Here is a 60,948-nt window from a genome sequence, read left to right on the forward strand (position 1 = left end):
CGGAATGTCCCTACACCACCCGATCACGCGCCTCTGCATTTCCCCCATAACTATAAAAGCTGTTCCCAGCTCGCGTGTGTTACCACAGCTCTGGTTGATGGTATGGTTACCTCTAAACGTTCGCACCATTGATCCCTTTCAACACACCTACTCAACGCTACGATGCCGAATCCGCGGTCCTTCAGCACATCGGCGAGTAAGCGATGAAGTTAAGAGATTTACAATTCCACGTACCGAGCTTCCAATCACTACTAATTTTCCGTCGCTGTGGTCTTCGACGATCGTCCCGGTTCGTATTATCTCGTTGATTATTCATTGCTTGATTTTTTTACGGCTGGCTTGCAGGGCCTGACACTAACCCCCTAGATTTCCGGAGGACCATTCCCCCTAAATGTTCGGAGGGCCATAGTCCAAAGTTTAGCTTACAGACTTACAGTCCTTCTCTGGCACTCGGACGATGATCATCCGCCCCTGACATGGGGAATAGTCGCTGTTGTGAGCCGCTCCTAACATGGAGTACAGACGCTTCAGTTTTGCAGAAGCAAAAGCGTACCCCCGCTTCCCTGTCATCATACGACCAAAGTACCGCGAGTTGGTAGGGATAGGAGTTGCTAGGCAGGATGCTATGGACCGCATAGAGGGGTCTATTGTATTCCTTCAGGTACGCGAGGTATCAATGGTACGCCATGCCAACAACGAAAACATCTATAGTCTAAATTTTAGCCATAATTTGTCATTTATGGGATAAAATCCCACTGTGGCAGCACTTCCAAGGAAAAACTGTATCATCGATTGTAGCAAAGTGGTTCTCACGCGGGGATCCTCTCTATCGACGGTACATATGCGTTCATGCAAAAGTAGTCTTCTGCCATGGCACGGCAAATGCAATATCCGCAACAAATTGAAGGTCACTTGAAGAAAGCCATCGTCGACGTCGTCGGTCGTGTGCATATTCTGGCTCAATGAGACATAAAGAAGGCGATCAGTGGATGAAAAATGTCCTCAAGTGGTGCACTCGTCGGCCAAAAGACCCCCGCGTGGCGTCCGCGGAAACGATCGATCGAGAAGCAATTACACCCTGCCCGGAACGGACCACAAAAAACAGCAGCCATCCGCCGAGCCGTTGCACACAGGAGTAAGTTGAGTGAATAATGACCAAAATTGTTTTCTGCTCTTTGTGATATTTTAATGCCCTTAAATTGACTAAAAAACGGTTGAAGCTTAACTAGGGTCCATTTCGAACCACCTATTAGTGAGTAATTATATAAAAAACATGCCGTTATCCGACCAGTGGATTGGCGAGTTTTTTTTCTATAATTTTGAATTGTTAGTAGTTAAGCATAGCATAGCATTAACGACTGTACAAATCGTGAGCGGCTGTACAATGTTCAACTCTATTGGTTTTGAGAAATCTATATGTAGTGCCGCAAAACAACGTTTGGGATGAACGTCTTTTTCTACATAATAGAAATACACAAAACAAGCTTCATATTGTAAACCTGGCCATGTCCACACAATCGCTAGGGGAAGAGAATGAATGTTAGTTCAACGTCTACCTAAGAAGATACAGGGAACCCAAACTATCTTCATAGACGTCACGGGATAGGGAGATTGTGTTAGTAGGGTAGGGTATATATAAGGGTCAGCTCAATTCGACAAATTAGAGCATTTTTGGTAAAGGAAATAATTATATGTATTGATTTTGGATTTACCTGATCACCTCTGAAAGAGAACATGTTATTAGTACAATAGAAATAAAACACTAAAATTAACGATGATCCTCTCTTCAAGACTAAGCTTGCCCAAACAAAAACGCGTAACACGATTGACCCTGTTTCTTCTGCCAACCCCCGCAGAGGCAAGCGACACTACCGAAGGATCATTCACTACCAATTTTGGCTGGTTAGTAGTTAAAAGAACACATAACACATTCTCCCGTACACTCAACAAAATTGAAGAAAAAGGTAATAATATAAACAAAAATGTAATTCATTTTGTTTCAAATCAAACAAAAAAATGCTAATTCAATTGATTACCTGCTTTGCTCATGTCCACAGTTGATCAACAGAAGTTATCTCATTTTATTTTGTATGGGGAAAAGCATCTTATTTAAAATATCTTCTGAATGGAAGATTTAATCGAAAAAATATTTGGCAGGGGTGATAGCCATAATCATTACGCACAATCGGAACCAAATATTTTTTTCTAAAATAGTGCCCAATTTTGAGAAATAATGCGTTAGATGCATTTCACCATACGAATATTTTTCGCGTTACCTGTTAGCCATTTTTCGTGCATAGACACGTCACGCATGTGCGTTACTATGTGGTGAGTAGCGAATCAGGCCATGCATGTAACCCATTCGCGTCTACGAAGGTAATTACCACAGTTGACCCTATGCGTGAAGCTCCGATTATTTTACATGGCAAAGCATAGGGAGTCAATTTTCAAATGCTTCTAAAAAATTTAAAACACTTGTTAATTAAATTCTGTCAAGTGTACGGGGTTAGACTATTGATCAACTATAGAATCAGCAGCATATTGAGAAAAAAATATAAAACTCAAAATTATATGCCTATAATGTAGCCCATCAAAAGTATATCAACATATATTGAAAAGATTTTAAATAACTATTGTAGTTAATTTTATATGAGCATTTGAAATTTCGCTTCCTATACCTTGCCGGGTAAAATTTTCGACGCTTCACGCATCGAGCAAACTTTTCCCAGATGGCAGCACCGTACCTTCGTACACTCGAATTATGGCCAGGCCACGAGTTTGTTCCAGTTACTCCTCTGTGCGTTGGTTGGAGGAGAGATACCGAATGTGAGACGACGTGGACGAGTTGACAACATGACCACGTGAGCGTCTTTATGCCGCATGCATATTCACGCGGCGCGAGAGAACAGAAACAGGATCACATTATTTTTCATCTTAATGACTTTTCCCGAGCTCGTTCCCAACGAAGGCATATGCATACGTTTATAACGGCCGGCAATAATGCTATCGAAAGTAAAGCACTTTAATGTCGATATGTTTCGATAAATAAAGGCTCTCCGGCTGGTCGTTACAGATTAGCGGTTGGCTCCCTGGGAAATCAACGAGCTTGTTGAGCTAATCCTGTCCACGCGAGATGCAGTATAGCTGCTAACGAGGGTGTCAAAATGTAAATGTTTCGCGGTGGAAAATTTTATTTAAGCAGGTTTTGTTAAGATTGTTGAGAATATGTCAGTTATGGTAAAGAACATCTCCCCAAAGTTTAAAATAATGTGGATGAAATTGGACTGAGATGGTGAATAAAAAAACCTTTCGAACTTATTGTACACATACGTAGCAGAGAACTATCAATTGATTATTTTTTGAAGAGATGAGCCAAAATCGATTTAGGAGACTGCCAGTCGCTTACTTTTGCTGTCACATTTGGAATACCACAGGCAAGTCACCTGGGACCCCTGTTATTCCTGATTTACTTCAACGATGTTAACCCGGTGATCAAAGGACCACGACATTCTTACGCAGATGACCTGAAATCCTTTCCTCGAATCCGCTCAATTGATGACTGTAGATTTCTTCAACTTCAGCTGAACGCTTTTGCCGACTGGTGCCATTTTTACCAGATGGATATCCGGTGATATCGTTCTCGCGCAGAAACGAGACAATTTCCCACCAGTATACACTGATAGGCAAAATAAAGTGCCCACCTTACTAGTTTTCGAATTTCTCCCATTGATTTGGTTCAAATTAATGTTAACACACTTAAATCTTTTTTAACATTTTATTTTTGACATTCTTTTAAAGTTGCACTTACGAAATTTTGATAAAGAAAAGAATTTTACTCTAAGAAAAAGAAAATCAATTTGTATTGAAAAAATAATAGTGACAAAATAAAGTGCCCACTTCCTTCTTGGCCCCAGAAAAGATGATTTAAGAAAAATAAAAAGCAAATTTATAGTTAATGTGTCCTCCTTTGGCTTTAAGGACTTGCTGGAGGCGCTTCGGCATGCTTTTCACCAGGTTTTGTAGGTGTTGTGGTTCTAGTTCTTCCCAGGCGCGCTTCAAGGCTTCAAAATAATTATTTTTGTTGGTAACACCAGTTTTGTCAACCCTGGCATCGAGAATCGCCCACAAATTCTTGATGGGTTTGAGGTCTGGGCTTTGTGGAGGCCATTCCAGTGGTTTAATCCGACAAGACCGGAAGAAAGACTTGGTCTTCTTGGCAGTATGCTTCGGGTCGTTGTTCTAGAGAAATATGAATTTCTCTTCAAGGCCCGTCTGGATCAGCGAAACCTCCAGATTTTCCCGCAAGATGTTGATGTAGGAATCTGCCGTCATTATTCCGTCGGTTTTCACGAAGCTTCCTACTCCACTCCATGAAAAACACCCCGGACCATCACATTGACCATCACGATGATTGGCTGACTCGTCGTATCCGTGGAGAACGCGCTTAAATTGAATTGCAGCACAATTTCAAACAAAAAGGGCCCTCTTTAGGGCCACAACAATGCATGCGACGTAAAAGAGTTACAACCAGAGACATTATACTATTAATTGTTTATTTATTTATCAATTATAATTTTGGTTGATTAGTTTTCAACGGAGATAAATGGCAAACAAAAATTTACCTAAGTTTCCGTCGCTCGAGTCGGGCGGCGGTAGCATTTTTCCAGTCTTCTCTGTGTGCGTATTTCGATTCGATCGACAATTTCTTACCAATTCAAAACATCAACTAAGCTGTTGCTGATTAGTTTTAGCTCTTTGTTTGACAAGTTGATACTCTGATCGCTCTAGCATGCATTTACACGACAACGGCATTATTCAAAGTAAGTAAAGTTTGTAAGGATGCTTAAAATATATCCCCGAGCCCGATATCATCTTCTAAACTCGTACCAATCAACTCATACGGTTGAAAAAATAAATTTCTGTTAGATATCAGGGATTTCCTTAGGAAATTGCCTACATTTAGGCGTTTTCATCGCAATTCTTGAAATTAACTATTTATTATTTCTTTGAATATTTTATTAAGAATTTAGCAAGCATATTCGGATTCAGAAAGTTCATATTCATGATGGAGAGTCGTTGCAAAAAAATAACAATAATCTCATTGACAAGTGATCAATTTCACCCCGAAATGGGATTCCCCGATTTTTTATTTAAGGGATGATTTTTAGCACTAAAAACACATCTGTTGCCTTGATATTTACCCATTTATCAATAGTTTAGTAATGAAAATTAATAGTTTTCATTATTGGAGTCGATTCGTAGAAAGATTTCCAATCGATTGGTGCAAGAATCTTGAAAATCTATGCGGGCGTTAGTAAGTTATTAACAGTCAAAATCTAACCACTTTTCGTGACGCGAGCGATTTTTCGTTTTTCGAAATTGTACCCCAGTATGTTGCCGTAAGACGTTATCCAACGTCAAAAATTGAAACGGTAAACGATAGCTTGACGGTCGGTCAAAATCCCTAAAACTCAAATGAATTACGACCACAACTTGCAAATATATTGATTAAACAGATTTTCCGCCGATTTAAGGGTTTTTAATTGATTCGATCGACTTTTTCCCACATTTATCAACACTTGCCAAAACCGCATTATTCCACACTTCGAAAACATCATGTTCCAACGATTGTACGCTTTTAGTCCAATTATTGCACACATTTTTATTGTTGGTTTTTGCATCGAACTGATTACGGAGTGTAATTTGTCAAGAGCAAATTTTCTTTTAGTAAGAAGCTTCTGCAACATTATCATGCCTCATTATCAGAATTTTCACGGAATGGACGGACAGAAATTCCATTTTATTAGTACCGTAAAACGGGGTAACTTTGATAGTTTTTTCGAAGAAAACTTCAATATTTATGCATTCTGTTTCAAAGAATTACAATTTATATTTTTAAAACAAGTACTGACATCCCAGCTATCGATTGCACTTGATAGATTGCCAAAAGATTTATTCTGAATGTATGTATTATTTTTCATGTAATCGAAAGTCGGTTTTCTGTTTTGGGGTAACTTTGATAATGGAGTATAAATCGAACAAAATTGAATGAATTACGGAACATTTATAGGGCGTTGCATACCTCTAGGCGTTTGACGCTATATGAAAATTTCTGACTTAGATTACAAAAATGGTCCCAGTTTGTAAAAATGGGTTTCGCTAAGAGATTTGAGGCCGAAGTCATGTTATACTATAACTAGGCTGCCAAGGATAAGTGACGAACTGATTATGACTTCATCAAATGGTGATCGTAAAACAGATTGTTTGTAAGCGTTGCAAAAATGCTAAAATCTTATAATTTTTTAATATTTGCATATAAATCCTCAAATGCACTTTATTCCAACGAAAATAGCTTTGACATGAAGTGTCATACTGATACTCTTTACTTTTGCATTCGTTTTGCTTAACTGATTAACGGAAACATCGTTATTTCGTTTAGTATGTTGTGGGTCTCGCACTATCAAAGTTACCCGCATTATCAAAGTTACCCCGTTTTACGGTACTTTTAAATTTTGAATAAAGGGTACTTTTCTCCCATTTTGACGTTCAAGGGATTTACCCATTAGAGGGTAAAAAATTTCTTGGAGTTTCTCACTAATCATGCTAGTGAATGTTCAGCAACAAAAACTGCTTGTGTAAAATTAAAATGATTAAATTTAAAATTAAATTAAATGGCTTAGTAGGAAAGGTAAGTAACTACAACTTGCTCGGCAATTTTTTTATTCTATCACTATGTTGTTCAACGAAAATTAAATTTTTCATATGGTTTACAGGATGTGCTGCACAAAACGAATAGGAATCTAGGACCCTGATTGGAAAAATCATCTGCTACCGAATGTGCTGCTGCTATGATTATTATAATGTATATTTATCTTTATGAATAAAGCTACCTAATTAATCTAATTTGAAATTTGTCATTCAGTTTTTTATTTCATGGAATTCACTTATTCTAAAGTAATATAAAATTGGAAAACAAAACAGCGTAAATTTTACCCATTTCGTTAAAATTTTCAATCGGGATAATGGGTAAAATTTACTCGTTGTTTTGACGTACAAGCTGTTTAATCTTTAATGAGTAGAGGCCCTTTACTCTTTTTATGAGTTAAACTAGTTTCTCTCAAAGAGGGTACTTTTTTACCCTTTAAAGGGTACTTTGGTGTTACAGTGTATAGCCCAACTAACGGGAGCCCAATTTAAACGTAGCCCAAACGAAATTCTACTGTAATGAATATTCTTACAGCTTTTAAATGTAGAGGACTTGAATCATAGGATTGATTATCCTGTGAAGAAATTGTGATCGTATTACTTGGGAAGTTGAGTGTTCCGAATATGAGTCATGTTCGGTATTTGAGACAAAACGGTACTTTGAACATGACCTCATTACAAAACGTTAAACCTGTAATTCGTCCAACATTCTCCCAGCATTCCATAGCGCTCGTCTTCATTGGCCTACTTGCCAGCTCAGCAAGTATCATGAGGGCATGTGTTTCTCCATTGTGAATGATATCTCTCACGCGGCAGGCGCACGCCCTCTGGACCAAGATCCAGGCTCGAGATGCACTTGCCAATCCGATACGTTCGTCAGTTCCTATATCTCGGTGAACATGTATCCAAACAGACAGACAGGCCAAGCCGCAGAGACCCGGGAGAGATATGGCTTTTGCGATTTTTCATTCAACTCGGCCCGAAACATCGCGGCAATGAAACATTCCGCGCGAGCATCCTCGGCCAGTTCAATCGTTGACTGCCAGTGACCCGGTAGGCTAGACATTGTATTCAAAACTTGCCATCATCCGTTGCATTGCTGGTACCGTTCAACGGGGTATCTTTGATAATAAGGGTAGTGTGGGACCGACAACATGATATACGAAATAACATAATTTCTGTTAATCAGTTTAGCACAACGAATGCGTTAGTAAAGAGTATTAGTATGATACTTCATGTCAGAACAATATTCGTTGCAACCGAGAACATTTGAGCCTTACAATTAGAATATTGAAAATTGATGACATTTTAGCATTTTTGACACGCTGACATTTAATTTGATGTACGATTACTATTTGATGAAGTTGTGAAGAGTTTGTCATTTTTCCTTCACAGCCTAGTTATAGAAGAATTTTATTCGTTCTCAAATCTCTTAGCAAAAAGCATTTTCACAAATTGGGACCATGTTTGTAATCGAAGTCAGACATTTCCTTATAACGTTAAGCGCCCTATGTGCTTCACGTAGTTCATTCCATTTACTTCGAAATGGACCGTAAACCGGGGGCAAAATTTTTACAACATTATGCATAGGAATACAAATATTGCCACCATTTTTTTGGTACTTCGTTGATCTCTATTAGTGAACGTTGTTGACTTTTTATGAATAATATTTAATACCGTAGTTGGGGGTGATAATGGGTCAAAAAGGGATATGTACGATTTATGTATTGAATAGCTATCGCAATTTAACTCCAATAAACTTCAAATTTGGTGTGTAAGTACTTTGATGGTGCATTAACAGCTGTGCAACAAAATTAAAGAAACATATTTATTCACAGCGGCACAAGTGAATGAAAAATTACCCATTCCACCCCATACACTGAAATTAATTTTATTGTAGAAACTACTGAATCCATGGTAAAATTAAGAACTGCACCAACGATTTTCAACCGACTACATTTATCTGTTAAGGTGCAAGAAAAAATAAAACAAAAGTCAGAACTGAAAAAGCAGTTTTCTCCTTTCCAAACAACAAAGTGATGAAAATAAAAACACACAGCCTTTTTATTTGGCAAATAAAAGAGCTGTGTGTTTTTATTTTCTTCGATTTGTCTATTTTAAAGGAGAAAACTGCTTTTCCAGTTTTGACTTTTGCATCATTTTTACTTGGGCCTTAATTCTCCCAAAACATAGTCAACAGTTGCAGTATTCATGACTAGAAATATTCTTGATTTGACAATTTTGGCATTCTACTTTTGACCACACTGTGTTGTACGGTGGGCGTCACTGATTGAAATACAATGCTTTGTAGTGGATGCTACTATGGACATGGTCTCAGTGATTTGTTCTAGATTATAGTAAACTTAACAGATTTTTGTAGTCGGTTGAAAATCGTTGGTGCAGTTCTTAATTTTACCATGGATTCGGTAGATTATACAACAAAATTTGTTTGCGTGTAGACATTGGGTCACTGTAACTGAAATAATTTGTTTTTGAGAATATGATTGCAAAACCATTCACAGCTGAAAAATATTGATGAAATACGATGCAAACAAGACGAAAAGATATCAAAGTTGTTTCACAAGTATGAAAAACCCTCTTAAAAGAACGATTATACCAAAAAATTGAAGAGATAAGTATGTGAACCCAACATTTATCGTCAAGTTTACATAACTAGAAAGATTTGCGAATCAGGCGAAACTGACAAAATGTACACAATTTAAGAAAATATAGCGTTGAAATTGTAGCTCGATTGTCTATTCACTGCACTTGAGATTTTCCCCTATCGATAATGTAACTATTTAAAAAACCTCAAATTTGTAGAAGACCAAACTTCACCTCATGCCAAACCACACACTTTATTGATTACGCCTGTGTTTTTGTTTATCAAAGTGATGAGCGCATCTGAAATCGAAATCAAAACACGGCGACACTGCAAACCAAAAATAAACAAGGCGTACATGGCGGGCTTAATTGAAACCAGAATGTAAACACGGCGCAAAAGTAATAGGCGACACTGAAAATAATATCGATTACAGGCTCATAACATTGGGCGATACTGGCATCCTTGAGTGCGTTTAAGGCGAAACCTTATAGTATTTTTTTTACGAAATAGCTAGGGAAATTGTAGGAGATGTGTGCGGTATTGATGAGGATTTTAAAACTAGGTTTATGAAATGTGTATTGAAGTGGAAAGGTTAAAGTTTGAGCATAGTTTCTCCAATTGGGATTAAAAATTGCACATGAGAATTTCATTGGTTATTTTCTCATTGTTATTGATTTGTCAGATAGGCCCTTATCGCGAATCCCTCTCGATAACTTTTCTTGTTTTTTCCCTCAAATTGTCTTCAAATTCTCATCCCCATTGCCATAAAGCCTATTCAGTTTCCCCAAAGGTGTACTGAAACAGCGATTATGTTCAGCCTTCGCAAGTAGTTAAATTTCGGTGCGACATTCCACGATCAATACATTTCAGCCAGATGTTGACGTCATAATCCCAGTATTTCAGCGATCCAACTCATTTGTACTTCCGTGAGATGTTTCTATAATACGAAAACACTGATAATACAATAACAAAATTACAAAAAAAATCCGTTTGATAAAATTTTACGATGTTTCTGCGCACGAAACACAGTTGCTGGTTTGAGAAGTTGTCAAAATGCGTTGCATTGTTATTCAATGCACGGAATACTCAAGTAGACTTATTTGATGTTTCAGAGATGCCGTATTTAGAAAGAATAAACACATCTTAATGAAAAAAAAGAACACCCGGCACCGTAAAATATCAAAAAAGTGGACTTGCAATTTAATTTACTATCGTTCTTGCTTGACCCAATCTCACCTAATGTTTTAGACACCGTACCGAAAAAAATATTTTTTTTTTTTTGGAAAAATCAAATAGATTCCGGAAAATACGTGTGAAGTGTAATGAAAAGACTTTCCACCTTCTACTAATATAACGAGGTTAAAGTACATGCGTGGTACTTTGCACAGGAGAAATTTAATGTTGTAAATTTTATCTAGTTTCAACATACAAGTTTATTGATATAGTAAACAAAAACTAGTATTTCTAACAATGGTTATTGTGATCAATTATGTGTAATAATATGTTCCCAAACCTATGCATTATTAATTTTAGTTATATCAGCGATATTAGCTGAAATATTTCATAAATCATATTTTTCCGTTTTGACCCAATCTCACCCTCTAGACCCATTGTCTCCCCCACTAGCTTGCATATTTAAATTTGGAAATGACACATTGGGGTGAAATTGATCACCATATAACACAATAATTTAGGGGCCCAGATAGCCGTAGCGGTAAACGCGCAGCTATTCAGCATGACCAAGCTGAGGGTCGTGGGTTCGAATCCCACTGGTCGAGGATCTTTTCGGGTTGGAAATTTTCTCGATTTCCCAGGGCATAGAGTATCTTCGTACCTGCCACACGATATACACATGCAAAAATGGTCATTGGCATAGTAAGCTCTCAGTGAATAACTGTGGAAGTGCTCATAAGAACACTAAGCTAAGAAGTAGGCTCTGTCCCAATGGGGACGTAACGCCAGAAAGAAGAAGATAACATAATTAATCCAAGAATAAAAAATCATTATCTACTAAATTTGGGTGTCCTTATTCAGAAAATTACGTCAAAAGTTTTGCAATTCATGTAACTGACCATTTTATTGTTATATTCAACTTTGGAAATCAGCATATTACGCTTAAATGTAGACAATTTCCCTTGAAATAAAAACTTTTTTCGAGCAAACGATTTGCTTTATGATAAAATAATACGGATAAAAGTACTTGTTCTGTAAATATATCTAAATATAGTCGCCTCTCTACATCTCGTTATCGAAGGTACCAACGAGATAGGGAGGGATCGAGACAAAGAACATAAATTTAATGAACACTAGATTGAAAATCACTCCGTTACTAGGAAAATAAAATAAACAAACTAACTTCATTTCGAGTTTCCAAATTGTTCCAAATCGCTTAAATCTGGTCTAGTAACCTTTGATAACGTTCATATCGACATATAGAGAGAAAATTGGGAAGAAAATATCAACAGGAATACATCGAGATATGAAGATATCGAGATAAGGAGGATATCGAGATATGGAGAGAGAAATCGCATGCAGAAAGAAGGGACTGAAGCAATCATCGACATAGGGGGAGATATCGAGATGTAGAACATCGAGATGTGGAGAGTCGACTGTAATGATACAAGTACTTGTTTTGTAAATATAAAAAATCATTAAAAAAATACAAAAACAATCAGATTTCCAGATTTCAGATTCAAAAAAAAAACATCAAAGTAATCCCGTTTTACGGTACCTACAAACGATTCCGTCTCCATCGTCATCGCACAAATAGTTATCCCAGCACGCGGGAATTGGCCTGGCTGCCCTCCTCCCATGTATCCATTCTGTCCCATAGTGTAGAGAAATGAATTGGATAATAAAACACTGAAACATCAGATAATGATATCGATGCGCGGAAGACCCCGTGCGACTCATCGAACAGTTTCTAAGCGATCGGACGAGATCCTCCTTTGAAGAGCTGGGGCAGAGAGGGTGGACTGGAATAGGAGAAAACCCATCAAATTGTGCAATACAAGAATACGAGTTAATTTGTGGAATGAAAAGAGCAATAACAATAACACTGTAATGGCTGCAGCTTCGACTGGAAAATAAAGATCCCCTGCCACAAATGGATTGTATGGTACTGCTTAGTGGGCCTAGGTCGTCGAGTTTATGCGATTTGAACGGACGTAACGATCCTTTTTTGATGAAATGAATTCATTGTGTCTAGTCTCCGTATTTTGCTTGTTAGATTCCTGAATTTGTTAAAAACTAAGAATCTGTGTGTAAAGAGAAAATTTAAATTTCGATATGGCCTGCAAGAATTCAAATCGAAATTATGAAGTTTTTTTTTCGAAGATCTCTAATTTTTATAATAAATCTTCGAGATGTTTAATGGAATACCAATAAGAAAATGAAAACCAAATTTAGTACTATGTAATTCCATTTTTCTAAAAGTTTTCTTTCATTCGCGCAATTTTGATTTTTGTGACAATTATTTAAGTATAATTTAAATTGCGTGGAAAACTAAAGTTTTATTAGTTCATGAAATTATTATTTATATCAACAGTGTAAGAAGGTTTCGGATTTCCTCTGGATATTCGTCTGGTACATATTTTATAAGCTTTCCATTTAATGAAATCACTGGATCCGATTAATCGTTTGAAAACATCGATGTTTGCCTGTCGATCACATTTTCGCGAGTGATGCTCCCTAAAGTACCGTATGGACTTATTGCCTCGTTCTTGAACTTCTTCTGACACCATCTCTATTGGCAAAATGTAGTGCTTTATTATAGATGCTCCGTGAACTAACATCCTGTGAACAGACGGTGATAGCGGATAAAACGGATACAGTCGTGTCAACCGCAATCTCGTTTGCTCTGCATACGCGTGATATGTTCGAAAACATTCGTATGATCAGGGATGCCAAGTCAATTTTTCAAAAATCTGGAAGATTTTCAAAATTTGTCTGGAAAAGTCTGGATCGCTTATCTCGTATATGGAGAACCTTACAAATTATTTACAAAACCTTACAAATTTGTTTCAAATTTTATCTGGATCTTCCAGATTTTTGTAAAATGGAACCTCGAAAATCTGGAATATTCCAGACAAATCTGGAAAGATGACAACGCTGCGTATGATGTCCTCATCCAGCCCTGTAATCTCAGCCGTTTTTGAAGGATTTTCAAAAAATTTCCGTGCGGTGTTCCCATCGTTTGAATTTCCACCCGATGGCAAAGGCTCAGTTATCCGTACACCCATTAGCTTGAATTTTCCTAAATAATAAAAATATATGTAGTGTCAATTTAACAAACATACCATATCTTGATGTATTTCGGATCGTTTGCTGCCTTTCTTTTAGCACTTCGTTTCCCTTGCTGCCTTTGCCATCAATCATGGTCATGCATAACACAGATTCCACAGCTACTTGACGATTTTGCAACAGAAGAACTGTCGGAGTTAGCTGTGAAATTTGATAATTAACGTTTGCAACCTCAGTTTTTGTCAAAGCTGCATCCTCCTTTTGGAACACCATTTTCAAAGGCCGACACAAGTTGATGGAGGATGGTAAATCATTGTTCCATACAACATAATCCTTATTAGAATTATTGTCGTGGAACAAAATTCTAAGTGGTACAATGCACATAAGAAATATATGGCTATCATTGATCAACCGTTGTTTTCTTTCTATTTCTTCCATAAAGGGCATTTTATATTTCGAGTGATTGCTAGACCCATCACAACTCCATCTGAAAATTAAGGTAAATTTCGCGGTCTGCTCGAGATATGGTGCCACATTACCTTCCCGTGAAACAAATAACCGTTGTATGGTGTGGTCTGTAAGGTAGCTGTAAGGGACTTCAGCAGTAGATGGACAAATAGTCATACCTACAAATGTACATATAAAATAAATATTATGAGGTAATATATCTTTTCAATTTATGTTGACGTACCTTCCGGATAGCACAATGATTTTCCTTCACGGAGCTCGTTGTAAGTCGGGTAGATATTAGCACCTTGTTCTACTGATAGCATCCTGATATTTTGATATTGAAGTTTTGATAGATCGTTATGGCAGAGAAATGAGTGCATCATCGACCGACAAAGGGCGAGGGTTAGTCTCTAACTTTTCCATTTCGAGAAACTTGCGCACTGATGATACTTTTTCTGGATGACCAACAAGATGCTCAATTACCCACGTCAAGTCTCTGTTTTCGGCTGCTCGTTGGGAACTCGCTGCTGCTAGAATTAGCTTCTCCTTATACCATCGCAGAATACTTTTAATTTTTATCATCTTCGTCTGCTTCGAAGCTTTTCTTTGGTCGTCCTACGTGTCGTGATGATTTACTTGATGCAATTTTAAAGCCGACGACGGAATCGAGCCATTTGAACATTTTTTGAGAAATATAGGATTTTTTCTATAGCATTTGTTGAAGTTAGACACAAATTTCAGCTTGAACAACCTTAATGTTCTCAAAGCCGAAGGAATGTCCAATGTGCTGCCATAGATTTGAATCTTCTGTTTTAAAACTTGCACGGATTCATCAAAACTCTTTCCGCTCAAAAACAAATCAACAAGCTCCCGGCAAGAGATGGTGCGCTCTGAAATTTAAGTTGAGTTTTCGATATGGATAAATAAATTGATCTTTTGTAGTAGAAACAACAAATTCATAAATTAAATTACTCATTCTGAGCCATTATGACAATAATTAACTGACACTTGATCAAATTTTTCATGGCACACTATATATTTTGTACAATTAGGCCTGATTTGCTACTGAAAATTACCTCTTGTGGAAAGGCCTATTCACTGCATACAATGCGCAGTAAGATACAGAACAGCACAACAGTGCGTATACAGTGCGCATCGTACCTTCGTGCTGTGCGTACACGAATTCCCTCTGCTCTTGGAAGTTTTCTTAAAAACTACCTAAAGCAATAAAACAGTACTTTTCAGTGCTACAAAAACAGTGCTTTTCAGTGCTAAAATTAAAAACGGTACTTTTCAGTGCTACTAAAACAGTACTTTTCAGTACTATTTTTGACGTTGGATAACGTCTTACGGCAACATACTGGGGTACAATTTCGAAAAACGAAAAATCGCTCGCGTCACGAAAAGTGGTTAGATTTTGACTGTTAATAACTTACTAACGCCCGCATCTATTTTCAAGATTCTTGCACCAATCGATTGGAAATCTTTCTACGAATCGACTCCAATAATGAAAACTATTAATTTTCATTACTAAACTATTGATAAATGGGTAAACATCAAGGCATGTCTTATTTTTCAAAGAAAAGCACATTTTTCTTGCTGTTATAAGGTTTTGACGTTTTGAAGTTTACATGTACCGTAATCTGGGGTATCATTAATCAGCGGGGTAAAATTGATCGGAATGAACCATCTCGTAAAAAGTTCGTATCATCATTTGTTGATGAAATATTTCCAAAGCATGAATTGCGCTTCTCCTTCTCATATTCATGAGCTAATGAAAATTAAGATGTTTTCGAAAATTGTATTTACTTCATGCGTAAATTTAACAACTTTTTGAAACAACGATTTCAATGGTTAAGGATGACACTACCGAAGATTCATGTCTCACATAAGTTGTGCAAGCGATATGAGCAAGGAAAATGTGATTCTTACTAAAAATTACATCGCCAAAAACGATTCCGTTGTCAAAACATTCATAAGAATGTTCAATTAGGCAACATTTACGAATTACTGTTAAGAATGTAGAATTTCCTTAGGAAATTGCCTACCTTTAGGCGTATTCCGCGGTTCGAGGTATTTTTATTTTTCAAATAACTCAAAAAGTAAATGACTTGTAAGAGTTTGGTTTTCATATTCGGCTTCAGGGGCCATGATTTAAGTAAGTAACGACATTTTCAATATAATCGAATGTTGTTTACATGGGTGATCAATGTTACCCCATATCAGCTAAATCAAAAAATCACTTAAAACATTTATTTAAAAATACTTAAATCTTTTGAAAACGAAAATTCAGTATACAGACACGAGCGGTGGGTTCCAGTACTTGTTTTAAAATTAAAAAAAATGTGACATTTGGATTTTCAAATGAAACATTTAAGAAATATCTCAAAAACTGATCAATGTTACCCCGGATTACGGTACCGTAATCTCGGGTGAAATTGATCATTTTTCATTGTTTTTCTTGTCTGTTTTCAATAATGTTAAAAATGCCAAACAACTGAATGCACGAAAACAAGCACGACGGTCAGCCTCTTTGGCTCATGTGCCAAAATTTTCTAACAGATGTGTTTTTAGTGCTAAAAATTATCCCTTAAATAAAAAATCGGAGAATCCCATTTCGGGGTGAAATTGATCACTTGTCAATGAGATTATTGTTATTTTTTTGCAACGACTCTCCATCATAAATATGAACTTTCTGAAACCGAATATGCTTGCTAAATTCTTAATAAAATATTTAAAGAAATAATGAATAGTTAATTTCAAGAATTGCGATGAAAACGCCTAAATGTAGGCAATTTCCTAAGGAAATCCCTGATATCTAACAGAAATTTATTTTTTCAACCGTATGAGCTAATTGGTACGAGTTTAAAAGATGAAATCGAGCTCGGGGATATATTTTAAGCATCCTTACAAACTTTACTTACTTTGAATAATGCCGTTGTCGTGTAAATGCATGCTAGAGCGATCAGAGTATCAACTTGTCAAACAAAGAGCTAAAACTAATCAGCAACAGCTTAGTTGATGTTTTGAATTGGTAAGAAATTGTCGATCGAATCGAAATACGCACACAGAGAAGACTGGAAAAATGCTACCGCCGCCCGACTCGAGCGACGGGAACTTAAGTAAATTTTTGTTTGTCATTTATCTCCGTTGAAAACTAATCAACCAAAATTATAATTGATAAATAAATAAACAATTAATAGTATAATGTCTCTGGTTGTAACTCTTTTACGTCGCATGCATTATTGTGGCCCTGAAGAGGGCCCTTTTTGTTTGAAATTGTGCTGCAATTCAATTTAAGCGCGTTCTCCACGGATACTACGAGTCAGCTGGATGTCCTTCGGCATGATGGTGACACGCTTGGCGTAGATCGTGCACAGGTTGGTATCCTTAAACAAACCAATCAGTTAGGCCACTCGCTTCCTGCAGGACCATGATGGCCGAGCGCTGGAATCGTAGATTGGCTTCTACATTTCCCCGAACACCACGACAAAGCAGAAGAAGTTCTCCATGGTGCGGAACTTCAGCGAGTATCAAAAATAGATCATGCCAATCATCGTGACTGGCAACTTTAACATCGATTTGAGCAAAGAAGAGAACATGGAGTTCGCAGACTTCATGGAGAAGTACCTCCAGCTCAAACTGGCTTCGGAACCCACTAAAGCAACCAATCTTAGTGGATCATGCGTGGACCTAACGTTCAACCGGAATATTTGTTTGGGGAGCAAGAGTTACCGCTCCTGCTTCTTCTTCCATCGACTGATTCTATCTCTGATTCCAACCAAACAATATCATACAATGTCCATAATAAGTCAGAATTGACATGCAACAAATAGTATGAAAAATGATTGGATTTTTATCAATAGAAATCTTTCATAAGTTCTTGACGGTCTCAAGCCAGGAAATAGAAGAAGCTAACGTTATCCAACGTCAACTTGGCGATTGTATCTCGGAAACAACCTCTTACTTTTTCTACTATTGATCCCTTAACGATCCTTGTTTGGACCCGTGCCTTCGATTTTTCGTTGGACCCGTTGGCGAAAGCTAGCGGTGGTAATCCTTCTTGGACACCGTCTTGGGAAAAAAACCTTTCGAAGGTCGTTCTTTCGAGCTTCTTCTCAAACATCTTGAAGAGAAGAAGCACAAATTTTTTACTTATGACGACAAAACTGAACGTTTGTTCAAAGTTGTCTTGAAAGGTCTCTCAAGTGACTATAAATCACCTGAAGAGATCAAAAATGGAATAAATGATTTACTTGGATTTTCCCCAGTCCAAGTAATCATTATGAAAAAGAGAACCCAATCTGGCATTGTTTGGAAAGGGCTTTCTCAAGAATTTTATTGAAAGAAGAATTTTATTTAGTTCACTTTAACAAAAAAGAACTAAATAATATTAAAGCTTTAGAAAAAGCAAAACTTTTGTTTGATGTCCGTGTGACATGGGAACATTTCCAGAAACCTGGAGGAAATTACCAGAACCCCACTCAGTGCCGTCGGTGCCAAAGTGGGGTCATGGTACAAAAAATTGTCGCATGGATGCTAAATGCATGATTTGCGGAGGTTCTTCTCACGCCAAAGACGTCTGTCCAGTGAAGGAAGATACCACCAAATTCATATGTTGTAATTGCGGGGCTAACCATAAGTCCAATTTTTGGAGTTGTCCTTCACGCAAAAAGGTCATTGAGGCTCGTGCCAGGCAGATGAAAGATAATATCCGTTACGATAACGGTCGTTTCCGGAATTTGCCTGGTAGAGTATCGAACAATGCTCATTTTTCAGTTAACGATCGCTTGATCATGAATCATACCCATCAGGAAGATCATAATCATGCTCATTCACAAACTAATTTTAATCCGTCGGGTAGCCGTTCGAATCTTTCTATTTCGAATGTATCTACCCACGGTAAATCCTTTGCCGATATCGTAGCAGGAAATTTGAACTCCTCCCCTGTTCGATCCATGGGTACCCATTCTACTTGTTTCAAATCAAATGGAAAAAACCCTACCGCCACAGGTAACTCCGCTTCTTCGTCTACCGGAAATTCCAATGGGAAATCACATGACATGTCTGCCTCTGATTTTAATTTTCTAACTGAACAATTGAATCTAATGATTGATGCAATGTTCAAAGCCACCACTATGACTGAAGCAGTCCAAGTAGGTGTAAAATTTACAAATCAAATTGTTATTGGATTACGTTTTTCTAATGGATCCAAATAATAATTTAAATATTTTAAATTGGAATGCTCGTTCTCTGAATGGTAAAGAGGACGAGCTGTTTAATTTTCTTACGGTTAATAACGTGCATATAGCAGTTATTACCGAAACGTATTTAAAACCTGGATCTAAACTCAAAAGAGATCCTAACTTTTTTGTTTATCGTAATGATCGACTTGATGAGGCATGTGGGGGAGTTGCAATCATCATTCATAGGCGTATAAAACATCAACTGTTTTCATCATTTGAAACTAAAGTTTTTGAAACTTTAGGTGTTTCTGTTGAAACACAGTTTGGTAAATATACTTTCATAGCTGCCTATTTGCCTTTTCAATGCTCTGGGCAGCAAGTTAATTTGCTCCAAACTGACTTGCGTAAATTGACTCGCAATAAGTCAAAATTTTTTGTCATTGGTGACTTTAATGCCAAACATCGGTCATGGAATAATTCTCAAAGTAATTCCAACGGCAGAATTTTATTTGATGAGTGCTCTTCAGGATATTTCTCAATTCAATACCCTGATAGCCCCACATGTTTTTCCTCTTCTAGAAATCCATCTACGATTGATTTGGCCTTAACCGACTCTAGTCATCTTTGTAGCCAACTGATTACTCATGCTGATTTTGATTCTGATCATGTCCACTGTTACATTTCAAATATCCCAAGAAGCGATTCTCAATCCTATCAGCTCCACTTTCAATTATTTACGAGCCGACTGGAATATATATAAAACGTATGTTGACTCCAATCTTGATGTTAACATTTCTTTAGAAACTAAACTTGATATTGACAATGCTCTTGAAACTTTAACAAATTCCATTGTTGAAGCCCGGAGCATTGCAATTCCAAAATGTGAAGTAAAATTTGAATCCGTGATTATAGACGATGATCTTAAACTCTTGATCCGTCTTAAAAACGTGAGGAGAAGGCAATTTCAACGCACTCGCGATCCTGCTATGAAAATTATATGGCAGGATTTGCAGAAAGAAATCAAGAAACGTTTTGCTCAATTAAGAAACAAAAATTTTGAAAATAAAATTTCTCAATTGGACCCTGGCTATAAGCCCTTTTGGAAATTATCGAAAATCTTGAAAAAACCTCAGAAGCCAATACCGGCATTGAAAGAGGTAAACAAATTATTACTAACTAATTGCGAAAAAGCTCAAAAACTTGCTATGCAGTTTGAAAGTGCGCACAATTTTAATTTAGGACTTACTAGTCCAATTGAAAATGAAGTTACTCAGGAGTTCGAAAATATTCTCAATCAAGAGAACGTTTTCGAAAATGCCTGGGAGACTGATTTGGAAGAAGTGAGAACTATCATTAAAAAATTCAAAAACATGAAAGCTCCTGGCGATGATGGAATTTTCTACATCCTCATCAAGAAACTTCCAGAAAGTAGCTTATCATTTTTAGTTGATATATTTAACAAATGTTTTCAATTAGCATATTTTCCTGACAAATGGAAAAATGCTAAGGTTGTTCCAATTTTAAAACCAGACAAAAATCCTGCAGAAGCTTCTAGCTATCGTCCAATCAGTTTGCTTTCCTCCATCAGTAAACTTTTTGAAAAGGTTATTTTGAACAGAATGATGGCCCACATCAACGAAAATTCAATTTTTGCCAATGAACAGTTCGGATTCCGCCATGGACATTCGACCACTCATCAACTTTTACGTGTAACAAATTTGATCCGTTCCAACAAATCTGAAGGCTATTCTACTGGTCTTGCTCTTCTAGACATAGAAAAAGCATTCGACAGTGTTTGGCATGAAGGTTTGATTGTAAAATTAAAAAAACTTTAATTTTCCAACATACATTGTTAGAATAATTCAAAGTTATCTGTCAAATCGTACACTTCAGGTTAATTATCAGAACTCCAGATCTGAAAGACTTCCTGTAAGAGCTGGTGTTCCTCAAGGCAGCATTATGGGACCAATATTATACAATATTTTCACATCTGACTTACCTGAGCTACCTCAGGGATGTCAAAAATCTTTGTTTGCGGATGACACAGGCCTCTCCGCCAAAGGACGAAGCCTGCGTGTCATCTGTAGTCGATTGCAAAAAAGTTTGGATATTTTTTCTTCATACTTGCAAAATGGAAGATTTCTCCTAATGCTTCCAAAACTCAACTAATAATATTCCCACATAAACCAAAAGCTCTCTATTTGAAACCTTCAAGTAGACATGTTGTCACGATGAGAGGGGTTCCAATAAATTGGTCAGATGAAGTTAAGTATCTAGGGCTCATGCTAGATAAGAATTTAACTTTCAAAAATCACATTGAGGGCATTCAAGCTAAATGTAATAAATATGTAAAATGTCACTATCCCCTTATTAATAGAAAATCAAAACTTTGTCTTAAGAACAAGCTTTTGATATTCAAACAAATTTTCAGGCCAGCCATGTTGTATGCTGTACCAATATGGACTAGCTGTTGTAATACCAGGAAAAAAGCTCAGCAGAGAATTCAAAATAAAATTTTGAAAATGATTCTGAGGCTTCCTCCCTGGTATAGTACCAATGAGTTACATAGAATATCCAATGTTGAAACATTGGAACAAATGTCAAATACAATCATTAATAATTTCAGGCAAAAATCGTTACAATCTTCTATTGCCACGATTAATGCGTTATATGTTTAGGTTAAGTTAGGTTAAGTATATTAAAAACGTTTTTTTTCTCTTATAAGCAGGTGAAATCAACTCACCTGTAAAAAAACTGAACTGGTACGGCAGAGGAAATGTAATATGTTGTTAACAAAATGTTAATTAAATCTTAAATTTGTTTTACCAAATTAGGATGATAGTGTTGTCAAATAACACAGAACACCTAGATATAAGAAATGAATGTAATATTTGGAATGATACTAATAAAGAAATTTAAAAAAAAAAAAAAAAAAAAAAAAAAAAAAAAACAACAACAACAGTGCGTATTTATTTTTATCCTTCCACCTCAGCTAGCAGAAAGCAGCCCAATTGCTTTCATGCTGTCGTATTGGGTTGCGTGATGCTAACAGTCAGCGCATCTTATATATGCACACTTGTACTACCTCTAGGGTATAAAAGAGAGACCACAGACAAACAGACGTCCCACTCTCATCATTGTCCATCGACACCCTTTTAAATGGTCGATTCAAAAATATTGTACGTGGCCAATCCGCCACACGTAGCGCTCGCATCGTTTTTGTTCGCGTTTGACATTCAAACACTACCGCCATCTGTTGGCGCGTCGGCCAAACACGCCGATTTTAGCATTGGGCATACATGTCCTCATGACTATGAATTTGATCGAGATTTGTTCTAAGTGTTACGTCTGTTTGTCTGTGGAGAGACCATTCCCTCTGTGATATTAGTTGTAAGTTGTTGTTGTTACAGAAGAGTATTCCCCACCGAGCAGGAGCACTGCCTCTAGGTTATAACAATATTTTATGACTAATAATAACATTACAAAATTGGCTTCGTAATGCCTTATATCACTTGAGCCTATGAAAAATTAATCAATTGTGCAAAACATTGACGGCATGTAAGTGCAATTTATCAATGAAAACATTTGAACGTGCTTACCAGTATTAGAATGCCCAATGGGGACTATTTAAAATTAGTGATTTTAATAGCTACACTTCAAAAAGGGCATAACTCAAAATTTCGAAGATCAACTCATTCAAAACTCCGCCCAGAGATTGCAATCAACTAAAAAACATCGTCTTTGAACCTAATTTTGATGGTTTATTTCCTCTGATAATCACGGGCAATAAAAATCCGTTTAAATATCCCAGATTTGTTTTGAATGTAAGGACTCATAATCAACAGGGCGTAACTTCAAAACGGACCCTACGATTTTTTTTAAATTCTGTCCAGACATGCAGCTTAACTATAGAAAACGACTGGTGAGTACCGTTTACCAACCCAAATATTTAATCGCATTGTTCATAGGGCAACAAAGTTGAGCATTTTGTATAAAAATCGTTCTTTATTTCTATTATTTGAAAATTTAAAGCCAGATTGACTCATCATTTCCGAATTGAAGTTTTCGCTGCTCTGACTATTTCTGATGGAGTCCCATCACACAAAAAAGTTTTCCAAAGATCAGTTTAACACAAAATAACCAATATGAGTTTCGGTTTACAACTTCATCAGCAATAAATCATGACCCTAAGTGATTTACTTCAGAAACTCACCTGTTGCCGCCAACTGGTCCTCAAAATAAAAATAGGAGCAGCAGTTTAAAATTTAACCGAAGGAACGTCATGATAATGAATCTAAAATCCAAACTTTTGTTAGCTTTTAACGATCTTCGAAAGTATCGGAGCAAAATAATCTTTCCTGAAATCAGCATAAACAGATGGAACTTTTTAGCATGTACCGTAAAACGGGGTAACTTTGATAATGCGGGTAACTTTGATAGTGCGAGACCCACAACATACTAAACGAAATAACGATGTTTCCGTTAATCAGTTAAGCAAAACGAATGCAAAAGTAAAGAGTATCAGTATGACACTTCATGTCAAAGCTATTTTCGTTGGAATAAAGTGCATTTGAGGATTTATATGCAAATTTTAAAAAATTATAAGATTTTAGCATTTTTGCAACGCTTACAAACAATCTGTTTTACGATCACCATTTGATGAAGTCATAATCAGTTCGTCACTTATCCTTGGCAGCCTAGTTATAGTATAACATGACTTCGGCCTCAAATCTCTTAGCGAAACCCATTTTTACAAACTGGGACCATTTTTGTAATCTAAGTCAGAAATTTTCATATAGCGTCAAACGCCTAGAGGTATGCAACGCCCTATAAATGTTCCGTAATTCATTCAATTTTGTTCGATTTATACTCCATTATCAAAGTTACCCCAAAACAGAAAACCGACTTTCGATTACATGAAAAATAATACATACATTCAGAATAAATCTTTTGGCAATCTATCAAGTGCAATCGATAGCTGGGATGTCAGTACTTGTTTTAAAAATATAAATTGTAATTCTTTGAAACAGAATGCATAAATATTGAAGTTTTCTTCGAAAAAAACTATCAAAGTTACCCCGTTTTACGGTACCGTCGTTAGATGTGAGTTTGTCGTTCGTTCAATTATCATAACCTCTATGTGATAAAATTTCATTTTCACATCGTTTACGGTATTTCAGTGATGAAGCTTTTGCCCTCCATGCTTCGGAAGAGTAAAATTGAAGATCAAGTGATAAATCATAAGATTTGAACCTTTTTCGATTCCGAGCGAAACGTGCAAGCTTGTTTTCCGAAACCCAGAGGAGAAGTTTATGTCCACACTAACCGAAAAGAAAATATTTCGAATGAATTAAGAGAAATTAAAGACCATCATTTCCCATTCAAGAGCGATCGATTTGAGAAGATTACACTATAAAAGCAAGATTTATTGGCGGTTGGCTTTTGAACATCAGGGTAGTGTTCTGAAATGTTGTGCATCAACACTCAACAACTCGCGTGACCCGGCTTCAAAAGATTGCGGTGATGATGAAGGCGGTAGTCGTAAAAATTTGTAATTAAAATCAGATTGAACAGGATCGAACGGAGCCCGAAACTAACTACGGGTTTCAGCTCCAGCATCGATCAATACGGATCAAAAGTGTTAAAAGTGGAAGGAATGCTTTTTATTGTGCCTCGATATATCGAAGAGGGTGCTACTGTATGTTGAATCCAAAGGTGTTAGATCTCAAACGACGTATCATCGCCATCGATATCGGATTTAAGTCATCTCGGTCTCACGGATTTCTCACGGCTACAAAATACAATGATCGCCTATGAAATCGTTTGCTAAAGTTTATTCCTATCGCCAGTGTCAATAAAGATTTATATGAGAAGGACTTATTTCTGCTGGCAAAAACATACTTAATTAGTCTTTGATATCGTTGATTGCTTGTGGATAATCTAACAATAGTAAAAAAATCAATGGCATCAACTTATGAGAAGACGGGGACTCTTAACGACTCTTAGGATTGAGGTTACAAAAATTAGCTTCAAAAAATGCGAAATTACTAATTTGAATGCATGTTATTCAAACTTTTAGGAATTTGAAAATCATCTTCGTTGCGATTAGACATGAATAAATAATTATTTCAACTGTAAAGTTCATACGAGACGACATGTAACTAGTTTCGTAATCAAATTGTCGCGCATCGTATGTAGTGAAAATAGTTCAGTAGTGTTTGATTCTTAGAGTGTGGTGCTCATTCCAACGGGGTCGGACGGAAAAAAAGGTTAATAATTGCATTGTAAGACACAGTGCAACGATGGAGAAAAGAACCAACAATATAACCTGGTGAGATCGTATATCAGCTTTTCCAAGAAAAACCGATCTAGTGGATCATCGAATTCCGTGAAAATTTGCTATTTTGTTCCTTATTCGAAATAAGGATAGAGTAAAGTGGGGCAAAAGTTCGAGTGGGGTAAGAGTTTCTTTTTAAGATTTCCAGCTCAATTCAAAACAAATCTTATAAATATCATGGTGGTTCGAATGCTATTCAAGTAAGAGACTTTCAATCCAAATAGCATAAAAATCGATTGAGATTTGGAAAAGTTATGGCTATTTGTTGTTTTTCGACGTGAATATTGTAATTTTTGGTCAAACTTTCGTTGCATGGAACCAATTGAAGATAAAATCTTTTTCAATATTTTATGTAAGGGCGTTTCTAGGCCTATCATAAGGTTGCTTTGAGATGTATTAGTTTTTGCATAGATGCTTGAAAACAATTTTTGGCCCATAGTGGGGCAAAAGTTCGAATCAGCGGGGCAAAAGTTCGATCCATGTATAAAATCACGGAACAATTTGCAAATTGCCTAAAATCCACATGATATCTTCAAATTCAGTTAAATTTGTCTGATCGTGTGAAAATTGTCACCAAAATTTTACATTTCCACATAGTTTTGTGAAAAACTGCTGTTTTTGAGTATATTACAATTAACCCGGTTTTGGGCAATTTTTTTATGAAAATTTAGTGTGTATTTTACGTCAAACTTAAGTTTACGGCTGGTGTAAAGTATGCCTATCATAAAAGGATCGATATTTTGTGTTTTAGCCAGCGAACTTTTGCCCCACACTAGATTCGAACTCTTGCCCCACCGGTGGGGCAAAAGTTCGAATAAGACAATTAATTTTGAAATTGTTATAACTAAAAATGGGTAAACATTTTGACACAAGTTTGTTCAGCAAAATTATAGCCAATATGTTGGCAGTTCACTGTATGGTTTTTGTTTTGTTTTAACTGCTATTGTTTTCCTGGAAACTTTGATTATACCACTAAGGTCGAACTTTTGCCCCACCTTACTCTACACGTGTTTAGGGTTTTTTTTATTAGGGTGATCATTTCCAAAATAAGGTGACCAGAAAAATCGCGATTTTGCAAAATTTTTATTTATATTTTAAATCATAACTTTTGAACCGCTTGACCGATTTTTAATTTTCTTGGACGATTTTGACTTTTCAAGAAAAATATAAAATTTCACAAAAAATGTTTTTTTTTTTACATAAAAACTCAATAATTTCCGTTTTTTTTCGTGTTTTGAAGGCCTCGGGACCAAGGGGGCTATTGCTGTTCTCATTTTTTCTTGAAAGTTCAGTAAATTTTACGTTTACTGTCAAATTTTCAGCGATGTCTTCTTCTTCTTGGTATTAACGTCCTCACTGGGACAGAGCCTGCTTCTCAGCTTAGTGTTCTAATGAGCACTTTCACAGTTATTAACTGAGATCTTTCTTTGCCCAAGTTGCCATTTTCGCATTCGTATATCGTGTGGCAGGTACGATTATACTCTGTGCCCAGGGAAGTCAAGGAAATTTCCATTCCGAAAAGATCCTGGATCCGAGCGGGAATCGAACCCAGACACCTTCAGCATGGCTTTGTTTTGTAGCCGCGGACTCTAAAAAATTCTAGCTTTAAAAGAAATTATAATATTTTTTCATTTAATTTTTTTTTCAGAGTTTTATACATATGTTTTCCTGAAAAGTTGAAATCTTAAGGTTTCATTCCATAAAACAAGATTGGGAATCGGTTGAGCTGTTCAAAAGTTATGATTTTTTTTTTTAAATAAAAAATCTATTCCGCTGAAACCTACAGTGTGTGCCGATGAAAAATGACTCAAAAAAAAACATACATTAACAGTAAACGTAAAATTTACTGAACTTACAAGAAAAAATGAGAACAGCAATAGTCCCTTTGGTCTCAAGGCCTTCAAAATACGAAAAAACGGAAATGATTGATTTTTTTATGTAAAAAAAATAATTTCTGTGGAATTTTATATCTTTCTTGAAATGACAAAATCTTTAGCTTTCATTTCGTGTAAGAAAATTGAAAATCTGTCAAGCGGTTCAAAAGTTATGATTTAAAATAAATAAAAAATTTGCTAAATCACGATTTTTCTGGTCACCCTATTTTGGAAATGATCACCCTAATAAAAAAAAACCCTAAAACACGTGTATCCTTATTTCGGATAAGGAACAAAATAGCAAATTTTCACGGAATTCGGTGACCCACTAGATCGGTTTTTCATGGAATTTCTAGTAGAGTGGTTCAAAAAATCGTTTTGCTTCACACCGCTCATTCGATACTAGATCAAATTTTGAGTGTCCTTCCAAAATTTGAGCTCATTCGGGTGAAAACTGAGACACCATTATGAACGTGTTCCTGTTTCAGAGAACAGTGTTCTAGATAACCAGAACAAAAATCGCGGATCAATGAGATCGCAAGCATTACGAATGTTTTGTGGAACTTAGTTCCTGAATCCGTGATTTTTATTCATGGTGTATATTCGTAAAGCGAAAAACAGCTTGTTCTGGGTTTCGTGACTGAATGTTCTCTTATTTCGGGACAATTTATTTTGACGTTTCATCAGTCTTAGGCAGCGTCCATAAATGACGTAGCATTTTTTGGCCAAAATTTGACACCCCCCCCTCCCCCATCGTAGCCTATTTTCTCATACCCAATACATGGTTCGTAGCTAAATCGTAGACTCCCCCCTCCCCCCTAAAATGCTACGTCATTTATGGACGGTCCCTTACCAAAGATGCACCTCACAGGTGCCCTTGGAGAATTCAACTCGATATTCGTTGTTGCAAATTTTGCTCACAGACAACAGATTTAGCGCACGCACAGGACATTAGATATCGTCAAACAGCACGAATTACCTACGACATTTGCTTTAAGCTGCATGGTGCCTGTTGCCACCACTGTGGACTCCGCGTTATTCTCCACGTTGATATGCTGTGCCACTTCCTTGGCACAATTCAATGTCGTCTTGTTACGACACATATCCCGATCGACCAGTGTTACAAATTCTTTATAGATCCTTGTCCAGCGATGGCGATTGCCAACGACTCAAAACGAATCGATATCAATCGCCCGAAAATCACTGACTAGTTGACCGGGAGGTGACTTTATTCATACAATCATTCATTTATTTAGTAAACACCTAATCTGATAACACTGAATAAACAATTTCACGCCACAAGACTCGGTTTGTAACCGCATCACTCCATCCCTGTTCAGCGCCACACTCTCCAATCAGATTTGAAACAAACAACATCTTTGCAGGGTAGCTGTCCGGCTTTCTTGCAACATGCTCTGCCAGCTTTGATCACCTTCTGGACACTGGGTTCGCCGTAGAGTTGGGCGATCTCTGGGTCATCTTTCGTCGCCACACACCGTTTTCCTGCACACCGTCAAAGATCCCCTCATGCACCGACGTTCGAAGACTCCAAGGGCTTGCAGGTCTTCCTCAAGCATCGTCCACGTTTTATACCCGTAGAAAATTAACGATATTATAAGCATTTTGTACATGACACGTTTGGCCCGACTTCCACTGATGATGCGCCGCCATATTCACGGCTGAAGTTATTATCAGACGTCAGCAAAGTAGACGAACTCGTCAATCACTTCGAACGTATCCCCGTCTATTGTAACACTGCTACCTAGGCAACCCTGTCGCGCTCGGCTTCACCTACTAGCATGTACTTTGTCTTGGACGCATTCACCACCAGTCCAACTTTTGCTGCCTCGCGTTTCAAGCGGGTGTTCAGGTTAACCACCTTTTAAAATATTCGGCCGAATATGTTCATATCATCCGCGAAGCAAACAAAATGACCGGATCTCGTAAAAAAACGTAACCCGGCTGGTAAGCCCGGTTCTCCGCTTCTAGCGCGATATTGAACAACAGGCACGAAAGTCCATCACTTTGTCGTTGTCTCCGACAGAATTCAAACCAATCACAATATTCGCCTGAAATCTTCACACAATTTTGCACACCTTTTCATCGTTGCTCTTATTGATCTTGTGAGCTTCTCGGGAATACTGTTCTCATCCATGATTGTCCATAGCGATACTGTCGTATACCGCCTTAAAATCGAGGAAAAGATAATGCATTGGGATCTGCTATTCACGACATTTTTGGAGGATATGCCGTACAGTAAAAATCTAGTTCGTTGTCGATCGGCCGCCAACGAAGTTGACTTGATAACTTCCCACGAACTCGTTTACTATAGGTGATAGACGACGAAAAATTATCTAGGATAACATTTTTTAGCCCGCATTTAGGATGGTGACCGCTAGGAAGTTCTTACAATCTAATTTGTCGCATTTTTTGTAGATGGAGCATATTACCCCTTCCTTCTATTCCTCCGGTAGCTGTTTTGTTTCCTAGATTGTGCCTATCAGCTGGTGCAGAGATTGTCTGTCAGCCTCTCAGGACCCATATTTTTGAGTTCAACTCCGTTACCATCTTTACCAGCAGCTTTATTGTTCTTGAGCTAGTGAATGGCATCCTTAATCTTCCTCAATCCGGGGACTGGTTGGTGGCATTTTCCTGGTGGCATTTTTCCTGCGTAGATGAACGGCACCATCGATCAAAATGTGGGATTGCTGACGTATGCGCATACTGGTATCGACAATTGATTTTGTTAGGAAGTTACAAGGATTCGTACATAACTGTACTCCGATACGGCAGGCTACAAATGGTCATATTCTTGCCGGTGGTGAAATCTATCAGAGTCATAGGTCGTTCTCGTTAGTCAGCCGGTGGGCGCAGAACTTTTTAATCGTTGGTGTAAACTCCTCCTGGAGCGTTTATTTTAAGAGGCCTTCAATTTAAAATAGAGACTTTTTAAAGACATTAAAATAGAGACCAATTATCTAAAAAGTGTTATCAGTTCGAAGTTACCATGATGACGATGATAGATTCTTGTACGTTAAGAAGGGAAATAGTTCTTTCCTAATAAATATTATGCTTATCGACTTAAGATAATATAATTGAGCAGATTATTCTATTGCAATGCAGTACACATACTTAATCGAATGCTATTCTGTCTAATGTAATCTAATTTTGCTTAGCCGACACTATTCAACTGATGCGTTGAAACATTCTACTCTGCCTTCTCAAGGATACCGGTCATGCTTCATTTTGATCCCGGAGGGAGCCGCCGAAGGGGCCAACGTGAACACCTCGTAGTCCGCAATCGAAAAGTTGTACTCTCCAAACAGATTCCCGAACACGGCATTCGGGCCATCGTATGAGTGGGGAAAGTTTGAATACGATTCCATGTTCACATTGCAATTGTTCGAGATAAGGAGGTCAGCTCCCGCGCCGAAAATGGGTCCACAACTAAAAGCGAATACGGTTGTTTAGAAAAAAATCAGAAGCTGTTTGCTTGAGGATGGACTTACTCTGGATGGTAACAAATGGCATAAGGTTTCTTAACGATGTCGAACTTCATCGGGGGATCGTTGTTGTAGTTCAAGGCAAACAGAAATGCCTTCTCGGAGTGAATGTAACCACCCTTCCGATTTGTTTTAGCAAATGCTACATCCGTGAAACCACCGCTAATGGCTCCTTGTGTGCCCTGTAAATAAAATACATTAAAATATGGATTATATCCAGGGCTGGTAGCGACTGAATGTCTTGAAAATATGAACTTTAGAGACCTCTTGCCTGATAAGCAGAGCGTTAATGATTAACGAGTACCAATAATTCATCGAGTGTTTGATGATTATATATCTTAGAATTCAGGTTTAGATACCTTAAGGAATTCAACCTGGATTTTTTTAAACTACCGAAAAACGAAATATTACATATATTTTGCAATTGGATTAATGTTCAACGCTCCGTCATCGTAATCATCGTCATCATTGAAACTTGAAAAGCAGTTTTTCTGTTCAAATCTAAAAATTATTCGATGAAAATGTGTTCACTGTATTTTGGTTATCCAATAGAATACAGTGAACACATTTTTCTGTAAATTTTATTCATTTTGAACGAAAAAACTGCTTTTGAAAATTTTGAAATCAATGACGGATCCTGCCCCCTTAAATGGACAAATTGATGTGAAATTTGGGAAAAAGTTACACATCTTCTCGGTGAGAATCGAACTCAAGACTCCCTAGAGTTCTTAGACCCGCTACCAGCCCTGTAATATCTTACCAAAGCAATGATGAATAATGGAGCGACCCCATCGCAATGCCGGTGGAAGGATGCAGCGGAAAACCCATTGGTTGATGCACGATAGACCATGCGCCAGGTTTGCTTGGCAACTCCGTAGAATCCGTTGAGCGTTCCTTGCATGTGAATTTTGTCATTTTTTAGAATTGTCGATCCGTGAAACAGGTTCAACATCAGTCTCGGTTGCAGACGTTTGTCGTTTTCGGTCAATGGACCCGCAGATGGGATGGGCACTGCGGACGCTGGAATTTTGTTGGAATGCAGGGCAGCACGACGATATCGCTCCAAGGAAAGTTCAATCGGGACGGCTCCAGTGGGTTCTACCTCTTCGGCGAACACCTGGCTATCGATGAGAAACAGTCGCACGTGAGAAATAACTGGAGCTAGCTGCTGACAGACACGTTGACGCTCTTCCTCGGTCCAATGAGCCGTGGGTTGAGTTACACCAGCTTGATTTTTGGCCCATGATAAGACACAGCGCCAAACGTCTTCCTCCTCTAGGCCAAGCTAAACAAAGTTTATTGAAAATGGATTTCAAAGTTTCAATTAAGAGTCAGTTCGTGAGAAGAGCAATCCCCTTTTTAAGCGACGTTGCATCGATGTTTTCTGATTGAGCTGTTTTTTTAGGGTTTTTTCTATATACCTATTATATATTGAATTTTTGATTAAATTAAATTTTAGGGCGAAGTAGGACAAAATAACTCGTCATAAATTCATATAGCAAAATATTATAAATCACAAAAAAACTGTTATAGTTATAATGCACAAATTTAGCTTAGCACAAATTGGCTTAATTACTCTATGCTATATAGACTTCCATATGAGCATAATATTTGGATTCGAAAAATACTTCACATCTGTGTGCATGCAAAATTTGATGATATTCAAATCGACTTTTTTCTTACCAACTAAACATGGAACTATTGGAACGCCGTTAAAAACTCCTGAAAACATTATCTGCTTTGTTGCTTTGTTAGGTGTTCTGTTTGAACTTAAACAGACAACTAATTAAGGTTTAGCATTTCAACTATCTCACACAGTGACGCGGAAAGTGGTTAGGACATGTACTACGCACAAAAACACCTTGGAAGGACATTCAAAGGATTGTCTTACCCACGATTCAACAAAAAAAAAACAATATCAGCAGAAAGCTTGGAAAATGAAATACTAAGGATTGCTCTTTTTATAAAGTGAACACCTTGAATACGCTGTATCTTTTCAATTTGTTAATGAAGTCGTAATTGGTTTTTGTATATTGTTTAACTAATATTCTACAATGTTATAAAACTGAAGAATAAATCAAATGTTTCTGATTGAAGAACTAAATAATTTTTCCAAAAATTCCTGAGAAAATCTGTATATGTACATTGGTAACCTTTACCATTCAACTGAAGGTAGAACTTTAAAACCACCAAACATATTCCACCAATCTCTGACACTAGGTCACTCAAGTGATTTATCCATTTATGGCCCAATTTGCTGAAATACCATCCTATTACTCCGAGCAAAAAGTAAAAACTCGATCTACAACGTTCTATGAGCCATTTTACGAGACGTTTCGGAACAGCTGATCGCCGAAACGGCGTCAATTGACAGGAGACCTGGGATTAAATCCAGCGTGATTTTCAACAACGCCTCATCTTACCAAACGAGGACATGGAGAAAATGACAAAAATGAGATCCAAAAATGTTCGTAACTGCAACATTACACCTAGTTATTGTATCAGCTACCTCTTTGTTACCCATATTGCACATAAAAAAGCACTTTTGTGATCAGAAATATTTTAATAATTTTTCTCCATTTAAGTTTTCGCCTGGATGAAAAGCTACGCTAGAAATGCGCACAGTCATCAACCATCATCATCGCGAAAACTGACGACGATGATTGAAAAATCCCAGGTCTCCTGTCATTTGACCAGGCTTCGTAAAATGGCTTATTCTTATGGATGAAAGACACGATAAGGCGTTTCATGGTATGAGCCATTTTACGAGACGTTTCGGAACAGCTGATCGCCGCAACGGCGTCAATTGACAGGAGACCTGGGATTAAATCCAGCGTGATTTTCAACAACGCCTCATCTTACCAAACGAGGACATGGAGAAAATGACAAAAATGAGATCCAAAAATGTTCGTTACTGCAACATTACACCTAGTTATTGTATCAGCTACCTCTTTGTTACCCATATTGCACATAAAAAAGCATTTTTGTGATCAGAACTATTTTAATAATTTTTCTCCATTTTAGTTTTCGCCTGGATGAAAAGCTACGCTAGAAATGCGCACAGTCATCAACCATCATCATCGCGAAAACTGACGCCGATGATTAAAAAATCCCAGGTCTCCTGTCATTTGACCAGGCTTCGTAAAATGGCTTATTCTCTTGCCTAGTAAACCGTTACATGGTTTGTGCATGATCCCCAAATGTTTTGGCTCGTGAGGAGAACGGTTGAGAAAATCTATAGTGAAAATTCTGGGACACTATTCAAACATTCAACCGTTAGAAAACCAAATTGAACAATCTTCTATGGCATTTCTGAATGAATCAATGGATGGTGTCTTAAAAATATCTACGGCCAACCCTGTATATGTTCTCCAACAAATTGCCGTGAGCATTTCTGAATATAATTTTTGACAAGTTTTCGGAATATCCATAGAAAATTATCAAAAGATTATTGTAGAATTTTTGAATGAACTAATGAATTAATCTTATACCAGTCGCATGGTGTTATACACAGCGAGAGTGTGATGGTGCTAGCGATTTTTGAATGTGCGATCAGATCATTCATTTAATGGATTTTCTGCGCGATGAAACATTTTTAAACATCTCCAGTTCCTCCTGAAAATTTTTGCGAATAGCCGGGTCAGATCGGTGAAAAAAAAACACTGTTTATCCATTTGTTATCTAGAAATAGATGAGGAAATTAAATCAACCTCAAACCAAATTTTTTCTAGCGGTTTTCCAAAGGATGCTTGGAAGAATTTCTTCAAAATTGCTCCAGGCTACTACCTCCAGTAATTTCCTCAGATATAGTTTTGATTTTTTCTCTAAAACTATCCTAGAATTTCCTTCAAATATTTTTTCATTAACCCTTCAATTCAACCGAATTCTCCAATTGTTACTCTAGAAGATCTTTCAAATCTTTCTACAGAATTTCTTCCAAAGAAATCCACAATGGTTTATTCAAGAGTGTTAGAAAAAAATAGCTTATGGGTTTTTTATCTGGGAGGGAGGCACAGATACTACACACAAAATTGGATACATTTTTTTCAAAATTGCAAGATAACTCCAATTTGCCAACGACAATTAAGGCAGGCTTAGAGAAAATCGCTAGTTTTTATTTGTTGTGTACCTTCGATCTTTCTGGACAAACATTGAAAAAGGGCCACAGTTATCTATGCGTTTAATTTTCAGTTTTAATGAAAACAGTAAAAAGAGCCTCATTCCAATACATTACATTCAATTAGAATAAACGGTGCTCTCGTGACGTTACTTTTGAATGTGCATGAATTGATTCTAATTCGATTTCTGCTACTTTTGATGAAATGCAAAAATATGCTTTGATTAATTACGCGCTTTTGTCATGTTTGTCCATTGTTTAAGATCCGGGCTCACAGTGACAGTTCGTGACTGCAAAATCTCGGTTCACTGTGACGTAGAGAAATTTTGTATTGGTTTCTCCCTCCCAAGAAACTCTGCAAGAATTCCCCCGCCTATTCATGTGAGTTCCGTCAAAAATTCATCCACGTTCTTTCCCATAAATCCAAAACACTTTGAGGGGTTCTTCGAACACTTTTTTTTTTCTTCATTTCATCCAAATATTACTCCTGCAGTTTAACCAACCATTCCTAAAAAGTTGCTCAAAAAATTTCCATGCAGTCTTCAAAACTTTATTTGAGTTTTCACACCAGTTTATACTACAGCAAAAAAAACACAAAATTCTTGGAAAAAATCCTTGGGAAATAATCCTTAAAAATTCCGGAATAATATTGGAATAATATCTGAACATTTGGGCAAACATCTGAATAATGTTTTTATGAAATTCCTAAAAAAATCACGAAAAAACACACACACAGTATCACTTGCTGTGATATCACGAGGAATTCTCAAAACCAAAAATCTTGGATGCACAAATATTCGCATGAAGTGTGACAAAAATTAGTGAATGGAATAAACTTTATTTGAAGAAATCGATAATTGCTGCTCAGCATTCTCCTGGATATGGTGAGAGTTCCTTTCAAAATTAAATAATAGTCTAGTCCAGAAAATTTTGAACAATCTACCCCAGAAATTTTGGATCCTGTGAGAATAAAACCCAGGAATTTTTTTAAAATCTTACTCCGAATTCTGTCAGAATCCAACCTAATATTATCAGCAAGAATGTGGAATGTGGTAAAACCCTGATCAAACTTTTACGAAAATCTTGGTCAGAATGTCCAGGATTTTTACAAGAAACGAGACAAGCACTCCTTCAGAATCTTATTCAATAATAATTTTGAAATGCAAACTTGAAATCTTTGAAACTGCTGATAAGTATTTTCAAAGACACCTAGTCAGATTGTTGTTATAAATTCGTTTACTGTTCTGGCAAAATGTTACAAAGCGTTATGTTGCAACCTTTCCTGGCTACTGAATCCTGGTAAACATTGTTTTGTGGGCATCGTGGCCGTGCGGTTAGCGGCGTCAGTCGTTTAGGTGTATTGTGAATGCCACGTAGCGAGGGTTCTATTCCCGCTCCAGTCGGTGGAAACTTTTCGTCAAACGAAAAATCACTGGACTACTGGGTGTTTCGTGTTGTCCGTTGCCTAATGTTAGTAATTGTTCAGTCTGTGCAGCCTTTGACTGAAGACGGTGTAAATTGTCTTAAAAACAAATCTTTGAGATGCCAATGCCAATGTTATCCGTGAAAGTTATGCCCAGAATTCTTAAAAAAAAAAATCCTGTTCAAGATTTTATAAAAAGGCTTTCTTTCTATATTCCTGTCAAGGATTATGCGTGCATTAAGTCCAGGTGCTGGTAAAATTTATTTCCAGGATTCTGTGAGAATATAAGCCTATGATTCAGTGAAATGTTCATATTTAGCCTTTCGTCCATTAGTTTTGTTCTGGCTGCATTTTTTGAATGTCGATGGAAGTCATGGTAGAAACATTATTTAAATACCCAGAATTTGAGCTTTAGAATTTGGATCATTCATAAAATTGAATATTTAAGGGCCGATTTCTTCACCTTCGCTTAAGCCGTAAACCACGTTTACCCATACGATTAAACCAGGTTTAAGGTCTAAGCGGTGGTGAAGAAACCGCTTATAAGATAATTAAAAAAAAAATCACATAATTACCCAACTGAAACATTAGGTTGAAACTAGATTGAAAACTAAATAGGCTTAAGTATGTTCTAACTTCGGTTTGATAGAATATTTAACGGGCCAAATATGAGAAGTATCTTCGAACCCTTCGCGGGCCGCAGAAAATGAGGCCATGCGTTGGGCAGCCCTGATTTAAGCGCATCGTGTCATGGGGTGTGGGTTCGATTCCATTGAAATTTTGATTAGCCATTGAAACTTTTCGTCAGGAATGTTTCTCGGCTGTGCCACTATCGTTGTCCATTGTCTAGTGTTAAGTTACAGTCCGTGCAGCTAAATGGCCGAAGACGGTGTCCTTGTCTTTTTATTTGAGATCGAATCAAGTTGAAAAGTGATATTTTTTTTTATTTGCAGTTTTTTTTTCTATGCGGATTAGAACACATTTTCTCATACTCACCACCAGAGGTCTAAGTTTCAATCAAATAAGCCCCAGATGCTCCCAGGTTGTGGATATTAGACAAATGTCTGCTATGATGCTATGGGTCTCTGCACTGTTTGGGTTTTGTATGAGGTTTTGACGTTTACTGGCCTTGTTGTTTACTAATTCTATGGAGGAGTGAAAGAGTGAGACTGATTTCTGTGCAGAGCCCCATGAAGAATCAAACTCTTATTTCATGGCTACTATACCCAGATTTCGTTTTGTTTTCTTGGCTCCTATTTGGTCTCTTTTCGCCCAATTTTTCCTAGTAGGTCTCTTTTATCTGACAAATGGTTAATTTCCTGTTTTTAAGGTACTCAGTCGCAACCAGCCCTGTAAAGACGAAACTTCCTTAGTCATGTGAGGTGTCCTAAGTGAAAGTGTACATAATATGGCTAAATAAGCCCTTAAGAATAAATGTGTATAAACACGAATGAATTCCGTTGTACGGTTAACGAGTGCATAAAAGGTCTCTGATTTACATAAATCATATGCAAGCTGTTCAAACCCTCACATGAACATCTCAGTAAAAAATATTTAGTTTGCATCACACCGAAGCATAAATAGCCTTTTGAGTGAAATTTGATACCAGCAAACAAAGCAGACATTAGAAATAACTAGGATTGTGTTTAGATTTATCAGCATCTGCTCCGTTGACTGAGGTTTTTAATAACAGTTTTTTTTGAATACCATTAAAACGACTAACTGCATTTGACGTTTCGTGACAACGGAATCTGGGCTTGTTGATATTTTTCCTCTTCGCGAGTCTCTCTCAGGTAACGACTGACATGAAAATGAGGGGTGTCAGAGACAAAAACCCAGTTATGAGAAAATCTACTTTTATACTAATGTGAATATGAACCAAAAGTGTACTATGAAAGTGTCAATTTTCTACCCCTATTTTTCTCATGTTTACAGAGGAGTTCTTCAACTTTTTGTACACACTAACACGTCGGAACACTTCAAGAACTTGTTTTTGAAAAAAATCAGGTAAATTCTTTTACTCGTTCTCAAGTAATTTCGTGACTACAAACACCATTCCATTTTTATTTATTTAGATTATTTAGAAGGAAAGTTAAAATCACGTTACAGTATTTTAGCCGAAGAAACATTGATCAAGTTTTTAATCTTAAAAACATATTTTATTTCTTGAATTAATCATAGCAGATCTAATACTTTTCAAACAAGAGCTGATTTACAAAAATGGTTACTACACAAAGAATTTTGCATTTTAAAGGACGGAAACATGTTGAAAAATGTTTCGAGTTAGCTTTGAACTTTGTAGATTTTTTGTTAATCTAATGTTCTTATTTTGAATTGATCTATATTTTTTCTTATAATCGAAATTCGGTTTTCTGTTTTGCTGTGACCTTGATAAAGGATATGTAAACACACGGAAATCCACAATAAAAGTGGTTTTTTGACGTAATTGTAATTGGAACTGAATTGGAGAATGTTATAAAGGACGTAGAATACATTTTATGCATTAAAATACAGAATTTATCGAAAAGTCTACTCATTTACAAAAATAAAATTCCCTGATATTTCCAGTTTTTAAAAAAATAATTCCAGGTTCAAGAAATTCTCCAAAATACATAAACTATTGACGAATTTTTTCATTTCAGATGATTAAAACTTTCTTTTCAAAGTGACTTCAAAACACCAAAATAAAAAAAATCTTATGATAAATTTCAAAATATTTTTCATAGCAATGGAAAAAACTATCTGTTTGTTCTAAATGTGTAAACAACTTTAAAAAATTTAACGATTTTCTTTAGTTTCCCCGAAAACCAAGAATACTTATCAAATGATCTGAAAGTGCCTTCAATAATCAACGTCAGATATGAAGTTAATAGTCTATTCGAACTTAAGAAAATAAAAAAGCATTTTCCTTAAAATGGGATTCAGATTTATGGACATCAGCATGGATGTCTTCACAAGTTTGAATTGTGGTATTTCAAGTAATTATTCGAGGAATTTCTTTTAAGATACCTTCATGAATTCAATCTGGAATATTTCTAGAAATAAGAATCCTTTCAATTTTTGTATTATTTAAGAAAATTCCAAGTTCTTTAGAAATTTATCCATTGATTTTTCTATTGATTGCCTAAGGATATTCTCCTACATTCCAGTTTAGAGCATTTTCAAAAATTAGAAATTCCTTCAGATATTCCTCCATCTTTTTTGATTTTTTTTTTCATGTAAAAACCATTTTTTGTGAAATTTTATATTTTTCTTGAAAATTCAAAATCTTTAGCTTTCATTTCGTCCCAGAAAAAAACAAGTGTTTGAACCGCAGCAAAATATTATTTTAAATGAAATACTGGAGAAATGCCGATTTTTGGTGTAGTTCCTGAGAGTAATCTAAGATACATTTTCAAAATTATCCTCATGAAAATGTGTGGCTTAAAAGAAAAAAATCGACGTATGAATTATTCTAGCGTTACTAACCAAATGTTGAAACGTTTTTTTTTATTTCAAACACTTTGGAATAAACCTTTGTGGAATTACTACTACATGATCTGTGGGAAATCTGCTAGAAGTGACAACTGGAGAAGTAGGTGAAAGAAACAGTGAAAAAATATCTGATGGAAATCCTGGCATAATCCCTAGGATTTTTTGACGTTGGATAACGTCTTACGGCAACGTACTGGGGTACAATTTCGAAAAACGAAAAATCGCTCGCGTCACGAAAAGTGGTTAGATTTTGACTGTTAATAACTTACTAACGCCCGCATCTATTTTCAAGATTCTTGCACCAATCGATTGGAAATCTTTCTACGAATCGACTCCAATAATGAAAACTATTAATTTTCATTACTAAACTATTGATAAATGGGTAAATATCAAGGCATGTCTTATTTTTCAAAGAAAAGCACATTTTTCTTGCTGTTATAAGGTTTTGACGTTTTGAAGTTTACATGTACCGTAATCTGGGGTATCATTAATCAGCGGGGTAAAATTGATCGGAATGAACCATCTCGTAAAAAGTTCGTATCATCATTTGTTGATGAAATATTTCCAAAGCATGAATTGCGCTTCTCCTTCTCATATTCATGAGCTAATGAAAATTAAGATGTTTTCGAAAATTGTATTTACTTCATGCGTAAATTTAACAACTTTTTGAAACAACGATTTCAATGGTTAAGGATGACACTACCGAAGATTCATGTCTCACATAAGTTGTGCAAGCGATATGAGCAAGGAAAATGTGATTCTTACTAAAAATTACATCGCCAAAAACGATTCCGTTGTCAAAACATTCATAAGAATGTTCAATTAGGCAACATTTACGAATTACTGTTAAGAATGTAGAATTTCCTTAGGAAATTGCCTACCTTTAGGCGTATTCCGCGGTTCGAGGTATTTTTATTTTTCAAATAACTCAAAAAGTAAATGACTTGTAAGAGTTTGGTTTTCATATTCGGCTTCAGGGGCCATGATTTAAGTAAGTAACGACATTTTCAATATAATCGAATGTTGTTTACATGGGTGATCAATGTTACCCCATATCAGCTAAATCAAAAAATCACTTAAAACATTTATTTAAAAATACTTAAATCTTTTGAAAACGAAAATTCAGTATACAGACACGAGCGGTGGGTTCCAGTACTTGTTTTAAAATTAAAAAAAATGTGACATTTGGATTTTCAAATGAAACATTTAAGAAATATCTCAAAAACTGATCAATGTTACCCCGGATTACGGTACCGTAATCTCGGGTGAAATTGATCATTTTTCATTGTTTTTCTTGTCTGTTTTCAATAATGTTAAAAATGCCAAACAACTGAATGCACGAAAACAAGCACGACGGTCAGCCTCTTTGGCTCATGTGCCAAAATTTTCTAACAGATGTGTTTTTAGTGCTAAAAATTATCCCTTAAATAAAAAATCGGAGAATCCCATTTCGGGGTGAAATTGATCACTTGTCAATGAGATTATTGTTATTTTTTTGCAACGACTCTCCATCATAAATATGAACTTTCTGAAACCGAATATGCTTGCTAAATTCTTAATAAAATATTCAAAGAAATAATAAATAGTTAATTTCAAGAATTGCGATGAAAACGCCTAAATGTAGGCAATTTCCTAAGGAAATCCCTGATATCTAACAGAAATTTATTTTTTCAACCGTATGAGCTAATTGGTACGAGTTTAAAAGATGAAATCGAGCTCGGGGATATATTTTAAGCATCCTTACAAACTTTACTTACTTTGAATAATGCCGTTGTCGTGTAAATGCATGCTAGAGCGATCAGAGTATCAACTTGTCAAACAAAGAGCTAAAACTAATCAGCAACAGCTTAGTTGATGTTTTGAATTGGTAAGAAATTGTCGATCGAATCGAAATACGCACACAGAGAAGACTGGAAAAATGCTACCGCCGCCCGACTCGAGCGACGGGAACTTAAGTAAATTTTTGTTTGTCATTTATCTCCGTTGAAAACTAATCAACCAAAATTATAATTGATAAATAAATAAACAATTAATAGTATAATGTCTCTGGTTGTAACTCTTTTACGTCGCATGCATTATTGTGGCCCTGAAGAGGGCCCTTTTTGTTTGAAATTGTGCTGCAATTCAATTTAAGCGCGTTCTCCACGGATACTACGAGTCAGCTGGATGTCCTTCGGCATGATGGTGACACGCTTGGCGTAGATCGTGCACAGGTTGGTATCCTTAAACAAACCAATCAGTTAGGCCACTCGCTTCCTGCAGGACCATGATGGCCGAGCGCTGGAATCGTAGATTGGCTTCTACATTTCCCCGAACACCACGACAAAGCAGAAGAAGTTCTCCATGGTGCGGAACTTCAGCGAGTATCAAAAATAGATCATGCCAATCATCGTGACTGGCAACTTTAACATCGATTTGAGCAAAGAAGAGAACATGGAGTTCGCAGACTTCATGGAGAAGTACCTCCAGCTCAAACTGGCTTCGGAACCCACTAAAGCAACCAATCTTAGTGGATCATGCGTGGACCTAACGTTCAACCGGAATATTTGTTTGGGGAGCAAGAGTTACCGCTCCTGCTTCTTCTTCCATCGACTGATTCTATCTCTGATTCCAACCAAACAATATCATACAATGTCCATAATAAGTCAGAATTGACATGCAACAAATAGTATGAAAAATGATTGGATTTTTATCAATAGAAATCTTTCATAAGTTCTTGACGGTCTCAAGCCAGGAAATAGAAGAAGCTAACGTTATCCAACGTCAACTTGGCGATTGTATCTCGGAAACAACCTCTTACTTTTTTCCAGGGTAATCTCTGTGAAAATTACTAGAGGTCATATCGTTGGAAGGATTTTCTTGACCAAATTTCTTAGAAGTTTCTCTAAGCATCCCTTGATAAATTTCTGGTACTATTCCTGGAGAATTTTCCTGGAATTCCTGAGAGAATTTAAGAAAGAATCTCTGGAGAAATCACAAGAAATTCTGAAGCGGGATCTGTGAAAAATATCATTCTTGTGGAATAGTCGCATAATAGTCTTTAGAGGTTTGTCTGAGCCTCTAGAATTTTGCATCAGGATTCACTGCAAGCAGATTGAGGCAAAAAAGTAACTTCAAAGACAATTTTGATTGAAATAGAGACACCACTGGCCTATATACATTTTTGGAGAAACTTAATGATGAATAAGTGGCCTAATTTGTGTTATATCTGTTGTTTTTAGACGAGATGAACAAATGAATTCAATGAACATCGTTCGGTAAAACCGATATCATGAGCGGTTCGCTCGTCCGAGGAATGATTAATAAAGATCAGTCGAATACTAGCTGTGAGACGATACAGAGTCAAATCTAAATTAGCTGTGCTATACCCTATTAAAAGAAAGAAGTTACGGTTACGTCTAGTGTGTCCGCCCTTTAGTCAAGTGTCCGCTGGAGTCTAAGTGTGTCTGCCGAAACATAGAAGGCCTCGCCTTGGAACAGTAAGGAAGGATTTATCAACTGGCGACGAGGAAAACGAGAACTCAAACAGAAATTTGCCATTTCTAGTGTGAGTTTATGTAAGTATTGATTAAACGTAAGTAGAGTTTTCTTTGAAGTTGAATACTAGAAGAAACTTGGGCTTGGGCAGACGGTTACTCGACGGTCAGATTCTTGGAAAAGACTGGAGTACTGTTGAGCAAATGTGCTACATTATGAACATTGTATAATTGTGAAAAAAATAAGTATTGATTAATTATCCACGTGATTATTATACCATTGTGTTCTCTTTGTTTCAACAGCCTTTTTCAATAGTACGCCATTGTTGCTACGCCACATCAATAGCCGATTGTCTCTGATAACCTTCAGCAGCACGGGGAGGTCGTCGCAATCGGTGGATTATCCATTGTCCCATCGCGCCGGCGAGTATCGCTTTGGCGGTTAAGTTACTGCAGATCGTTAGTGGCGTGCATGCTTGTAGATACCGCAAGGCGGGTTGAGCTGCGTGTAGGCAAGTTGGCAAGCAATCGAAGTGAACAAGTGGTAGTGTGCATCGAGTACATCGCGTCCAACACGGTGGTCTCCAGAATCGAGCAAGAATCCAACACATCAGCGTAGGTAGACGATTGTCGATCGTTGTAGCCTGCTGCGATCACGTTTTGCATGAACTGGTCGTTAAGGTTGCTGTAGCAGACATTAGTGCATATGGAAGTGAGTGCATGAGAGCGGGAAAAGTATTCGGAGAGCAGTAGTGAACAACGAGCATCTGGTGAGAAGAGCGACAACCGAGCTACAAATATCAGGTGAGAGGAGAGTGACCGAACACTGAGCATCGAGTGAGCAGCGAGAACACTGAGTATCAATTGAGCAGCGAGAACTTTGGACGCTGAGTCGACAGCGAGAAGTGAAGAGAGGTCACCTGACGGAGGTTAGTGAGGTTGTACGGTGAGAAAGCCTATTGAAAAACCGTAAGTAAATCTTGACCAATTTTTCTGTTGTAGGAAAATAAATTTACACAATGACGACTACCGGTCTTATAGGCTCTCTAGATCATTACCATCCTGGTAGATCTTTCACCAATTACGTTGAACGGTTTGAGATTCTCTGCCGTCTTAATAAAGTAAAAGACGAAGAGAAACAATCTTGGTTCATTTCGCTGGGTGGTGATGAATTGTTTGACGAAATTAAATTGCTTTTCCCTAAGCAGGATGTGAATAATCTCGCTTATGATGATATTGTTAAAAAGCTCAAGGGCCGTTTTGATAAAACGGAACCTGCATTGATGTACCGCTACAAATTCGCTAATCGTTTCCAAGGTCCAAATGAGACAACCGAAAATTTTGTCTTGGCAATCAATTTGCTGGCAGAAAACTGCAATTTTAAAGAATTTAAAAATGAGGCAATAAGGGACAGATTGATTTTTGGATTGAAGGATAAAGAGCTCCAACGGAAGTTGCTTTCGGAGGACGATATTGAGCTGAAAGAGGTTGAAAAATTGATCATTAGTAGTGAGCTAGCAGGACAGCGTTTTAAGTATGTTGAAAGTTCCAATCCCAGTGCTAGTGTCATGTCAATTAAAAATCGATTAGGTAACAGAAGAAGCGATGATTACGATCAGCATCAACCAGGCTATTCAGGTCGATATCGTTCGAGAAGCAGGAGTGGTGATCGAGGTTACGCAAATTATCACAGTTACAACAGGCAAAGTAGAAGTCGAGATCGTAGAAATAGTCAGGAGAGGTTTGACCGTAATACACACAGCAACGCGGTCTGTAACTTTTGCAAGCGTAGAGGTCACATAAGGAAGAATTGTTATGCTTTACAAAACAAAAGTGCAGTCAAATTTGTTAAGGAAGTAGACGTGGTAGAATCAGAGCCGCTCAGTAAATTTGATCGCATGAAGCTGCGTGATTCTAGTGCAGAGTCAGACATAAGCTGTATGAAAATTTCTTGCGTGAACAACATTGGTGAGCCATGCTTAGTGGAAGTAACGGTTGAAAACAAAACACTCACTATGGAGATCGACACTGGCTCAGCAGTCGCAGTAATTAGTGAATACCTTTATAAGAAGCTTTTCCAACACATTCCCATTTCGACCTGTAAGAAAAGATTGGTTGTGGTGAATGGTGCGAAGTTGTCAGTTGTTGGACAAATTTCTGTAAAGGTGAGCATTAATGAGCTGGAATGCCAAGGTGCGTTGATCGTGCTGAAAAGTGAGAGAGATTTCATTCCATTACTTGGAAGGGATTGGATGGAAATTTTCTATCCAGATTGGAAAAATCTCTTCATCAACAACATTGAGCAAAGCAACAAGTCACAACAGGCCTTAGGTACTATTAAAACCAAATATTCTAAAATTTTCGATAAGGATTTTTCTGATCCCATTGTAGGATATGAGGCTGAGTTGATAGTTAAGCCCGATCAACCAATCTTTAAACGCGCCTACCAGGTTCCCTATAAAATCAAAGACAAGTTCCTTGGTCATCTGGTTATGCTGGAACAACAAGGCGTAATTACTCCGGTGAAGGCAAGCGAGTGGGCTTCGCCTGTAATAGCCGTTTGGAAAAAAGACAACGAGATCCGAATGGTAATAGATTGTAAAGTTTCTCTTAACAAAATTCTAATTCCAAATGTTTATCCTTTGCCACTCGCTCAAGACATCTTCGCTACATTAGCGGGATGCAAAGTGTTTTGCTCCTTAGACTTAGCTGGAGCTTACACTCAGCTAAAACTTTCTAAGCGAAGCAGGAAATATATGGTCATAAACACAGTTAAAGGTTTATACACCTATAACCGCCTGCCTCAAGGAGCTTCCTCGAGTGCAGCACTGTTTCAACAGGTTATGGACCAAATACTTGGTGGAAATGAAGGTGTTTGTTGCTATCTTGACGATGTGCTAATTGCCGGAAAATCTTTTGAGGACTGTTACAACAAATTATTGCTTGTTTTAGATCGGCTTTCAGAAGCAAATATAAGCGTAAATTTCAAAAAGTGTAAGTTTTTTGTGGAGTCCTTACAGTTCTTAGGGCATATTGTTTCAAACGATGGACTACGTCCTTCACCAGATAAACTTTTAACGATAGCTAATGCTAAAACACCGCAAAACGTAACGGAGCTGAAAGCTTACTTAGGTCTAATAAATTACTACAATAAATTTGTGCCAAATATGGCAACCAATTTAAGATGTTTGTACAACCTTCTTAAGAAAAATGCTCGTTTTGAATGGACTGACCAATGCGATGAAGCTTTCGACGTGAGTAAAAAGTGTTTGGTGAACGCTAATTTGCTTCAATTTTATGATCCCACCTTACCATTGGTAGTTGTAACAGATGCATCTTCATACGGCCTAGGAGGTGTATTGGCGCAAGTTGTTAACGGAATAGAAAAACCAGTATGCTTCACTTCCTTTTCCCTTAGTCCTGCCCAAAAAAACTACCCTATACTTCATCTTGAAGCATTGGCCATGGTTTGTGTGATTAAGAAGTTCCACAAATATCTATTCGGTCAAAAATTCAAAATAGTTACAGATCATAAGCCTTTATTGGGGATATTTGGTAAGGAGGGAAAGCAATCCATTTGTGTAACCAGGTTACAACGTTATATTATAGAATTATCAATTTACAATTTTGAAATTGAGTACCGACCTGGTTCCAGAATGGGCAATGCGGATTTTTGTAGTAGGTTTCCGTTAGATCAAAAAGTTCCAAGTTCCTTAAACTATGAGGCCATTAATAGCTTGAATTTTTCCAACGATTTACCTTTGGACTATAATCTCATATCAAAAGAAACCAGTGAAGATGAATATTTGAAAGAAATCATAAGATTTGTTAATACTGGTTGGCCTAAATCCGTGCCAAATAAGTTCAAGGATTTTTATGCTCAAAGAGAAAAGCTGGAAGTTGTTGGACAAATACTGCTATTACAGGATAGGGTGGTCATCCCAGAAAAACTAAAGGATGGAATTTTTAAACTTCTACATATCAATCACGGTGGAATCGTGAAGATGAAGCAGCTTGCCAGGCGAACTGTCTTCTGGTCAAAAATGAATAAGGATATAGAAGAATTTGTTAAATGTTGTAATGTTTGCGCTCAAATGGGAATTATTCCTAAACCAAAAACCAAAGAATCGTGGATTCCTACTACTCGCCCGTTTAGTAGGATACACGCTGACTTTTTCCATTTTGAAAACAAAACATTTTTATTGATTATTGACAGCTATTCTAAATGGCTAGAGGTAGAGCTATTACGGTACGGTACTACAGCAAAAATAGTTAATAGGAAATTTGCTTCCTTTTTTGCTCGATATGGGTTACCTGATGTTGTTGTAACCGATGGCGGTCCACCATTTAATTCCCAGGAATTTGTGAATTTCTTAGAAAAGCAGTGCATCAAAGTACTCAAAAGTCCGCCATACAACCCAGCTTCCAATGGTCAAGCTGAAAGGATGGTGAGAGTTGTGAAGGATGTTTTTAAGAAATTTTTACTTGATGATCAAACAAGATCTTTGACAATCGAGGATCGACTAGATTTATTTCTGATTAACTATAGGAACAGCTGTAGTGGACCAGAAGGGAAATTTCCTTCAGAAAAGGTCCTGTGTTTTAAACCAAAAATGCTTATGGATTTAATAAATCCAAACAATACCTATAAGCAACATTTGAAGAAAACGCCAGAAAGAAAAGAAGTTGTTTTGGAAGAAATAACTGCTCCTGATGGACTTGACGAGTTGGTTTCAGGGGATAAACTATATTATAAAAATAATAAGCTTGTTGACTTTCCTAAATGGTTAGAGGCAAAATTAATCAAAAAAGTTTCTAAAAATGTTTTTCAGATTGCGCTAGGAACGCACGTTCTGACAGCACACCGAAGTCAATTAAAGAAGATGAACCATCCAAATCGACGCAGCAGAGTGGTCTTCCAAGTGACCAATGATCGTAAGCGTCGACGTAAATCCGTCGAAGAAGAAGAGGATTTCTTGGGTTTCCCACTACGAACTGAGTCAGACGAAGGTCCTGCGAAGAGAAGAGTGATTTCAACAAGAAGTCCTATCGAAACAAGGTCTAGGAAAAAGCTAGGTGCATCTCGCACTGGAAGCGAATAGAAAAAGTTCAATGCAGTTATGAAATTATTGAAATCGAAATATTAAGTTGTATTAATTAGAGGATTAATCCAATTTCTGAAAAAGGGAAGAACTGTTATATCTGTTGTTTTTAGACGAGATGAACAAATGAATTCAATGAACATCGTTCGGTAAAACCGATATCATGAGCGGTTCGCTCGTCCGAGGAATGATTAATAAAGATCAGTCGAATACTAGCTGTGAGACGATACAGAGTCAAATCTAAATTAGCTGTGCTATACCCTATTAAAAGAAAGAAGTTACGGTTACGTCTAGTGTGTCCGCCCTTTAGTCAAGTGTCCGCTGGAGTCTAAGTGTGTCTGCCGAAACATAGAAGGCCTCGCCTTGGAACAGTAAGGAAGGATTTATCAATTTGTTGAGAAACTCATGGAAGACTTCTAACAAGATTTGCAGGATTATATATCCTGGAAGCATTTTGGAGCAATTCCTTTGCTTTCACGAAATAATTCATCTGAAAATGGCTCCAAAATTATCTGAAAAATCAATCAGCGCAGGAACTCCTTGAGTCACTCTTGCTAGTTCCTTTGAAATCCTTAAACGAGTTTCTTCAAAACTCTGGAAAAAAACCTTTTGGGATTTTCTTGGACGAACTTCTGTAAGGATTTTTGAAGGATCTGCTTACGCACTGCAAAGAGAAGTAGAAATTTACAATAAAATAGAGACCAAGTCTCGAAAAAGAGACCTGCTAACAGCCCTGCATTTTTAAAAGTACTAAATTTTTCATGAAAACATCATTATTTTGCCTAGATTCGAAACATTTTTTAAATCCAAATTCCGTAATCTGCACCTAAGATTCTAATTCAGTGCATTTTGGAATATTTCTAATAAACTGAAAATGATAATTTTAAGTGCAATTGTGATGTATTACTATTATATACAGTTGGCAATATGGGCAAATATCAAAACTTGCTCAAATTTTAATAAATTTTGGACCAAATGCGTGAAAATAGGGCACTTTACAGTATCATACTCATTTGGAAGTTTATATAACATGAAGTAATCATGCTAAATTTCAACTAAATCCGTGTCTTTTTACTATAAATCTCAAAAAATCTTTTTTATTATTGAAAGAGCAAGCCCTAAAAAATCTCGCCCGATCATAGAACATTGTTCCCTGACATGATTTAAATTTGTAAATACTAACATGTTATCGTTATGCCAATACATTACAATTACAAAATCGATACTAGAAAGGGTTGTGACTCTTTCGAACTGGTTATGAAGTATAATTGTATACTCACATTATCATACGAAATCACTTGAATCAGGCCCTCCTTTGTCAGATTGAGAAAAGCATTTGTCTTCACACATTCCGAAGCGTTCTCAGCGATGTAAGTGATGCATTTTTCAAGGAACGGTGGGGCAAACTTTGCGCCTAGAATTGAAAATGATTTTTGTTAGCCACTGTTGTAAGCATACATACCTTAGGCTGGTTCGATTTCTTTCACAACTGACACACTTCACACCAAGAGGGATTCATTTAGGTTCATATTTATTCATACTTTACAGCAGTGGCTCACAGCTTACACTAAAGAGTTCTTCGTTCATCGTACTCTGATAAGTTCACCTTTTAAATGAGAAATTAGTATTATTGTTTGAAATATGAAATTAAATTAATCGTTAGAATCCATGTTAAGAAAGTTTCCCGCTTTTCGCTCAGTTCGTTTGCACGTTCTGGATCAGCGTGATGTTGTCCCCCTTGAGCATTATTCGACCCAAGGGACGTCGGTTCTGCTTCTTGGTGTTGTATTCCTCAGCTTCGTCCAGGACCAGGTTCATGTACTCGTCGAATCCGACTGGAAATGGGAAAAGCCGGAAGATTATTCAATGGATCTGTTTATTTACTATGAATCCCTATTTGAGGTTATGCAAAAGGTGCCGCAAGCAGGTACTTACCGATGTGTCCTTCTATCCGCAGATGAGTGTTCTCATAAAGCCATACCTGGACGCGGGACCGATTTTGAAGGTATCGGAAAATCAAGTTGATGGGTTGAACCATCACTTTTTGCACTTTGGAGCCTTTGAACGACATTTTTAAGCCGAATTTGCACAACTTTAGCAAGAAAATTAGAGGCAAACGTTCCTTGAACGAAAGACGCGAACGACGATGAAAACAAGCTAGATTTGACGTTTTGTTTGACAGTTTGTAACCATAGTCTTTTTCAAAATATTATAGCGCATGCAATTATAGCAAACCGAAATTTCCGCTCGCTACCAAGCGCACTTCCACAGATTTCTACTCAAAGTGTGATTGTAATCAGAACAGATATTGCGTAGAAATTTTTTAGGTGTACAATGAAATTGAAAATTTTATAGCAGAGCTTTTTCTGCTACTGCCGAGTAGGTGGAAGCACTTTGGCACAAGGTAGACAAAAACACAGTAAAAGATTTCTATTCAATACCTCACTCGCTAAAACAAAGTTACATATAATGTAGTACGACTCATACAAAATCGGTTTTTTTATTGGACGATTATTGTGGCATTTGCGGCCTTCCCCTGAGGGAACAACGCACCGCACTTTTCTCACCCCGTTTACTAGAATTTTATGGGAGAATACCATTATGATGTTTGCTCAAGTGCGGTGCGTCGTTCCATCAGAGGAAATCCGCGTGAAATTTTGCAAGTGCGGTAGCCCGATCAACCAGCAAGTCGCGGTGATGTCCCAAAGCCGGTTGAATCTATCCAGTTATAGGGTTGAGTCAAAGATGTCTTTGCACTGATAAAAATCCACACGCTCGATCTGTGTGTTTAAAATTATGGATCGATTCATGAACGTCCATATTGATTTGCTATGATTTTCTTGCAAACTTCGTGTGTGTTACACATTAAATTCCTTTGTTTTGCTTCATGGATTGATTCATCAGCCGACAACAGGGATTCCATATTTTTTCCACATAATTACTCGAAGCTTTCTCTTCAGATTCGTACACTGAGAAAAATCTACACGTCAAGGTCGTGTGTTTTACTTATAGATTTGCGCAATGAGGAAAACCACATGATTTGAGTGTGGTAGCCATATGGATTTCATCATTGATTTCACGGTATAATAACATGTGTGTCAACATTAGGTTGTCATGTGAAACAAATATGAATTTTCAAATATCAAATCATGAAAACCAACTGATTTGTTTATTGAATTCGAAATGTAGTAGCTTTAGATAGTCATGTGTGATAGAACATGAATGTCATGGGACTGAAAGAAGAAATTTGGTAGAAGAACTTTTGCTCCCCAAAATATGGATCCGAGGCTCCTCTGCTTGTCGCAAGGTCTCTTGATATTTTTTCAAACCATTGAGCCAGCAACAAGCGGGGCGCCGCAAATCCATAATTTGGGAAGCCAGGGATAAGCATATTCCATTTTTTTCGAAACTGAAAGCCAGGAAAATCTGTTAGTGGAATCCGATTTTTCTACTAAACTATACATTATAATCAATGTTTTCTTATAGAAAGGTAGAATTCTCGTATATCGGTCAACTTCACTAATAAAAGAAAAATCGAATTCACAAATATTCATCTAACACTTTCAGCTTCAAAATTTGCTTGTTCTCTTTGGAAGCATGATGATGACTGTCGTTCGACACGAGGTCCAACCGCAATTCAGTTCACTATGCATCCCATGGGTTGATCACAAACAATTTAGAAGCTTTGAACATGGAAATCGATAGCATAGCTCATCGATTTCATCATAACGATCTCATTGCGCAAATCAATGAATTGACCTACTTGAACATGATGATTATGACACAAGATAACCATAAGCAAAACACACTGAATCCATGTTGGAGTGATGATTTATGCGTCCATAAGTTGACGTGTAGATTTTTCTCAGTGTGGTTGATATAGGGAGCCGGATCCTATTCTTGGCACCTTTGATTCACTTCGGCATTGGGTTTTTTTTTGAAAGCTACAGAGCTCATATTTTGCCACAATATGCGTCGTACTAAAGTGCTTCTTGTTGCAAAGTTTCAGATAATTCGGCAAAAAAAAACCCATGCTGTGAACCATGTAAGTGCCCAAGTAGCTCGGCACTGTAGTCTATTTTAAACTGAACTGATTCATATATTACTCACCGGATGCTTTTTCCTGAATTTCCATGACGGCAGCAAGAAATGTGCATGCATTGGCAACCGACATTGTGGCCTTCACGTGCTCTTCGCAGGCGACCTTGAGCTCATCGACGCCCAGATCCTGCGCCAAGGTCATCATTTCGAAAACTTTCGAATCCTGCAGCATGATCTTAATGAATACAACGGGAAACAAATTTAATTATGATTTGAACCCTCGAAATGAAGAAATCTCACTTGACTTACCTTTGCGGTGTAGACGTAAAGAATGAACTGACGGAAGATGTCCGGCTCGATGTGTGGCAGACGGATTGGTGTGGGTGTTCCAGGAGCAGATGGAAGAACCGAGCATCCTGGTATTCGACATATTTCGCCACGTTTTTGGGTTTGGAATGATTTGCATCTACAAAAGGCAACAAAGTGAAAAAGGGTTACAAAGGCGCTTTAGAACAGCTGACTCAAATACGATTAATTTTTATTCTTTCCGACATATTAAGAGTCGATGGTACATACAGTACCGGACAGAATAAAGTACGCATTGGCCGTTTTTCCATACAAAATGATCAAGTTTGGAGTCTTATATCTCGGTTTCTAGTTGTCCGATTGACCTGAAATTTTCACCGCAGCTTGAAAGTAACCTCAAATCAAAGTTTTTCATTAACGAACTTTTAAGTTATCGCAAATCTCAAATTTCGAAAAAAATGACAAAATTATAAAGTAAAAAAAAATTTTAAATGAAAATATTTAGAGCAATATGTCCTTCTGCAAAAATGTACAATTTGATAAGACACACTAGTTTGCAGAACATCATTTTTCGGTAAAACTGATTGTTTTCAAAATATTTTCAAAATTAAATTTTGCAATTTTTTGCAAATTGAGAGATTTTTATAATTTAAAAGATTGTGTTTCAAATGCAATGCTATTTTAATTGAGTAAAATCTATGTTATATCTAGGCTGTGGTGAAAATTTCAGATCAATCGGACCACTAAAAGCTGAGATTCAGATCTCCAAACTTGACCATTTTGTATGGAAAAACGGCCAATGCGTACTTTATTATGTCCAGTACTGTATGTACAGGTCCGTCGCACTCGGGCTCAGATTGGGTACCACTTCTAGTACTGCATTTGGTCCCTCGGTAGTGCAAAAGGTACCCAAGTTTGACAGATCGCAGTACACTTTTCACGGCATTCTAGATTACCTTATGAGCCAAAAAAATTTTGGGCAACTGCAAGGGACATGGAGGTCTTTAATTTGTCTTTGGTATGTATGTTGTATAGGGATGGTTATTTATACCATCTAACAGAGCTTCGCCAACAGACACGAACTGGGTACAGCTTTTATTATGATGGACTAAAAGAAAAAGCGCGTTATTGGATTGTTGGCAATCAACAACAGAATATACAAGTTGACGATCACAGGCCGCGTTTCTTCAATGTCAGCATTTTGACGGACGAACGTTAGGTGATGGAAAGGTGGAAGCAGCACTTTAACGAACAACTGAATGGCGCTGAAAGCGCAGGCAATGAATGTCGAGAGTCGAGGTCGAGGAAATCAATCAGCCTCCACTTTGAGGGAGAATAACCGAACTAACATTAGTATTTGAATAACAGTTTCTTCAGCTGAAGTATGCTCGAGAGTAGTTTGTTCAACTCTTATTAAGAAAATATGTTTGTTGGGAAGCTCAACAACAATAAAGCTGCTGGTAAGGATGGTATCGGAGCTGAACTCATAAAGATGATTTATCTGTATCGGCTAATAGATACAATCTGGGAAACAGAAGAGCTATCGGAGGAGCAGAAAGGGTAATATCAAAGACAAATTAAAGACCTTCATGTCCCTTGCAAATGCCCAAAATTTCATGGCTCATAAGGTAATCTAGAATGCCGTGAAAAGTGTACTGCGATGTGTCAAACTTGGGTACCTTTTGCACTACCGAGGGACCAAATGCAGTACTAGAAGTGGTACCCAATCTGAGCCCGAGTGCGACGCACCTGGTAATATGCATCATCTACAAGAAAGGCGACATACATTGTGTGGTAGTTTGGCTGTTCGTGATGTTCGGCAGTCTCGAAGCAAAGTTGTTTTATTTCAATTCAGGACAGCTCAAGCTACAAATTTTATTGTTTAATTCACGCTCTCTTAGCATATTTCATCACTTACAATTTACTGTCGGAACAGATTTATCAACGAACAAATAGGTCGAATCGATTTGCTCGTTATTTATGATCTACAATTCAATAAATTTAGATTCGCGTAGTTATGAAATGAAATAAACTTATAATTACAGCCGATAACAAATTCAATTTGGCTATTTCTTAATAGTATACTTCGTCTAGTTTTAGGTAGAATTGTATTCAGCTAGGAAGTGACATTAAACTAATTCATCTCTCTCCTCTGACGTTCACCGTATTGGTGATTTTTGAGTCACAGTTTTGGCTCTCTAACCGAGGTGATTGTTGGTTACATTGGTATTAAACTGAGCAGGCCGTGCTTTTGAAAGAGCATTATTAACCAAGCTGTCAAGTAAAAAAGTACCACATCGCCGACGAGTAAGAGCCCACGGCCTGAATCCAGGTAGGAACGGTACGGACCTTAAGTTTGTAGGGATTATGAGAAGCTAGAAGCAGAATATGATTAAAATATGTTCAAGAACTAACGAACATTTAAGCTAGTACCGCAATCTAATCAAATCATAGTAGGCATAGGTTTTTGAAAGGAAAAAATAAATCAGTTTGTTGATGTATTTTGAGAAGAATAAATATGTTTTGACTATGTCGTACTAGTGCTTCCAGTTTCGTTGGAAAATCGAAGTGATCGGAAAAAGTAATCTGATTTAGATAGAAGATCGATATGTAGGAAGCTGGTCACTACATGTCGCAGTTGGTTGGAAGGGCGCAACAGCTCACAAAGGAGAAAGAAAACACGACGTGGTATATCAAATGTTCCATCCTCGATTCGTGCGCGGTTTTGAAAAAGAGTGCGAAGGAAGGTATCCGTTGCGATAAGCGATTCATGCTACGTGCAGTGTGAGTTTTGCGTGTTGAAAATGGATATACGTATTGAAGAAGGTAACATTCGGGATACCAAACAAATGTATTGCTGGCACAGCAACCGTTTTCAATACTTAATTTGTCTAAGGTAAGTGACGATATTAGTTCAACGCCCACCGGCTGACGAACGAAAACGGCTTACGACTAATTGATTTCGCCGCCTCCAAGAATATGGCCATTCGTAGCATCTACTTCCAGCACAGCCTTCCATACCGATACACCTGGAAATCACCACAGCAGACAGAATCACAAATCGACCACGTTCTGATTGATGGACGGCACTTCTCCGACATTATCGATGTCAGGACCTATCGTGGCGCTAACATCGGCCCTGACCACTATCTGGCGATGGTTAAACTGCGCCTAAAACTCTCCGTCGTTAACAACCGTACGTCGACGGCCGCCCCGGTACGACCTAGAGCGGCTTATGCAACCGGATGTCACAGCGGCATTACCGGAAGAGGGTGAGCTGGATGAAGCCCCCCTTGAGGACTGCTGGAGAACAGTGAAGGCAGCCATCAACAATGCAGCTGAGAGCAACGTCGAGTACGTGGGATGGAGTCGACGGAACGATTGGTTCGACGAGGAATATAGGCAGATTCTGGAGGAGAAGAACGCAGCGCGGGCGGTCATGCTGCACGAGGGACCCGGCAGAACGTGGAGCGTTATAAACGGAAACGGCAACAGCAGACCCGCCTGCTTCGGGAGAAAAAATGCCGCCAGTAAGAGACGGAGTGTGAGAAGATGGAACTGCTGTGCCGGTCTCAAGAAACGCGCCGCAACGGCTTCGTGCCGAGAGCCGGGATGTGCAGAGATAAGAATGGGAGCATTTTGTCGGACGAGCGTGAAGCGATCGAAAGGTGGAAGCAGTACAGAATGGCGCTGAGAACACAGGCAATGAAGGTCTGGACAACGGAGGAAGTGCCTTCGTCGGTACTGCGGAGGATGGAAACCAACCAGCCCCCACTTTGAGGGAGGTTAAGGATGGAATGGAAGGAAGGGGTGATATGCCCCATCTACAAGAAAGGCGATAAGTTAGATTGTGAGAGCTTTCGAGCGATCACCATTATAAACGAGGCCTACAAACTATTATCCCAGATCATCTTCCGTCGTCTGTCACCTATAGTAAGCGAGTTCGTGGGAAGTTATCAAGCCGGCATCGTTGACGGCCGATCGACAACGGACCTGATCTTTACTGTACGGCATATCCTCCAAAAATGTCGTGAATACCAGGTCCCAACGCATCACCTTTTCATCGATTTCAAGGCGGCATACGATAGTATCGACCGCGTAGAGCTATGGAAAATCATGGACGAGAACAGCTTCCCGGGAAGCTCATGAGACTGATAAGAGCGACGATGGAAGGTGTGCAAAATTGTGTTAAGGTTCCAGGTGAACATTCCAGTTCGTTTGGATTCTACTGGGGACTACGACAAGGTGATTTTCGTGCCTGTTGTTCAACATTGCACTAGAAGGTGTTATGCGGAGAGCCGGGCTCAATAGCCGGGGTGGGGGTACGATTTTTACGAGATCCAGTCAATTTGTTTGTTTCGCGGATGATACGGACATTGTCGGCCGAACATTTGAAAAGGTGGCAGACCTGTATACCCGCCTGAAACGCGAAGCAGCAAAAGTTGGACTGGTGGTGAATGCAGTCAAGACAAAGTACATGCTAGCTGGTGGGGCCGAGCGCGACAGGACTCGCCTAAGTAGCAGTGTTACGATAGACGGGGATACGTTCGAGGTGGTCGGCGAGGTGGTCATCAGTTTAAGTAGGGCCTACAATGGCCTCCACAAGAAGCTGCGGTCAAAATAGATTCACGCCCGCGCCAAATGTATTATGTACAAAACGCTCTTAAGGCTGGTAGTCCTCTACGGGCATGAAACGTGGACGATGCTGGAGGAGGACTTGCAAGCACTTGGAGTCTTCGAGCGTCGGGTGCTTAGGACGATCTTTGGCGGTGTGCAGGAAAACGGTGTGTGGCGGCGAACCACGAGCTCGCCCAACTCTTCGGCGAACCCAGTATCCAGAAGGTGGCCAAAGCTGGAAGGATACGATGGGCAGGGCATGCTGCAAGAATGCTGGACAGCGACCCTGCAAAGATGGTGTTCGCTTCGGATCCGGTTGGTACAAGAAGGCGTGTAGCGCAGCGAGGTAGGTGGGCGGATCAAGTGCGTATCGATTTGGCGAGCGTGGGGCAGAACCGAGGATGGAGAGATGCGACCACGAGTCGAGTATTGTGGCGTGAAAGTGTTGTTTTAGTGTTATCTGTTTAGATGTTAACTAAAAAACGCAGCGCGAGCGATAAGTACTGCGGTAGGAAATGTTGAACGATACAAACAGAAACAAAGGCAACAAACCAGCCTATGGACATGGCCTATATCAACTGCAGCGATTTGTAGTAGAAGGGTTGGAATCCGAATAGATGAAGCAGCTGTATCGTTCTCAAGAAACTCTACGCATCCCGCAACGGCTTCGTGCCGCGGGTCATAATGCTCAGAATAAGGATAAAGGAATCTTGATGGACGAAATTGAAAAGTGGAATCAGCGCTACAATGCAGGTGTTCAATGGCGCATAGGGAGAACAGCAAAGCAAAAGGAGGAAAGGCTTCATCTGTACGGAGGATGAGCTACGACAATAAGTGAAGTCAAGGTAAAGATTAGGTCAGATTTTAAAAATGTTTGAAAATCCAATCTTCCATATCATCTATACCATCCTTACCATAAAAATAGTGTTCTGTGAAATTTTCAGCTTTCTAGGTGGTGATTTAAAGGTGGCCCAAAGGCAAGGTAGGTTTATATGGAAATTACTATGGAGAAATATTGAAAAATATTTCAAACACATTAGTACTAGAATGTAAGTACAAACTCATCATCCTATAGTGAAAACTCATTCTTCAAACCATAATAAAGAAATTTCCTGAAGAGGAGAATACAATTTGATGGATAGGAGAATAGATATTCATGAGTTTGTTTGCTGTTATCTAGCTTCTTATGGGATTATAGCCTTGCAAACATCTACAAAAATTCCAAACAAAATTAGCTGAAAAGGGATTTGTTTCTTCAGTAACATCTTTCAGTAAGGTTTGAATTACAAGTTTTCACTCTGGGATGATCAATTTGTACATACATTACTGTACTAACGTGTTTGGAACATCTTTCAAAATGTTTCCATAGTAATTTCCATATAAACCTACATTGTCTTTGGGCCACCCTTAAATCACCTCCTAGAAATCTGAAAATTTCTCAGAACACTCTTTTTATGGTTTTTGTTGAAGATTAACGCTTAACTTTTGGTTCCGCTATATTTACATCGATCGTTACTAACCTTGCCATCAATATGATCCGATGAGCGAAGATCCTTTCTTCACTATTCCCAAGAATAAACACCACATCCGCTGTGTCCTGATCTTCGGATAGTTTCTGCAGGTCATCCAACAATTGTGGCAATCCAGCCAGTACCTTGTCACAGATCACAGACTGCGCACGGCTTCCCATCTTCTCAGAGTCACTGTGGTAGCTAATTTCGTATTTCATTCAATCGGAATTTACTATCGATTTGATTCTCAAAATAATGCCTAACGATTTTCACACTCGCCGGTAACCGCTTGGAACGTTCAACGGATTCTTCCGATTCGTAAACAAAACGAGTAAACAACCACACGACACGTTTTTCTACTCGCTAAGGAATGATCACGTTTTTATGTTTTGATCGGTGTCTCGCCTTCTTACGCAATACGCGGACTACATACAGATCGCAAAACTGAGCATAAACAAAACACGTGCGATAAAAACAACCAACATCACTAGAAGAGAGAACGCGACGATCCTGAGCTTATGTTTGTGCAACAGGTAACCGAACTCTTTTGCACCTCACTCACACCATCCGAAAGCATAAGCCAACAAAAATAATGATCCTCAAATCAGTGAAACCGATCACGGCTGGGTTATGGAAAATTCTGATAAAACGACCTGTTTTACACAAATTAAAAGTGATCGTTACTGATAAGTCACTGAACATAAACTGAAGATCACTTGAACACTAATTTTATTGGATTCTTTTACGAAATTGCGGAGATTTGGGCGTAATTAGGCACCGAACCTGGTCCAATCATGAACAACTGAAGACACTGAGCGACCAACTGAACACAAACCGGCAGCCAACCAGATAGCCAGCAGCAGCTCAATCAACTTTCATCGTCTTTTCTTTGGGATTCCAGACGAACCATCCAGGTATGGCTTGGGCGATCTCGTCTGTAGCTGTTGGAGCTCTTTTCTGTTTTATGTTTTGATCGCTTCTTTAATACGGTCTGGTTCTGGTTTTCGTGGATGATTTTGCACCGAAATGATCGAAATTTGAATGAGTTTGGTGGAATACTCTATTTGAATCCGTTTATTTCGAATGTTCATGGAGATAGTTGTGTACGAGTTTAGATGCGAGTGGCCATAGATATAGCCAGACTGAGTACTTGCGGTATGTTTTATTGTAGCTATTAAAAACAAGGCCAATACTAAGTTTTTCAGAGTAGTTATTAACATTTTTTCCAGATGTTTTCGTTTCGATGAGGTCTTGAAAATAATAAGGACTCAAACCTTTGTTTGAAATTAGGAAAATAAATTTTTAATTTTTAATATTTAACGGAAATTATTTAAGGTGAAGATGAATCGAAGCCAAAGTTCAAATTTTCAAGAGCACGGATCTGGAGAACCAAACATCCGTTTAAGCTGAAAACTTAATCGATTGGTCACTAGCTGGCGGTGACCAATCGATTAGGTTTTTAGCTCAAACGGATGTTTGGTTCTCCAGATCGGTGCTCTTGAAAATTTGAACTTTGGCTTCGATTGATCTTCACCTTAAACGTTTTACTCTAATTGTTTAGTGTTAACACTACACTGAAATGAATTTTATTGTAGAAACTACTGAATCCATGGTAAAATTAAGAACTGCACCAACGGTTTTCAACCGACTACATTAATCTGTTAACTCTACCAAAACATAGTCAACATCACTACACAAGAAAATTTCTTCTGTTGATTTAACCAGAATTGTAGTATTTTTGACTAGAAACATTCTTGATTTGAGAAGTTTAGCATCATACTTTTGACCCCACTGTGTTGTACGGTGGGTGTCACGGATTGAAATACAATGCTTTGTAGTGGATGCTACTATGGACATAGTCAAATTTACTGCACTGCTCAGTGATTTTCACCAGATTATAGTAAACTTAACAGATTTTTGTAGTCGGTTGAAAATCGTTGGTGCAGTTCTTAATTCTACCATGGATTCGGTAGATTATA

At 37.7% G+C, this 60,948-nt stretch overlaps 2 protein-coding genes across 2 annotated transcripts; both read right to left on the reverse strand.

Annotated features, from left to right (window-relative positions):
* Positions 1 to 30,489: 30,489 nt before the first annotated feature.
* Positions 30,490 to 59,792, reverse strand: LOC5574553 (serine-enriched protein). Its single transcript, XM_021851497.1, has 7 exons — positions 58,979 to 59,792; positions 52,845 to 53,001; positions 52,605 to 52,770; positions 49,775 to 49,908; positions 31,663 to 32,187; positions 30,909 to 31,084; positions 30,490 to 30,846 (listed from the first exon to the last, which is right to left on the reverse strand). The coding sequence occupies exons 1-7, from the start codon at positions 59,185 to 59,187 to the stop codon at positions 30,621 to 30,623; spliced, it is 1,593 nt and encodes a 530-aa protein (XP_021707189.1). The 5' UTR covers positions 59,188 to 59,792; the 3' UTR covers positions 30,490 to 30,620.
* On the reverse strand, positions 50,009 to 50,665 carry LOC5574555 (probable small nuclear ribonucleoprotein E). The gene is made up of 2 exons (XM_001661454.2): positions 50,430 to 50,665; positions 50,009 to 50,329 (listed from the first exon to the last, which is right to left on the reverse strand). Exons 1-2 carry the CDS (start codon positions 50,563 to 50,565, stop codon positions 50,190 to 50,192), a joined length of 276 nt encoding a protein of 91 aa, XP_001661504.1. The 5' UTR covers positions 50,566 to 50,665; the 3' UTR covers positions 50,009 to 50,189.
* Positions 59,793 to 60,948: the final 1,156 nt, after the last annotated feature.

The sequence above is a fragment of the Aedes aegypti genome, chromosome 3, assembly GCF_002204515.2.
Source record: "Aedes aegypti strain LVP_AGWG chromosome 3, AaegL5.0 Primary Assembly, whole genome shotgun sequence".
NCBI lineage: Eukaryota > Metazoa > Arthropoda > Insecta > Diptera > Culicidae > Aedes > Aedes aegypti.

What these genes read in the sequence shown, in the direction of transcription:
- LOC5574555 (XM_001661454.2), bottom strand. Translation starts at nt 50,565, where the DNA reads ATGTCGTTCAAAGGCTCCAAAGTGCAAAAAGTGATGGTTCAACCCATC. An exon ending in GCGGATAGAAGGACACATCG is followed by an intron (nt 50,330 to 50,429) that starts GTAAGTACCTGC and finishes TCCCATTTCCAG; the next exon opens with TCGGATTCGACGAGTACATG.
- LOC5574553 (XM_021851497.1), bottom strand. Translation starts at nt 59,187, where the DNA reads ATGAAATACGAAATTAGCTACCACAGTGACTCTGAGAAGATGGGAAGC. An exon ending in TTTACGTCTACACCGCAAAG is followed by an intron (nt 52,771 to 52,844) that starts GTAAGTCAAGTG and finishes GTATTCATTAAG; the next exon opens with ATCATGCTGCAGGATTCGAA. An exon ending in CATTATTCATCATTGCTTTG is followed by an intron (nt 31,085 to 31,662) that starts GTAAGATATTAC and finishes TTTTATTTACAG; the next exon opens with GGCACACAAGGAGCCATTAG.